This window comes from Typha angustifolia, chromosome 6 (genome assembly GCF_048772165.1).
Source record: "Typha angustifolia cultivar Huaian chromosome 6, ASM4877216v1, whole genome shotgun sequence".
NCBI lineage: Eukaryota > Viridiplantae > Streptophyta > Magnoliopsida > Poales > Typhaceae > Typha > Typha angustifolia.
Window position 1 is genome coordinate 2,940,412 of NC_133244.1, and position 56,902 is coordinate 2,997,313.

At 39.9% G+C, this 56,902-nt stretch overlaps 2 protein-coding genes across 4 annotated transcripts; one reads left to right on the forward strand and one right to left on the reverse strand.

Moving 5' to 3' along the window:
* Nucleotides 1–3,583: 3,583 nt before the first annotated feature.
* Nucleotides 3,584–8,496, reverse strand: LOC140761210 (uncharacterized). The gene is made up of 3 exons (XM_073098453.1): nt 8,254–8,496; nt 4,516–4,595; nt 3,584–3,974 (listed from the first exon to the last, which is right to left on the reverse strand). The coding sequence occupies exons 1-3, from the start codon at nt 8,494–8,496 to the stop codon at nt 3,584–3,586; spliced, it is 714 nt and encodes a 237-aa protein (XP_072954554.1).
* Nucleotides 8,497–23,680: 15,184 nt separating this feature from the next.
* On the forward strand, nt 23,681–54,658 carry LOC140760929 (ubiquitin carboxyl-terminal hydrolase 9-like). 3 transcript variants are annotated; one of them, XM_073098031.1, is made up of 14 exons: nt 23,681–24,137; nt 24,608–24,829; nt 31,576–31,720; nt 40,661–40,729; nt 40,811–40,906; nt 41,526–41,921; nt 42,043–42,183; nt 42,907–43,077; nt 48,858–49,115; nt 49,204–49,352; nt 52,900–53,460; nt 53,556–53,832; nt 54,047–54,236; nt 54,318–54,658. In XM_073098031.1, exons 1-13 carry the CDS (start codon nt 23,989–23,991, stop codon nt 54,233–54,235), a joined length of 2,823 nt encoding a protein of 940 aa, XP_072954132.1. In that variant the 5' UTR covers nt 23,681–23,988; the 3' UTR covers nt 54,236; nt 54,318–54,658. The 3 variants fall into 3 exon arrangements, with proteins under 3 accessions (XP_072954132.1, XP_072954131.1, XP_072954133.1); XM_073098030.1 differs by having other exon boundaries at nt 23,682–24,137; nt 54,047–54,658; XM_073098032.1 differs by having other exon boundaries at nt 23,682–24,137; nt 40,661–40,720; nt 54,047–54,658.
* The last annotated feature ends 2,244 nt before the right edge of the window (nt 54,659–56,902 follow it).

Below are 56,902 nucleotides of genomic sequence, written 5' to 3' on the forward strand. Positions count from 1 at the left end.
TAGACGATCAAGTTGGTAGGCCACCTCGCCTACCCGTTCAATCACTTGGTAAGGCCCAAAGAACCTTTGTGCCAACTTTTGGTCCATGATGAGTCGAACCGAGCTCTGGCAATAGGGCTGGAGTTTGATGTAGGCCCAAGCTCCAGCTGCGAACGTCTGATCCAGGTGACGCTGATTGTTGATCTGCTTCGTTCGGTTCTGTGTAGTCGCCAAGTTAGCCTTCAGCCATCGAATCTAAGCATCCCTATCGTCAAGTATTTCCTCAATGTTTGTACTTACCATCCGTCGAGTCGACGTGTCGGATACCGAGGTAGGAGGCGGCCTACCGTAAACAGCCTAAACGGCATGATGTCTGTGGCTAAGTGGTCGGCAGCGTTTGACGCCCTCTCTACTCGTGGTAATAAGTGGAGCTACCGCTTTGGCTGCTCTCCGGCGTAGCACTGTAGGTATTGCTCCAAACCCCAGTTCAAGACGTCTATCTGCCCATCCCTCTATGGATGGTATGCTGAGATCATCTGATAGATCGTGGTATCTAATGAAGTTTAGGCATGTTGCTAACGAAGACCTGCGTGACCTTCCGTGCAGTGTCGGGGTGGGCAAGCGCTGACAAGTGCGCATACTAAGAGAGGCGGTCAACCACCACCATAATAAATCGATTTGCCGTAGGATGGTTGGTAGGCCAAAGAAGTCCATTGAAATTTGTTCCCAAATTTGCTCGGACACGAGAAGGGGTGGAGAAGGCCGGCTGGTCGATTATAATCTGCTTTGGCTCGTCGACGGTCTTCGCATGTGCGGATGTAGTCACGGACGACTTTCTTCATATCGGTCCACTAGCAATCCAGTCAAAGTCACTTGTGGGTCCGAAAGATGCCCTTGTGGCCCACGAACACTAAGTATTGGAACTTGCTAATAAGGGAGGTCTGCAATTCTGCATTGTTTGGGATTAGGATCCAATCCCAGTTGAGCACAAGTCCGCTAGTCGTGCTGTCCTCAATCTGACTTGCTGGGTCTTGAGTCACCTGAGCCGCAAGTTGCACTAGGCTTCGTTCGTTCAAGGTGGCATCCGTGACCCAGTCCAACAATGGGAGGGCTAGAATCAATAGGGTGGCTAACTCGGCAACTTCAGGTTGGCACGAGAGTGCATCGGCTGCACCCATTTTGTAAACCAAATCACAGTCATACCCAAGCACCATGGAGAGCCACCTTTGTTGCGCAGGAATTTGGATCAGGTATAGGTGCCACTCGCTAACAGCATGGAGCACGAGCTAACACCTCTCGCTTGTACGTCGACAATTGGTGTGACCGTTCAAAGAGGGCATTGCTCATGTAGGATACGGGTCGCCATTCTTGCATCAAAATTGCATCGATCCCTGATCCCAGATGCATCACACTCGGCAACAAAGCCGAGATTAGGGCTTGCCTGAGATCTTCAAATAGGTGTTCCGCGTTGTCGTCCCACTCGAACTGGCCTTTGTAGAGTAGGGCGGTTAGCGGGGCTGCAATCTTCCCGTAGCCCTGGATGAACCGACGGTAGTAGCCGGTTGAGCCAAGGAAGTCTTGGAGCTCCCTGGGCACCTTCGGTCGTGGCCCTCACTCTATGCTGGCCACCTTTGCTGGATCTGTGGGAGAGATGAAGTGCCCTACGTACTCTACCCATGGGCATCCCCAAAGGCACTTGCCTTTCATAACCTTCAGCCCCTACGCTTGTAATATCTCCATAACTATCCGTGGGTGGTGCAGGTGCTCCTCTCTCAATCGACTGTAATTGACGATGTCGTCAAAAGATGCCAAAACGTACCGTCGATGGAGTGGGCAAAATACATCGTTCATCAGCCCTTGAAAAGTTATCGGGGCATTAGTCAAGCCAATGGTCTATAAAAGGAACTCGTAATACCCGTCATGGGTTCAAAAAGCTGTCTTGTGAACATCAGTTGCCCGGACCCCGATTTAGTGATAGCCGCCGAGCCACAAATCTAGCTTCGTGTGAAGATGGTGGCACCAGCTAACTTGTCCAATAATTCTTCCGGTATCGGATATCGGTCCTTGATGGTGATGGCAATAAGTGCTCGGTAATCCAGGGGGAATCGCAATCAGTTGTCCTTCTTCTGCACCAGGAACACAGACGAAGAGTAACCGCTATGGCTTAGCGCGATGATGGCTCTGTCCAGCATCTCTCGCACTAGCTATGTGATGTCATCCTTTCGGGCATATGGATACACACCGGTCACGCATGACGTTCGCTTGTCCAGCTCCCGGTGTCATCTCGATCTAATGATTGTGGTCTTGGATCAGTGGTAGTCCATGCTGCTCTTCAAAGAGTTGATCAAACCCCTGGGCAAGTGAGTCCAAATCAGCGGCAGTTGTGTTACCTGGGCTCGGTTCATCCGTAGTTGAAACCAACCGCATCAACAAGGTATGGCAGCCGGCTTGTGGTAACTCGATTAGGGCTTGAATGCTAGCCCTAGTGTTCGGTCACAACCCTTCGAGTTGAATTGGTCTTGAGGTCCATTTGCATCATGCCAAAATCAACTAGGATTGCACCTAAGCACTGAAACCAATGAACTCGTAGCACCAAGTCGGCCCCGTAGAGCACCAAAGGGTGCAGGTCCAACCAGAACATCTCACCTCTGATCTGCGCACATAATTTCATGGTTGAGAAGTTGGTGCGACAAATTGTGGTGGGGGTGACACAACATCTCACCATTGGATTCGATGTAGCCAGAGTCAGTGTGGCTGGATCGGTATGTTGGCCGGAACAGTTGCCTCAGCTAGAACTCAAGCTCACAAAGCTGAAACATGGAACACTGGGTGCACCCACGAATCATCTGGAAGATCAAGTCAATAGGCCACCTCGCCTACCCGTTGAATTACTTTGTACGGCCCAAAGTACCTTTGTGTCAACTTTTGGAAGATCTGGAAGATCTGCTTCATCCTGTTCTATGCAATCCCCAAGTTAGCCTTTGGCCTTTAAATCTGAGCATCCCTATCCTCAAGGGTTTCCTCAATGTTCATACTTTCTGCCATCGAGTCGGCGTGTAGGATGCTGAGATAGGACGCGGCCTACCGTAACAGCCTCAAATAGCGTGATGTCTGTGGCTGAGTGGTGGGCAGCATTGGAGGCCTTCTTCGCCCAGGGTAAGAAGTGGAGCTACTGCTTCGGCTGCTCACCAGTGTAGCGCTGTAGGTATTGCTCCAAACCTGGGTTCAGGACCTCTGTCTGCCCATCCCTCTGTGGATGGTATGCTGAGCTCATCTGTTAGAACGTGGTATCGCGTGAAGCTTAGGCACATTGCTAACGAATACTTCCGTGACCTTCCGTGCTGTGTTGGGGTGGGTGAGCGCTGAGAAGTATGCATAGTTAGATAGGTGGTCGACCACCACCATGAAAAACCGATCACTGTAGGATGGTCGGTAGGCCTTCAAAGAAGTCCATTAAAGTATCTTGCTAGATTTGCTCGGGCACGGGAAGGGGTTGGAGAAGGCCGGCTGGTCGATTCTAATCTACCTTGGCTCATCAACGGTCTTCGTATATGCGGATGTAGTTGCGCACGTCTTGCTTCATGCCGGTCCACCAGCACACGAGTCATAGTCGCTTGTGGGTCCGAAAGATGCCCTCGTGGCCCGCAAGCGCTGAGTCGTGGAAGTTGCTAATCAAGTTGGTCTGCAAGTCTGCATATTTTGGGATTTGCATCCGGTCCCACTTGAGCACTAGTCCATCTGTCGTGCTGTCCTCGATCTGACTTGAAGGGTCTTGAGTCGCCAGAGCCGCAAGTTGCGCTAGGCTTGGTTCGTTCAAGGTGGCATCCGTGACCTGGTCCAAAACTGGGAGGGTAGGAATAAATAGGGTGGCTAGCTCGGCAGCTTCAAGTTGGCACGAGAGTTCATCGGCTCCACCGTTTTTGTAAACAAAGTCACAGTCAAACCCAAGCAACATGGAGAGCCACCTTTGTTGCACAAGAGTTTGGATCCGTTGCCTGAGTAAGTAGGGCAGACTACTTTGATTGATGCATACTCCGAACCGCATTCCGATCAGGTATAGGTGCCGCTGGCTAACAGCGTGGACCACGCGCTAACATCTTTCGCTCACACGTCGACAATTGGTGCGATCGTTCTAAGAGGGCATTGCTCATGTAGGCTACGAGTTGCCATTCTTGCATCAAAATTGCATTGATCCTTGATCCCAGATGTGTCACACTCGGCAACAAAGGTCTTGGTGAAAATCTGGTAGTTCTAACATGGGCGCCTCAATCAGGGCTTGCCTGAGGTCTTCAAATGCGCGTTCCTTATCGTCCCACTCAAACCCACGTTTGCAGAAATGGGCAGTCAGCGGGGCTGCAATCTTCCCGTAGCCCTAGATGAACCGACGGTAGTAGCCGGTTGAGCCGAGGAAGTCTTAGAGCTCCCTGGGCATCTTTGGTCATGGCCATCGCACCATGCTAGCCACCTTTGTGGGATCTGTGGGAGAGATGAAGTGTCCTAGGTACTAAACTCATGGCCGTACCCAAAGGCACTTACCTTTCATAACCTTCAGCCCCTGCGCCTGTAATATCTCCATAATTGTCCGTAGGTGGTGTTGGTGCTCCTCTCTTGATCGACTGTAAACAAGGATGTCATTAAGAAACGCTAAAACGTGCCGTCGATGGAGTGGGCTAGATACATCGTTCATCAGCGCTTGAAAAGTTTCCGGGGCATTAGTCAAGCCAAATGGCATTACAAGGAACTTCTAATACCCATCCTGGTTTTGAAAGGCTGTCTTGTGAACGTCGATTGCCCGGACCTAGATCTTGTGATAGCCGACCAGCTCACATCTAGCTTGGTGAAGATGGTGGCAGTAGCTAACTCATCCAATAATTCCTCTGGTATCGGATATCGGTCCTTGATGGTGATCGCATTAAGTGCTCGGCAATCCACGGCGAATTGTAATGGTTGTCCTTCCACACCAGGAGCACCAACGAAGAGTAAGCGCGATGGCTTGGCGGGATGCTGGCTCCCTCCGACATCACTCACACCAGCCGTGTGATCTCATCCTTTTGGGCATGTGCATACCGGTAAGGCCTCACGTTCGCTCGTCTAATCAAACCCCTAGAGATGTGAGTCCAAATCAGTGGCAGTTGTGTTACCTTGGCTCGATTCCTCCATAGTTGAGACCAATTGCATCAACAAGCCGTGGTAGCCCTAGTGTTCTGTCACAACCCTTCAAGTTGAATTGGTCTCAAAGTCAACTAGGACGTAAGCCCATAAGCCATTGAACTCCTAGCACCAAGTCGGCCACCTAGAATGCCTAAGGGTGCAAGTCCAACCAGAACATCTCACCTCGGATCTGCGCACATAGTTTCATCGTTGAGAAGTTGATGCGACAAATTGGGTTAGGGGTGACTTCATCCATCGGATTAGATGTAGTCCAGAGTCAGTTATTATCTCGACTCGGTGTGGCTGGTATGGGTATGTTGGCCGGAACAGTTGCCCTGGCTGCAACTCAGGTTTGCAAATCTAAAACATGGAACACTGGGTGCACTCGCGAGTCATCTGGAAGATCAAGTTGGTAGGCCACCTCGCCTACCTATTCAATCACTTGGTACGGCCCAAAATATCATTGTGACAGCATATGATCAATGATGGGTCGAACCAAGGTCTGGGGATAGGGCTGGAGTTTGATGTAGAGCCAAGCTCTTGCTGCGAATGTCCGATCCTTGTGGCGCCGATTGTAGATATCTGAACATCCCTATCCTCAAGGTTAGCCTTTTGCTGTCAAATCTGAGCATCCCTATCCTCAAGGTTTTCCTCAATGTTTGTACTTTCCGTCCATCGAGTCGACGTGTAGGATACCGAGGTAGGAGGTAATGGGTTTCAAAGGCTGTCTTGTGAATGTCGGTTGTTTGGACCCAGATCTTGTGATAGCCGGGCCACAAATCTAGCTTGGTGAAGATGGTGGCACCAGCTAACTCGTCCAATAATTCCTTCAGTATCGAATATCAGTCCTCGATGGTGATGGCATTAAGTGCACGGTAATCCATGGCGAATCGCAATGTGTTGTCCTTGTTCTGCACCAAGAGCACTGACGACATTGAACTCCTAGCACCAAGTCTGCCCCTACACATGTAATATCCATAACTGTCCGTAGGTGCTCCTCGCTCAATCGACTGTAAACGAGGATGTCGTCAAAAGATGCCAAAATGTACCGTCGATGGAGTGGGCTAAATACATCATTTGTCAGCTCTTGAAAAGTTTTTGGGGCATTTTGAGGAACTCGTAATACCCCTCATGGGTTTGAAAGGCTGTCTTGTTAATTTCAGTTGCCCGGACCTTGATCTTGTGATAGTCGGCCCACAAATTTAGCTTGGTGTCAAGATGGTGGCACCAGCTAACCCATCCAATAATTCCTCTAATATCGGATATTGGTCCTTGATGGTGATGGCATTAAGTGCCGGTTAATCCATGGCAAATCGCAATGAGTTGTCCTTCTTCCACACCATGAGCACTGATGAAGAGTAAGCGCTTTGGCTTGGCAGGATGATGGCTTTGTCCAGCATCTCCACCAGCCGTGTGATACATACTGGTAAGGCCTCACATTTGCTCGTCCAGCTCCCGGTGTGATCTCAATCCAATGATCGTGGTCTCAGATCGGCGGTAGTCCATGTGGCTCTTCAAAAACTTGATCAAACCGCTGGAGATGTGAGTCCAAATCAATGACAGTTGTGTTACTTGGGCTTCGTTCCTCTGTAGTTGAGACCAACCGCATCAACAAGCGATGGCAGCCGGCTTGTGGTAACTCGATAAGGGCTTGAAGGCTAGCCCTAGTGTTCGGTCACAACCCTTCGAGTTCAATTGGTCTTGAGGTCCATCCGCATCTAGTGTTCAGTCACAACCCTTCGAGTTCAATTGGTCTCGAGGTCAATCACTTGGTACAGCCCAAAATACCTTTGTGCAACCTTTTGGTCCAAGATGGGTCGAACCAAGGTCTGACGATAGGGCTGGAGTTTGATGTAGACCCAAGCTCCGGTTCCGTGCAACCGCCAAGTTAGCCTTCAGCCGTCGAATCTGAGAATTCCTATCCTCAAGGATTTCCTCAATGTTTGTACTTTCCGTCCGTCGAGTAGGTGTGTATGATACCGAGGTAGGAGGTGGCCTACGGTAAACAGCCAAAAACGGCGTGATGTCTGTGGTTGAGTGGTGGGCAACGTTGGAGGCCCTCTCCGCCCATGGCAAGAAGTGGAGCTTCCAAACTCTGGCGTACCACTATAGGTATTTCTCTAAACTCGAGTTCAAGACCTCTGTCTACCCGTCCCTCTGTGGATGGTATGCTAAGCTCATTCGTTAGATCGTGGTATCCCATGAAGTTTAGGCACGTCACCAACAAAACCATCTGCGACCTTCCGTGTGGTTTCGGGGTGGGCGAGTGCTGAGAAGTGCGCATACTTGGGGAGAGGCAGTCGATCACCACCATGATAAACCTGTTACCGTAGGATGGTCGGTAGGCCTTCAAAGAAGGCCATTGAAATATCTTCCCAAATTTGCTCCGGTATGAGTAGGGTTTGGAGAAGGCTTGCTGGTCGATTCTAATCTTCTTTGGCTCGTCGGCGGTCTTCGCTTGTGTGGATATAGTTGCACACGTCTTTCTTCATGCCGGTCCACCAGTAACCGAGTCAGTCGCTTGTGGGTCCAAAAGATGCCCTCATGTCCCGCAAGTGTTGAGTCGTGGAAGTTGCTAATCAAGGCTATTTGCAAGTCTGCATTGCTTGGGATTAGGATCCGGTCCCACTTGAGCACTAGTCCGCCTCTCATGCTGTCCTCGATCCGACTTGATGGGTCTTGAGACACCTTAGCCGCAAGTTGCACTAGGCTTGGTTCGTTCAAGGTGGCATCCATGACTCGGTCCAACAATGGGAGGGTTGGAATCAATAGGGTCGCTAGCTCGGCAGCTTCAAGTTGGCATGAGAGTACATCGGCTGCACCCTTTTTGTAAACCAAGCCACGGTCATACTCGAGCAACATGGAGAGCCACCTTTGTTACGCAGCAGTCTAGATCCGTCGCCTCAGTAAGTAGGGCAGACTACTTTGATTGGTGCGTACTCTGAACCGCATTTTGATCAGGTATAGGTGCCACTGGTTAACAGCATAGACCACACGCTAACATCTTTCGCTCGTACGTTGATAATTAATGCGACCGTTCTAAGAGGGCATTGATCATGTCGGCTACGAGTTGACATTCTTGCATTCAAATTGCACTGATCCGTGATCCCAGATGCGTCAGACTCGGAAACAAAGGTCATGGTGAAAATCTGGTAGTTCCAATATGGGCGCCTCAATCTGGGCTTGCTTGAGATCTTCAAATGGTCGTTCCGCCTTGTCGTCCCACTTGAACCTGCCTTTCAGGAGTATGGCGGTCAACGGGGCGGCAATCTTCCCATAGCCCTGGATGAACCGACGGTAGTAGCCAGTTGAGCCGAGAAAGTCTTGGAGTTCACTGGGCGTCTTCGGTCGTAGCCATCGCACCATGTTTGCCACATTTTTGGGATCTGTGGGAGAGATGAAGTACCCTAGGTACTCAAATCGTGGTCGTCCACAAAGGCACTTGCCTTTCATAACCTTCAACCCCTGTGCTTGTAATATCTCCTTAATTGTCCATAGGTGGGGTAGGTGCTCCTCTGTCAATCAACTGTAAATGAGGATGTCATCAAAAGACGCCAAAATGTACCGTTGATATAGTGGGCTAAATCCATCGTTCATCAGCCCTTGAAAAGTTGCCGAGGCATTAGTCAAGCCAATGGGCATTAAAATGAATTCTTAATACCCGTCATGGGTTCGAAAGGCTGTCTTGCAAATGTTGGTTGCCTGAACCCTGATCTTGTGAGAGCCGCCAGCCCACAAATCTAGCTTGCTGTGAAGTTGGTGGCACCAGCTAACTCGTCCAATAAGTCCTCCGGTATCGGATTACTATAATGATAAACCGATTGCCGTTGGAAGTTCGGTAGGTGCGACCTTCCATGCGGTGTCGGGGTGGGTGAGCGTTGAGGAGTGTGCATACTTCGCATGTGCGGATGTAGTTGCACACGTCTTTCTTCAAGCTGGTCCACCAACTATCGAATCATAGTCACTTGTGGTCTGAAAGATGCCCTCGTGGCCCTGGAGTGCTGAGTCGTGGAACTTGCTAATCAAGGCGGTCTACAAGTCTGCATTGTTTGGGATTAGGATCCGATCCCACTTGTGCACTAGTCTGTCAGTCGTGCTGTCCTCGATCTGACTTGATGGGTCTTGATTCACCTGAGCCACAAGTTGCTCTAGGATCGCTTATTTCAAGGTGGCATTCGTGACCCCGTCCAACAATGAGAGGGTTGGAATCAATAGGGTGGCAAGCTCGGTAGCTTTAGGTTGGCACTAGAGTGCATCGGCTGCACCATTTTTGTTAACCAAGTCACAGTCATACCTGAACAACATGCAGAGTCACCTTTGTTGCGCAGAAGTTTGAATCTGTCGCCAGAATAAGAAGGGCAGACTTCTTTGATTGGTGGGCATTACGAACGGCATTCCGATCAGGTATAGGTGTCACTCGCTAACAGCGTGGACCTTGGGCTAACATCTCTCGCTCGTATGTCGACAATTGGCGCGACCGTTTTGAGAGGGCATTGTTCATGTAGGCTACAAGTCGCCATTCTTGCATCAAAATTACGCTGATCCGTGATCCCAGATGCATCACACTTGGCAACAAAGGTCTTGGTGAAATTTGGTAGTGCTAATATGGTGCATTAATCAGGGCTTCCCTGAGATCTTCAAATGCTCATTCCGCCTTGTAATCCCACTCGAACCAGCTTTTGCGGAGTAGGGCGGTCAGCGGGGCTGCAATCTTCTCATAGCCCTGGATGAACCAAGGGTAGTAGCCGGTTGAGTCGAGGAAGTCTTGGAACTCCTTGGCGTCTTCGGTCATGACCATCGCACCATGCTAGCCACCTTTGTGGGGTCTGCAGGAGAGATGAAGTGTCCTAGGTACTCAACTAATGGCCGCCCCGAACGGCACATGCCTTTCAAAACCTTCAGCCCATGTGCCTGTCGATCGACTATAAACGAGGAATTAGTGAAGCCAAAGGCCTGTCTGGTCAATGTCGGGGTGGGCAAGCGATAACGAAGATCCCCGCAACATTCCGTATGGTGTTTGGTGGGCAAGCGCTGAGAAGTGTGCATACTTGGAGAGGCGGTCGACCACCACCTCGATAAACCGATCGCCATAGGACGGTCAATACACCTTCAAAGAAGTCTATTGAAATATCATCCCAAATTTGGTTGATTCTAACCTTCTTTGGCTTGTCGGCGGTCTTCGCATGTGCGAATGTAATTGCCACGTCTTTCTTCATGCCGGCCCACCAGCAATCAAGTCATAGTCGCTTGTGGGTCCGAAAGATGCTCTCGTGGCCCGCGAGGGCTGAGTCATGGAAATTGCTAATCATGGCGGTCTACAACTCGCATTGTTTGGGATTAGGATCCGGTCCCACTTGAGCACTAGTCCATCTCTCGTGCTATACTCAATCTGACTTGATGGGTTTTGAGTCACCTGAGCTGCAAGTTGCACTAGGCTTAGTTCGTTCAAGGTGGCAGCCATGACCTGGTCCAACAATGGGAGGGTTGGAATCAATAGGGTGGCTAGCTTGGCAGCTTCATGTTGGCACGAGAGTACATCGGCTGCACCCGTTGCGTTGGTGTTTGGAGCAACATGAAGAGCCACCTTTGTTGCGTTGGTGTTTGGATCCGTCGCTCGAGTAAGTAGGGCAGACTTCTTCAGTTGGTGCGCACTATGAATCGCATTCCGATCAAGTATAGCCCTCGCCGACAGCGTGGACCTTGGGCTAATATCTCTCGCTCATACGTCCACAATTGCTGCGACCATTGTTAGAGGGCATTGCTCATGTAGGCTACGGGTCGCCATTCTTGCATCAAAATTGTGCCAAATCCCTGATCCCAGATGCATCACAGTCGGCAACAAAGGTCTTGGTGAAATCTAATAGGGCTAACATGGGCGCCTTGATCGGTAGGCCACCTTGCCTACCCGTTCAATCACTTGGTACGGCCCAAAGTAGCTTTGTGCCAACTTTTGGTCCACGATGGGTCGAATTGAGGTCTAGCGATAGGGCTGGAGTTTGATGTTGACCTAAGCTCCTACTCCAAATGTCCGATACTGGTGCGCCGACTCTAGATCTGCTTCATCCGATTCTGTGCAACCTCCAAGTTAGCCTTCAGCCGTCAAATCTGATCATCCCTATCCTCAATGGTTTTCCTCAGTGTTTGCACTTTTTCTCCGTCGAATTGGTGTGTAGGAGACTGAGGTAGGAGGCGGCCTACCATAAACAGCCTCAAACGGTGTGATGTCTATGGTTGAGTGGTGGGCAGAGTTGTAGGCCCACTCCGCCCATGATAAGAAGTGCAGGTACCGCTTTGGCTGCTCTCCGGCGTAGATTGCTCCAAACCCGGGTTCAAGACCTCTATCTGCCCATCCCTCTGTGGATGGTATGCTGAGCTCATCTGATAGACCGTGGTATCCTGTGAAGTTTAGCCATGTCACTAGCGAAGACCTTCGCGTCCTTCCGTGCGGTGTAGGGGTGGGCGAGCGCTGAGAAATGTGCATACTTGGAGAGGCGGTCGACCACCACCATGATAAACCGATCGCCCTTGGATGGTCGGTAGGCCTTCAATGAAGTCCATTGAAATATCTTCTCAGATTTGCTCGGGCACAGGAAGGGGTTGGAGATGGTCTGGTCAATTCTAATCTGCTTTGGCTCGTTGCGGACTTTGCATGTGTGGATATAGTTACGCGCGTCTTTCTTCATGCCGGTCCACCAGGAATTGAGTCATAGTCCCTTGTGGGTCCGGAAGATGTCCTCGTGGCCCGTGAGCGCTGAGCCGTGGATGTTGCTAATCAAGGTGGTCTGCATTGTTTGGGATTAGGATCTGGTCCCACTTGAGCACTAGTCCGTCTCTTGTGCTTTACTCGATCTGACTTGATGGGTCTTGAGTCACCTGCGCCACAAGTTGCACTAGGCTTAGTTCCTTCAAGGTGGCATCCATGACCTAGTCTAACAAGGGGGAGGGTTGGAATCATTACCGTGCCTAGCTCAACAGCTTTAGGTTGGCACGAGAGTGCATTGGCTACGTTGTTCTCTGAACCCTTTTTGTAAACCAAGTCATAGACAATCATACCCGAGCAATATGGAGAGCACCTATGTTGCGTAGGAGTTTGGATCCGTCGCCCGAGTAAGTAGGGCAGACTTCTTTGATTGGTGCGCACTACGAACTGCATTCCGATCAGGTATAGGTGCCAGTTGCTAACAGCGTGGACCACAGGCTAACATCTCTCGCTCGTACGTCAACAATTGGCGCAACCGTTGTGAGAGGGCATTGCTTATGTAGGATACGGGTTGCCATTCTTGAATCAAAATTGCGTCGATCCCTGATGCCAGATGCGTCACACTCGGCAACAAAGGTCTTGGTGAAATCTGGTAGTGCAAACATGGGCACCTCGATCATGGCTTGCCTGAGATCTTCAAATGCACGTTCTGCCTTGTCATCCCACTTGAACCTACCTTTGCAGGGTAGAGGAAGTCTTGAAGCTCCTTGGGCATCTTCGGTCATGGCCATTGCACCATGCTAGCCACCTTTGCGGGATCTGTGGGAGGGATGAAGTGCCCTAGGAACTCAACTTGTGGCCACCCCCAAAGGCACATGCCTTTCATAAAAACCTTCAGCCCGTGCGCCTGTAATATCTCCATAACTATCTGTAGGTGTTGTAGGTGCTCCTCTCTCGATCGACACCGTAAACGATATGTCATCAAAAGATGCCAAAATTTACCGTCAATGGAGTGGGCTAAATACATCATTCATCAGCCCTTGAAAAGTTGCCGGGGCATTAGTCAACCCAATGGGCATTACAAAGAACTCGTAATATCCGTCATGGGTTCGAAAGGCTGTCTTGTGAATGTTGGTTGCCCAGACCTTGATCTTGCGCTGGCCCACAAATCTAGCTTGGTGAAGATGTTGGCACCAGCTAACTCGTCCAATAATTCCTCAATAACGGTATCAGATATTGGTCCTTGATGGTGATGGCATTAAGTGCTCGGCAATCCACGCCGAATCCCAATGAGTTGTCCTTTCGCACTAGGAGCACCGACGAAGAGTAGGCGCTATGGCATGGCTAGATGATGTCTCTGTCGAGCATCTCTCGCACCAGCCATGTGATCTCATCCTTTTGGGCATGTGGATACTGGTAAGGCCTCACATTCGCTGGTCCGGCTCTCGGTGTGATCTCTATCTGATGATCGTGGTCTCAGATTAGCGGTAGTCCTTGTGGCTCTTCAAAGACTTGATAAAACCCCTGAAGAAGTGTGATCTCTATTGTGTTACCTGGGTTAGGTTCCTCTGTGGTTGAGACCAACCACATCAATAAGCCATGGCAGCCAGCTTGTAGTAACCCGATTAGGGCTTGAAGGCTAGCGCTGGTGTTCGGTCACAACCCTTTGAGTTGAATTGGTCTCGAAGTCCATCCGCATCAAGCCAAAATCAACTTGGATTGGGCCAAAACCCTGAAGCCATTGAACTCCTAGCACCAAGTCGGCCCCCTTGAGAGGCAAACGGTATAGGTCCAACCGGAACATCTCACCTAGGATCTGCACAGATGATTTCATGGATGAGAAGTTGGTGCGACAAATTGGGTTGGGGGTGACGGGTGACCATCGGATTCAATGTAAGCCAGAGTCAATTAGTATCCTGACTTGGTGTGGCTGAATCGGGTATGTTGGCCACAACAGCTGTCTCAGCTGCAACTCAGGCTTGCCAAGCTGAAACATGGAACACTTGGTGCACCCGCGAGTCATCTGGAAGTTTAAGTAGGCCCACTCTGCCCATGGTAAGAAGTGGAGCTACCGCCTTGGCTCCTCTCCAGCGCAACATTGTAGATATTGCTCCAAACCCAGGTTCAAGACCTCTGTCTGCCCGTCCCTCTGGGGATGGTATACCGAGCTCATACAATAGATCGTGGTATGCTTTGAAGTTTAGCCACGTCGCTAACGAATACCTCCACGACCTTCCGTGCGGTGTAGGGGTGCGCGAAAGCTGAGAAGTGCGCATACTTGGAGAGGTAGTCGACCACCACCATGATAACCGATCGCCTTTGGACGGTCGATAGGCTTTCAATGAAGTCCATCGAAATATCTTCCTAGATTTTCTCGGGCACGGGAAGGGGTTGGAGAAGGCTGGCTGGTCTATTCTTATCTGCTTTGGCTCGTTGGCATACTTCGCATGTGCGGATGTAGTTGCGCACGTCTTTATTCATGCCGATCCACTGCCAGAACCACGGACCCCACCTCCCTCAACATCTTAGCCGGAGGTGCTTCAATCCTTGCAATCAATACATGCATTCATTGTTGAGATGGTTAGTGTCCACCTTCGCGAACTCCATGATGAACGGACTTCATGAGCACAAATAGAGAGGAGTGTTGCGGCTCCTGAACCTATGACCGCGGAACTAATTAAAGAGGAAGATGTCATAGGTTTTGTGGTGGACCCATGGACGAACCCACCAGGGTTAGGCACACGACATGGAGTTCAGCACCCTAAAACTCCACCCCATTCAACGGCTAGGTCTTGGTCTAACTAGACGGCACCTAAGGCTTGGCCCGAACCACCTGTGCCTAGGGCTTAAACCGAGCCACCCGTAGCTAGAGTCTAGCCCAAAATAGAGTGAGGTAGACCCTGGCATGAACTGCCTACACCAAGACCAGGGCTTGAGCGACCTACGGCTAGAGATTGGCTCGAGCCACGTACGGCTAAGGCAGGCAATGTTCCGAACCAATGTGTCATGGAACCAATGCCACAATGGGGCCCCCTCCACATGGCAAAAGAGACCCATGCAGGTAACGAGGATATGCCATCCATGAAGATGAGCCATTTGTGGGGCTCAAGTTCGAACCATACAACTCGATTTCCCCAGTTCGCAAGAGGAAATCAACTAGACTGGGTCTATCGAGCGGATCAGTTCTTCACCTACCAATGGACTCCAGACCGCCAGAAGGTCCTAATAGCCTCATTCCACTTGGAGGATGTCACCATCTTGGGATGAGTTTGCATCCACCCTATGTACTCGGTTCGGTCTGACATAGTATGAAGACTTCCAAGCAATCTTGACTAAGCTAACTCAACGGACCACGGTCCGAACTTATCAAGAACAATTTGAGAGAATTGTACCGGGTTGGTCAGACTCAGCCCACCGCAGCACCTTCATCAGTGGACTCAGGTCCGACATACAAGCGGAGGTCAAGGCCATGAGGCCTTGGACATTGTTGGAGGCCTTTTCTATAGCAAGGAGGAGAAGGTCAAGGAACTACGAAGGAGCCCTACGGACTGGAGAGGATCCCGGCCGGCTCCAAGCAATGCTGGATTTGGTCCTCCCACTCAACCTCAAGGAGGGAAGTTCCTACCACCTAGTGATCCTCTCACCGACTTCGTAGGGCAATGGAAGAGCTTCTTTTGACAACTGACCCCATGATGTGATCTGGGTCTGATCGGATCAATTCATAGGGACATTGAGCTCGATTGATCGAGTCTATTTATCTTTTAATTATTTCATGATATAAGCCTTTTAGGCACGTCTAGTTTAGTCATATGAGCCATTAAGGCAAGTTCAAATAAGTTATGACAGCCCTTAAGGTAAGTCTAATTAAGTCAAGTAAGCCTTTAAGGCAAGTCCAATTAAGTCATGTAATCCTTTAATGCAAATCCTATTTCGAGTTGTGTCAACTTTTAGAGCTAGTCCTAGTGGGACTCATTATAACCGACCTCTATATATTAGAGGGGTTGGGCTACTTTGTTAAGCATCCGAGCATTGAGAAAGTATTCTAGCCTTAAGTTTATCTTAGGAGAAAAAGTAAGATAACCTAGGAGTAGAAGTAAATTAATATCCCCTCATCACTAATTATACTTTGTTACTAGATATATCTATCTTGGATTTGCCGCTCGAGTAAGTAGGGCAGACTTCTTTGATTGGTGCGCACTATGAACCGCATTCCGATCAGGTATAGGTGACACTCGTTAACAGCGTGGACCACGGGCTAACATCTCTTGCTCGTACGTCCACAATTGGCGCGACCGTTGTGAGAGGGCATTGTTCATGTATGCTACGAGTCTCTATTCTTGCATCAAAATTGCGCCGATCCCTGATCCCAGATGTGTGACACTCAGCAATAAAGGTCTTGATGAAATTTGGTAGTGCTAACATGGGCGCCTCGAGTAGGGTTTGCTTGAGATCGTCAAATGCGCATTCCACTGTGTCGTCCCACTCGAACCCACCTTTGCGGAGTAGGGTGGTCAGCAGGGCTGCAATCTTCCCGTAGCCCTGAATGAACCAACAGTAGTAGCCTGTTGAGCCAAGGAAGTCTTGGAGCTCCTTGGGCATCTTCAGTCATGGCCATTGCACCTTGCTAGCCACCTTTACAGGGGTCTGTGGGAGAGATGAAGTGCCCTAGGTACTCAACTCGTTGCCGCCCCCAACGGCACTTGCCTTTCGTAACCTTCAACCTGTGGGCCTGTAATATCTCCATAACTGTCCGAAGGTGGTGTAGGTGCTCCTCTATCGATCGACTGTAAACGAGGATGTCGTCAAAAGACGCCAAAACGTACCGTCAATGGAGCGCGCTAAATACATTGTCCATTAGCCCTTTGTGCCAACTTTTGGTCCAACTTTTGGTCCATGATGGGTCGAGAATCCCATTGTACCTTTGGTCCATGATCGGTCCATCAGCCCTTTGTACCCTTGTGCCAACTTTTGGTCCATGATGGGTCGCGAGGTCTAGCGATAGGGCTGGAGTTTGATGTAGACCTAAGCTCCTACTGCAAACGTCCGATCCTGGTGGCACCGATTGTAGATCTACTTCATCCGGTTATGTGCAACTGCCATGTTAGCTTTCAGCCGTTGAATCTGAGCATCCCTATCCTCAAGGGTTTCCTCAATGTTTGTACTTTCCATTCGTCAAGTCGTAGTGTAGCATACCGAGGTAGGAGCGTCAAACAGCGTGATGCTGTGGCTGAGTGGTGGGCAGCGTTGTAGGCCCTCTCCACCCATGGTAAGAAGTGGAGCTACCGCTTTGGCTGCTCTCCGGCGTAGCACTGTAGATATTGCTCCAAACCTGGGTTCAAGACCTCTCCGACCCCACCACCCTCGACATCTCAACCAGAGGTGGTTTAATCCTTGCAATCAATACAAGCATTCATGGCTAAGATGGTGTGCGCTATTCGCGAACTCTGTGATGAACAGACTTCACGAGCACAAATAGAGAGGAGTGTTGCAGCTCCTGAATCTATGAACGCAGAACCAATTGAAGAGGAGGATATTGTAGGGCGACATCCATCCCTTGGGCGTGCACACAAATGAACGAACCCACCACAGATAGGCACACGAGATGGAGTTCGGCGCACTGAAACCCCTCCCCATCCAACGGCTAGGGCTTGGTTTGACCCGACTACAGCAATAAAACCTGATGTCGCCGAGCTAGCCACCCTATCGATTCCTACCCTCCCCTTGTTGGACCAGATTAGGGATGCCACCTTGAAGGACCCAAGCCTAGTGGAACTTGCGGCTCAGGTGACTCAAGACCCATCAAGTCAGATCGCATACAGCACGAAAGACGGACTAGTGCTCAAAGGGAACCGGATCCTAATCCCAATTAATCCAGACTTACGAACCGCCTTGACTAGCCATTTCCATGACTCACTCGTGGGCCACGAGGGCATCTTTCGAACCCACAAGCGATTATGCCTCAAAGTTGGTCGACCAGCATGAAGAAAGACATGCACAACTACATCTGAACATGTGAAGTCTGCCAACAAGCCAAAGCAGATTCAACTCGACCAGCCGGCCTTCTCCAACCCTTTCCCATGCCCAAGTAGATCTGGGAAAATATTTTAATGGACTTCATTGAAGGCCTACCGACTGTCCAAGGACGATTGGTTACCATGGTGGTGGTTGACTGCCTCTCCAAGTATGCACACTTCTCAACGCTCGCCCACCCCTACACTACATGAAAGGTTGAGGAGGTCTTTGTTCACGACGGGGCTAAACTTCACGGGATACCATGATCTATTGTGTCCGACCGATATTCGGTGTTCACTAGTTAGTTCTGGCAAGAATTATTTCGTCTATAGGGCACGACGTTCCGAATGAGCTCGGCATACCATCCATAGACAGATGGGCAGATAAAGGTCTTGAACCAGTGTTTAGAGTAATACCTATGGTGCTATGCCGAAGAGCAGCCAAGGCGGTGGCTCAACTTCTTACCATGAGCGGAGTGAGCCTACAACACTGCCCACCACTCAACCATAGACACACGCCTTTTGAGGCAGTTTATGGGAGGCCGCCTCCTACTTTGGTCTCCTACACATCGACTCGACGAACAAAACACACGGACATCGAGGAAACCCTTGTGGATAGGGATGCTCAGGTCTGACGGCTAAAGACCAACTTGGCAATTGCATAGAATCAGATGAAGCAAATCTACAATTAGCAACACTAGGAGGAGACATTCGTAATAGGAGATTAGATCTACATCAAACTCCAGCCCTACCGCTAGACCTCAATTTGGCCCATCATGAACCAAAAGCTAGCACATAGGTACTTTGGGTCGTACCGAGTGATTGAATGGGTAGGGAGGTGGCCTACTTGATCTTCTAGATGACTCGCAGATGCACCCAGTGATCCATGTTTTAGCTTTGCAAGCCCGAGTTTGCAGCAGAGACAGCTGTTGTGACCAACATACCCGATCAACCACACATAACCAAGAGCCATGCCACTTCGGGTTGTAGCCAAGAGAAGGATTCAGGTAGATAAAAGATTGATCACACAAGTACAAGTGGAGTGGTCCAACGGACCAACGAGAGATCCGACTTGGGAGTCTAAGTTCAAGTTGATGCAGCGCTTCCCAGACTTCTCACCTTGAGAACAAGATGGTTGAAAGTGTGGTGGAGTGAAGTGATCCGATTCTAATCGGATCCATTCATGTAGACATTAGACTTGATTGATCGAGTTTATTTATCTTTAAATTATTTCATGATGTAAGCCTTTTAGGCAAGTCTAGTTTAGTCATGTGAGCCATTAAGACAAGTCCAAATAAGTTATGACAACCCTTAAGGCAAGTCTAATTAAGTCAAGTAAGCCTTTAAAGTAACTCCAATTAAGTCATGTAAGCCTTTAACGTAAATCCCAATTCGAGTCATGTCAACCTTTAGGCTAGTCTTAGTGGGACTCATTGTAATCGACCTCTATATATAGAGGGGTTCGGCTACTTTGTTAAGCATCCAAGCTGTAACACCCAAATACTAAACACGTGCATGACACGAGCCCACACGGCATGTTCATGGCACCTGACGATTTGGTTAGTTCTTGACAATCAAATAAACATGTATCAATATCATAATTTTATCCACAACATCTAACTAAGAATAACTCAAGTCTAACTGTCAACAACATACAGATAACCCTACTTGGGCCCCACATATGCCATAACACATCATCAAGAGTTTTTCACAACTACATATATAAAACGGTGGTATATTAGGGGTGAAAACGGATCGGATACGGATCGGATAGTGCTCAACCCATATCCGGATCCGTATTTTTAATTCGGATACGGATATTGGACGGATAGTAAAATTTAAAACCATATCCTAACTAAACGGATACAAATAATTTTCGGATAAAGGATCGGATTTTAAACGGATATTGATTAAATTTAAAATAATTATAATATTTTATTTAAATATAATTAACATAAAATTATTAAGAGTTTTACAACAAATAATTCTTTTGTATGTCAAATATATAAAATTAGAGAAATTAATCTCTATAAATAATATATAATGTATTATTAGTAATAATATTAATACTTACTATTTAAATAAGCAAACTAAAAACTGTAAATCATTTAAAAAAATATGCGGGTAAACGGATATCCGATATCCGTATCCGAATCCGAAAAATTTATCCGACCCGTATCCGACTCCGTATCCGAATTTTTTTCAAAAATTCTATCCGTATCCGAATCCGAATCCGAGTCGGATAGAAATTTTTTATCCGAATCCGATCCGAGTCGGGTCGGATAGCGGGTCGGGTCGGAGTTAATCCGACCCGTTTTCACCCCTATGGTATATACATAATTATACAAGTATTAAGTCACCTGCTATAATATAAGACAAGGATAAAGACACACTTTGGAGGATGTCTACTAATACATCAGATAAGATAACTCATCTAGTGTATAACATTAACCACACTCTACTCTTCACCCACTAGCAAGACCTCTAAGGAAGTATTCTGCTCCACTCATTCACTTGGGTTTTTGGAAAGGAGAAAACAAAGAATCATAAGCTAAATGCTCAGTGAATAGACCTTACCCAGAATCAATAAAGCCAAACAAAGAGTAAATCATATACTGGATGATATGAATTAGAAAGAGCATCATATCATGAATGAGTATATGAGTGTTTCTTAACAATACATAAATGAAAAATAGATAACATATCATGTCATAACTAATAAAATATATAATCCTCGACAATGAGTAAACAAATCTCCATGTCATACCATCATCACAACTCTCTCTCAAATATAACAAATATAATGCATGTCGATCATGATCATGCTATAATATCAAATGCAACCACCTATGATGCATATTGACCATTCGATAATCGTATAACAAATGATAATGAAATCATATCCATTTCTCAACATCTCAGTCATCAAAGTCAGCTCTATATGTCATCATCATGCTAGACCACTATGCATAGTCAACACCCGGTACCTGATCTTAAAATCTGCCCATAGGCTCAAAGCATACCCTACCATACGCTAAGAGTATCTCAGTCATAATCATACCCTGCCATATGCTAAGGGTATATCAAAATCCATCTAGATCGGGTACCTTACCAGTTAATAGAAATCACATGAGGGTAACTCACCACACACATGCCCTAGCGAACGACAGGTGTCCGATTGTCTGTGCACATAGACTCAACTGACCTCGGACATGGGCCATGAGATATCGCATATCAGTGACCATAATCATCACTCCAGGCACCCCTAACCCTGGCGCCTACTCGGATACCCTCATGTTTTCTCTATCAACTTTCCTATTAATGAGATTTATACATTTCCTTCTATATGATAGATCACGTGCATATATCCAGTACTATAACAAGTCGTGCATATCAGGAATTTAGGTGGTAAGAAAGTCAAGAGGAAAATAATACAATACAGTCTCCAACCATATATCTAACACATGTAGATCACTACTAGTCTATCACATGCATACTCATGCTAGAGATCACCCCGACACAAAGTCATATTATAATCATCTCCAATCATCTTTATGTCATCAGCATAATCATATCCTAAATCAGTCTAATCAAATGAATAATAAAATATATTCAACTGAAATCATCTCTAAATAAGGTCGTATAATCATGCTGGAGATCAAAACATGCATATACATAATTATAGAATAAATCCTAATTTGAGAAATGCGTCTAGGGAATAAGACTACTCACCCCACAACAATTACTAAACAACCACTCGTTCACGCTGCTACGACAACGATCAAGCCTCTATAGCTAAATCCACGGGGTCTTGAATAGGGGGGTCAGGATTTGAAATTATTTATAACAAATAATGTCAGTCTTTCTATTTATTAAAATTAACTCGGCTAAAAAATAATTTCTTGTTGTAATCATGTACTCTTTATTTCTACATTTGTTTTGTTATTTATTAACCATAATTATATTATTTAATAGTGTATTTAAAACATAATTATCTGCCTATTATTCTCTTGGATAATTAAGAAAAATAAGAATTAAGTTACTGCAAATAATTACGCAAGAATATACGTACATAACCCTAATAATTACTATTACCTACCTAGGATTAAAATAGTAATTTATGCTGCAGGTATTTTGCTAAATATGATATGTAATTAGATTTAATTCATATAAATTAAATACATTAGATTAACTAAACTAATTAAATAATTAATAACATAATCAAATATAATTTGAATAGTATCAATAATATGCATATATATAAAACTATAAATAATGTTGGGCTCAGCCCAACACCTTAACCTAGTAGGTGTTGGGCCAAGCCTAGCACCATGCGCAGTATGGTGCTGGGTCAAGCCCAGCACCTCACTATAGTGTTACCCAAGAGGAGAAAGAAGGGAGGAGGAGGAGAAGAAGAAGAAGAAGAAGAAGAAGAAGAAGAAGAAGAAGAAGAAGAAGAAGAAGAAGAAGGAGGAGGAAGGGGAAGAGGGTTGGGCCGCAGCTGCTGGTGGCCACTCAGCGGCCGGCCTCTCGCCGGCGACTCAAACCTCTAGTGTCCCGAGAGGAAACTGACAAAGAGAAAGAGCAAGAGAGAGAGAGAGAGAGAGAGAGAAAGAGAGAAGGAGAGAGAGAGAGGAGAGAGAGAGAGGCTCACCGGCGGACAAAAGGGCCAACGATGACTTTTCCCGATGGCCGGTGATTGCTGGTGCACTAGAGGGAGAGAGAGAGCTAGAGAGAGAAATAGGTCGAGAGAATGCTAGGAAGAGAGAGAGAGAGAAAGAATATTAGAGAGAGAGAGCTAGTCACGCCGCGGCGCGGGATGGTCAGTGGGCCGGGTCCCACCTCCACGCGTTGCTGCGACATGTAGTAGCGTGGCTCGGTGGAGGTGCGTGGCACCCCACCACTACCATAGTAAGCTGGGCATGCTGGGCACGAGGCTGGCCACAGCGTGGCCGGTCGCGTCGTGCTTAGCAGTTTTAGTTTCTTTTTTTTTACCCTACTTGGGTTATTACATAAGCATTGAGAAAGTATTTTAGCTTTGAGTTTATTTTAGGAGTAAGAGTAAGATAACTTAGGAGTAGACGTAAATTAATATCCTTTCATCACCGCCATTGCTGCCCATCACCTTCCTCACCATCACCATTGCCATCATCCCTTCTTTCACCCTCTCTATCTACCATATTTATATGTATATCTCTCAAAATATAAATCTTTTGCACGTATACCTTTTAAAATTCTTATTCTTTAAATACTATTTGGAATAGCTTTAATTAAAATTTGAATATTTTTAAATATAAAAAGACAAAAGTATCATTATTATTGTTTCAAGTATTTCAATAGTATTTTTATCTTTAATAGTAAATAACTTAATTTAAAATAATCATGAAGGTATCTATATAAATAATATTTGTTCCCGGGGATATACATACTTTTATAGATATTTATTTATTTTTATAATTATTTAGATCTATTTATAGATTATTTAAATATTTTTAAAATATTAGCAATCCGATTTGGTTAAACTAATTACTCAGTTATCCGAACCCCAATCAGATCGGTTCGATTCTAATAACTATGCCTAATAACTATGCTTGTTAACAGACTAACGTTTACTAATTGTTTTTACGTGGTCTCATCTAAGCCGCTGTCTTGTGAAATCCTCTCTAACATCAGCATCTGAGCTTTTGCCACGTAGTCGGTGTTCCCAAACCGTTGCATTTTTCGTCCAACACTTTTCTAATTCACTATTTTTACACGCCAACATCCAGAAATAAACAAAATCAGGATACAAATTTTATTTCCATTCGACGTCTACAAGCCGCAATACCTCTCTCATTATTCTAATGTTAGTATTAACTCGAGAACCCATCGTCCAGAAAGATCGTTGAAAAGGGGATCAAGAAAGCCGGGTCCGAGGCGTATTCCTCATCCTTTCGCCTTCTCTTCTTTTCCTTATTCTTCTTTTCCATTTCCGGGATCTCAAATCCCCTCTCTCCGAGGGACCTACTCCTAACCCTTTTTATTGTCCGAGTTCTAGGGTTTCGAATCTCGCCTTCTTAAATCGATTACTTTACTCTTCAAATCTCTTTCTCCTGGTGATACCGTTCTCTCTTTCTTAGTTTCTTTTACGGTTTCTTGTGGTTCTCGATGACGATTCCCAATTCAGAGGACTTCCTCTCGGCCGGCAGTTGCTTGCCGTGCACACCGGAGGAAGAGAAGGAGACCATCAGTGAGTTAATGAGGGAGGCCGAGGATAATGTCAAAGACGGCGATCTGTATTACCTCATTTCTTATAGGTGATCGCTGTCTCAATTTGAGTCCTCTTTGATTGATGTCTCTGAGTCTTTTGATCTGTTATTTGTTTTGCTTGTGAGGCTTAGATAGATACTGATTTGGTAGCATTTTGAATAGCAAGTGCGCAATATGGTTTGATGCTTGCTATCATGAACTTTAGTGCAGGATGTATCCTGCAATGTCGGTGGAGATCTACCATAACAGATTAGATAGAACTTATGATGTGAAATCTGATCATATTTCATATCTTTAAATTGAACATGTGAAGCGAGTAATGGATCTGGATGCCTACATTATATTAGAAAAACCAAACTCCTGCAATTTTGGACCATTTATACCCATTTGTGGCCCTCGATGTGACTTAATTTTAATTCCTTAGAAAGCAGTAGCAATTCATCTTATTAATTTCATTCATGAATTTAAAAGTACTATGCGATGATTTTGAGCTTGTGTACTACTTGTAAATTTGCAGATGGTGGACAGATTGGCAAAAGTATGTAGGTTTGGACAAGGGTGAGGAGAGTTGCAGTGAGAGCCTTCTGCACATTCCATTTAGACCTGGAGAGATTGATAACTCAAAGCTTGTATTGGATGGAACAAAGGTGGAAGATGAACCTGATCTTCAAAGAAACTTGCAGGAAGGGGAAGATTACACTTTGGTGCCCCAAGAAGTTTGGAGAAAGCTTTTCGAATGGTAAATCATGTTTTTATATTTTATCTTTGTAAGACCTTTCTTACTAGAGCTATCTAATTTTGAAAGTTACAATTTAGAGAGGAGGGAAGGAGAAAGAAATCATTGATGTTTATTTATGTAACATGCTGATGTTTTGAACTCATATGATTTGTAACTCCTAATTTTGGTGGTCAACTCAAAGCTAAGGGGAGTTGCTAAAATTAAAATGTTTTATTTTGGAAAGCTGTCTGATAAGCACCACACTGTGAAAGGATCTTAGAGGAGCGTACTGTTGTTATTCTTATCCTGCCATTTATATTAAAGTTTATAAGAATAAGCAATCTACTTCATATTGTTGAATTTCCTCCTTTTTGTAACTTTTGTCCATTGTTCTCTTAGCTAAAATTTTGGAGAATGGAGCACGGTTGCATGAGGTGACATTATGCTTTGGTGATTTATTAAAATACTGATTTTCGAAATTTCCACCCCATTGATAGAATAAGATCTTTGTTTGATTGATATATTTCATAGAATAGATTAAGATCTTTGTTTGTTTGATCTATTTCATATAAAAGTGTGTATTTCTGTGATTATTGTCTATGTACATGATCTGAAATAATACTGGAAGTACTTATTCATCATTACGTTGGCAACAATTTGCTCCATCCGGGGCTTCTTTTTCCTTCAAATTACAGTAATTCATTAAGCAGCTAAATATCCTAATCTTTTTCATCATATTTTTAAACATAAAAAAATAATAGATTAAGGATTATTAAGTAATGATTTAGCTGATTGTTAAGCTCCCTATTAAGAGGGAAAGCTCAATCATGCTGAAGTAAAATTCTCCATAATTCATTGTGATGTTTGCTATTCTACATTTTATGATGGAATGAAGAATGTTAATAATTGGGACTAGTAGATATAGCACTCTACGAATATTGGGTTTCCTACTTTTCTTTGCATTTGGCTGGAGCCATGTACCTTGCACCTTGAATTCTGCTAACTATTAGTTAGTGACTTTACATATATAGCATTATCTAGTGAATTTTGGTGTTTTTTTTTTCTAGGGTGATCATGGTCCTAAGAGAAGTATTGTGCTTTCTTTTCCTATTTTCATTAAATTCCATCAATTCAACAAAGACTAAAGTACTTCTTGGTTGCCAGTTACTCTCTTTTGGACAAATGGTAAAACCTCAAGTTTGTCGACAAAAGTTCCCTAGTTAGAATTCCTTAGTAACCGTTAAATGTATCTAGTTACTCTTAATAATCTCAATATCTAATTAAAAAGAATAATGTTATGGACCAATCTTGGCTATCTACTCAAGATTTGGTGCAGGAATAGTTTGCACACTCAGCCAGTGGAGAATATTCGCTTGAAACTTGTCCGACATTAGAAAGTTACAAAACTAGAGTTTGTTCCATAACCTCTTGATTTTCGATTTTGATATTCACAACCTTCTCAGATTCAGACCGTATCTGGGTCTAATCTCGACGAAGTTCTATTGGAGGTGTTGGTCTACCAAGTGGTGCTGTTTGGTGGATCGACTTGAGGTTCTGGTGGGATCAAGAGCTTGGGCATGGGTAATGGAATTAAGGCAGATTTGGGATGTGGTAAGGTGGTCTAGGAATGTGGTGCTGACAGGGTTTGGTGGAGGACAGATTAGAGACGAGGTTTAGACTTCGATGATACCATTATAATGGTAGCTAGGTGGATTTGTGGATCAGTGGATGTTGTAGGTCTCTAATGGTGTCCATGATGTGGTGAAGGTGTGGTTGATGGTTCAAAGGGTAGAGATGATGGTGGCAGTGGTTGAGGTGTGTGGTTGGTTGGTGGTAGATTCTAGGGCAGACATTTTGAGGGTGATTGTGGAAGATCTACCTATTGGAATCATGTGTAATTTGGTTATGTTGTTCCCTTAGAAGAGAGGAAGCCAATGGATCCATGATCATGATGTTTGGCTATCTAGATTGGGAGATATGATCAAAAGAGTGACCGAAGGTTGGGGAGCATGAAAAAATGGTGATCAAGGGCGAGTAAGGCCTATCTTGGTGGTAGCTAGATGTGGGAGATAGGGAAAAAGGGGGAGGAGGTGGTCGGTGCCCAAAGGGAAGGGGAGGTCTAACGGAGGAGGGATGTTTGTTGATGACTAGAAAGAGGGCTTGCGGCTAGGGAGGAAGCTAGGTTGAAGAGAAGAGAAGGGAGACTAGGGAGGATAATTCCAATTTTCTCAATTCATGCCTAATCTAGGTTATACTCCACATTATATATTGGAGGCTAACTAGTTAACCCAGATCACTTAATTAAACCAAGTTTATGACTAATCCAACATTCAATCAAACCGACTGACTCAAATTGAAATAAAATTAAACCAAATTCTGAAATAAATAATCAGCTCGATAAATGACTTAAGCTATGAGCCTAATTTTCACGGCAATGTCCATAAGGTGGTCTGGTTTGACCCAGATCACATCAAACAATATTCTCTTTAACATATTCTTGTGAATATATGTTGATGAGAAATTTGTTAGTCAATGTTAAGTAAGTGTCAACATTCTTACTTTCTAGATAGTAAGTTTTATATGAAAACTTGTGATTTTTATGTTTGATAATAAGTTAATAAGATAACATCTCTAGAGCCATTTCGACATTAGTAAAGATCACTGATGGAACTATCTCACCTTTAGAAATAAAGCATTAGGCCATGAAACTATACAAGGATGAGAGTTCAGGGGATCCAACTCTCGACTATGAAATTGACTTTATTTTATCAACATAATTCAGCTTGCTATTCAGACTTGACTAACTTTCTAGATTCTTGTTTGATGTTTCAACCAAGGTTTCCAATATTGGGATTGGAATCAGTATCAGTTGTCCAGAAAAACGATACGTATCGACTGTTCGTGTTGGATCGGACTATTTTTTAATTATATAAAATTCTAAATATTATTTAAAAATGTAGAAAAATGCAGAAAAAATTAGAAAAAATGACAGAAAAATAAGAAAACAAAAATTACTCACATATGAAGTTTAAAAACTTAAAAAATGTATTAACTTACTTAAAATTTAAAACTTTGATGAATACCGAGCTGGTTCTCGTAAATTTTTATAGTCTTCATCATCATAATTACCTTAAGTTTGTAAATATTGATGTCTAGGATCTAATGTTTCAAAAAGTGATTCTATCATACTAATCATATTGTATGGATCTTATTGTGTGATTTGCGTTTGAGGAGGATAATAACTAGCATTTAGATATTGTGCCTAAGAATACTGAGAATATTAAGGATAATAACTAGCATATGGATTTTGTGATGACTTCAAATAATAAATACTCAATGTACCATAATCATAGGAAACAACATTCTCATGACGACGTCGCTGATATGTATATACATCCTCAGTTTCTTTGTTTTCAATTTTTATGCCTCATTGACTTTCTTCAACAAATGTAGATGAACGATCTCACTACCATATATATCATCAGGATTATGATTAGTACTAGTAAGTTTACTATCTCTTGCTGTTAAACGACTCGTATCAGCCTCTGCCTTCGTCGTGGTTTCTCTCAATATCTTATCTAACCATGGGTTATTTCTGTCATCTAATAACCTGTCCTTTATTTCTCTGATCCATGGAGTTAAAGGGGTCTTCTTTATCAAAAACATGATTTAAATCAATCAGTTGTTCTTTTTCTGCCTTTCTTCTTAAATTTATCTTCCTCAATCTCATATTATAATGATAAAAAATTCACTTCTCCAATCTTTTCATTGTTAATCGATTGCGTGTTTTTGTGTGGATTAAGGAGAAAGTAGTCCAATTTCTTTCACACTGTAATGAAGACACAGTTTGACTTAAGATTTTTCTTGCTATTGGCGTCAAATTTGGTGCCTCCTCCCATCCATAGATAGACCACTATTTAGTTGGAGTGTTATGAGATATAGCTGCAGCAGCTTTAGCAGTACTGAATTACCCAGCTCTCAATCTATATTTTTCCATTTGAAATCAGAAATATATTATTGGCTTATTGCATACTGATCATATTAAAAGTTAAAATTTGAAACAAATAATAATAAAATTATTTAATTAAATCATAACACTTCTTTATTACAAATGATTTGTTTATGAATATCGGGTTCAAGCTTACTAATTACCTTCCTAACCCTCGATAAGACTTTACTATCATTATTGATATTTTTAGAGAATTAAAATCTTGGATTAAGAAAATACTATGTAGAAATTTAAAATTTGTAAGCATTCAAGTTTTTAAATATTTATAAATAAAAGTAAATTAGTAAATTAAAACTTAAAATTTAAAAGCAATCTCAGACTTCGTATAACTTTGGCCCATATTTTTTTTATTGATCCTTTTGCTATGTCCATTACCTCATATAAGAAACCAATCTCAAACTTGTCATTACTGTCTACAAGTCTTAATTCTTTGACAAGAGGCTCAAATACTTCGGTAGCAATTGTAATATTATCCCAAAATGTATTTCTAAGAGCCATATTTTTTAAAGTTTCACCTAAAGATTTATTTTTAAGTTTCATATTCTTAAGTTTTATAGACCACTTCTGTGATGTGAACATCCGCATAATATCATCCTTGTAGGGCATGGTGCTCTCCAAGGCTAAAAAGTAAGTGGTAAATTTAGTGACATCGGGTTTGATGATTTCTTTATCACCAGTCATCTATCTGAGTAAATTAAGAATTCAATCATGGTTATATATAAAATTTGTTAACCTCTGACCTTCACGTATGACCATGTCAATTTCAGGCTCTTTTGCAATATCCTCTAACATTAGATCAATACAATGTGTAGCACATGACGTCCAATATAAATGAGGTCTTTTTATCATCAGTAAATTTTTAGCAGCTTTATAATTTGTCCCATTATTAGTAACCACTTGGATTACTCATTTTTCACCGATTTTTTGTACCACCTTATCCATCAACTAACAAATATAATCTGCATTTTTGAAATGAGCAATAGCATCCACAGACTTAAAAAATATTATTCCCATGCCAGAGTACACTAAGAAATTAATTATATTTCTTCTGTTTTGTGTACTCCACCTATCACACATCATTGTACAATCAAATTCAGCCCAATACCGTTTATATGTCTCAATTTAAGTATAAAGTTCATTTACCTCTGAGTTAAGATATTTAGTAACAATATCATTTGAACTAGGAGGTGGAACACCAGGCCCTACTGATTGTATAGCATTCACCATAGTGTGATAGTAAGGACTATCAATTACATTGAAAAAAATATAGTTGTAGAAGAAAAATTTAGAGATAGTCATACCAATGTGTTTCTTTGCATTTTTAATTCCTTTGAGAGCTATCTTGATGAAAGTTTATGTACAACCCTTTTTTTTCTGAAGATATGTATTCATTGGTCCAATATTTTCAGATTCTGCTGTAACACTAGAAGTCCTATGGGTAGAACTGCTGCTTCCATATTCTCTTTCTCCTCGTATATTAACTGGTCTAGATCTCTGAAAGTTATCATCAGTGTTTTTTCTTATCTCTTCCTGTTCTCTATACATATTTCTGCTATCTTTCATTGCCCTCCTCATTTGTCTCTTCTCTTTATCCTCATTTTGATCACTATTATCATCATTAATGTGTACAGGGTTATGCATCAATTCTTCATGAACCATTGACTCTTTTTGTTGTGCAGATTGTTTATCCTTTTTTTTGCCAATTAAATGAGCCAATATCTGCTTTCTAACTTTTAAGGATACTTGAGTGCAAGCTGCTATATTTTCTTGTTTTTCAGCTAAATGTTCTTTCAAACGGCTGATACCACCACTCATTTTCTTTCCACACCAGTTGCATTTAACACGTCTTTTATTTTGCTCAATAGTGCTGCAATGTTGTCACCCAATGTCGGTATCATATGATTTCTCTTTTGGAGCCATTGATATTTTAACTCTATAACTGAAAAACATAAATAAAAATTAAAATAAAATAAAAAATAATTTAAAATTTATGAGATGGAACACTAGGCCCAATAGTGTTGCTGCTGCAGCTGCGAGCAGCATAACTACATAAGCAGCAGCAGCACTAGGTGCTGCTACCATTGCTGCAACTGCAGCAGCACCAGCAGTGGTGTCGGTGCTGTGCTGCTGGCAGCAGCGCAGGTGCTGTTGATGCAGTGTTGCTACAGGTGCAGCTGCTGCACAATGAAAAAATAAAAATAAAAACTGAAAAAAAACTTACCCAAGGTTGCCGGAGATCGAGATCGTTGAATCTTCGTCGGAGAATGTTGCTGGAGGTTGAGGTCACTCGAGATCTACTTAGTCGCCGGTGAAAAAGAGACCCGTGAGAAAGAGAGAAATAATAAGAGAGAGAAAAGGGAGAGAGGTAGGTGGGGGGTGGGGACATCAATTATTGATATCCCGTGGTTCAAATCTGGGTCGGATTCAACCCGTTCCCATCTGTTTTGGCCGAAACGGCCGAAACCCTAGCTGAAACTAGCAAACCGGTTGGTTTCGGTTGGGATCGGGATCGGCCGAAACTGGAAACCATGGTTTGAACTTCAAATCCTCTTTTTACATTGTATCTTGAGGCAGTCTCACCAATTTAGTTCAGGTTAATTATGCTTTAATATTATTAGCTAGAATGGGGCTACACTTGCTCAAAGGATGCAGATTGATAATGTATTGATTCCTTACTTTGTGGGTACGTGAGTCTATGCATCTTTGGTCTCATATAAAGATAATAGACATATATTCATGCTGTTTGTTGTTTTTGCAGGTATAAAGGAGGACCAGAACTCCCTCGAAGAGTGATTTCTGAGGGTTCTATATCCAAGAACTACATCGTAGAAGTGTACCCCCTTTGTCTTCAACTTGTTGATGAAAGAGACAATTCCCAGAGAATTATCAGGATAAGCAAAAAGGTACAGTACAAGCTCTGTTTATGGACATTCCTCTAGTTCTCTCTGAAATATACCACTTATACTACCGCTGAAAAGAATTATTTAAGATTCAGCTATACAAGATGACAAAATTGGACCTGAAGTGAACAATTTTGTAAGGTTAGTTATCTTTGTATGATTCCATAGCTGTGGTTGGGTTCCTAAATTGGAACAAAATCAAGAGTCTTAGTTGGGACTTGGAACTCAATTTTGAAGGGTTTAAAATTTAAGAATAAATCTGCATCCTAATTGAAATAATTGTGGATCTAAATTAAGCATTGGTTAAACTCTATATCAGAACTATTTTGGACTTCATTAAGGAAATAAACCTCCTTTCCTGGTCCTAAATAAGGTCAATATGTTTGGCCAGCTAATGTGGGTTACTCTTAGTCCAATCTAATTGTTTTCTGTGTTGACCCAAATTCCGACAACTACATACGCATTTCCCTGCACATAGGGTTAATATTGTCTGGTGCACCAACTAGTTTAATAAGAATTAACTTATTGACCTTAAAAAAGGTAATGTCCTAGCCTATGTACTATTTAAGTAGATTCTTAAACTTGTTGATATTGGATAATAATCTTTTCTCCAGCGAAGAAGCTGCAAGTTAACTGCACTTAAGTGGTGCTACCTTTTTGTGCTTAGTATGCATTTGGAATGCTTGGGGAATGATTGATCTTTGTTAAATTTGTTCATATCACTATCAAGTAATATTTTCTACACTCTTGGGTTTTTTAACATGATAGTTTATTAATTAATTTCCATTTTCCATCCTTACCTAATATTTTCTATTGCTTAATTAGTTGGTTTGTATCAATAATAGCCCTGCCACTGGCACGCCCTATGCCAATCGGTGCTTGCCCTTTTGATGGTGGCATAACACCTGTGCTGGTGGCACACATCTATATTGAGCTTTGTCGATTGGCATGGGTTATGTGAAGTTTGAAATGAATTTATTAGTCCAAAATAGATCTGTTAAGTGATAAACTTAAAATATTCTATAAGGCCTTTTATTTATTATGTGACAAATATGATATGCCATGTTGGGTCCATATTTTTTGACTTTTCTTATTTCAATTATTATGGAGAGTTCAATCATTAATCTTAGTTCTAATGAATATATTCAATCATATTATGTGTTGAATATTGTTTTTATTTGGCTATTGCTATATGTTTAATTAAATAGGTCATTTACAGAAATGTTTTTGTGCCGAAAACCCAAAAACATTTCTTAACTATCCTAAAAATATCAATGCATGCCAGTGGCACACAAAGGTGCTCACCAGGGCATGCTGGTTGGCATGCCCCTTGTTGATCGGAATATGTCGTGGCGATCGGAGATCTCACATGTCTTTGGCACGGCCATTGTTAGTTTGTATATGTTCTTTTTCTCACAATTGGATTGCTTTGAGCATTATCAAAGGTTACTAATCTTTTGCTAAAAAATTTGGCAAGCAGTTGTAGATAAATTATACAAAATTGAGGAAATTACCCTCTGGTTTTGGCCTAATTTCATGTAACCTTTTGTACTTACGCATTAAACTCCTTTGTGGTTTGGACTAAAGTGTGATTATTAATCTACCATTAACGGGAAGGTGAAATAATAATTTTGCCCCTATGTATTTAAGTCATGGGTGAATTGTGTTTTCCTTTTGATGGGAGTGGTGCTTTTATCATATAAATATAATCTTATGGAGGAAGAAGTTGGTTTATGGTTGGTACTATTAAATATGATGGTTAAAATAATAGTTATATTTTGGTACATACATATAGGACCCGTTAAGTGCTTAAGTTGAAAACATAGGGGAGTTTCATGTAATTGGGCCAATCCACAAGGAAGTAAAGTGCGATTTTTCCAATAAAAATTTTAGTCTATGGATGTTTCCTTATTTACCTATTTTTTTTATTCATTTTTGAGATTGTGTGTGAAACTATGAATGGGCAATCATTAGGGTCATCGTAGTATGCCATCACATGTTTGCTAGCATGACCAATTCTAATGACTTTCTATCTATGTTCTATTTAACCTCTCATTTTAAAACTTTAAATATATTTGCAAATTGAGATAGGTTTAGATAATCGTATTAGTTTGTTTCTTATTAGGTTTTGGTTATTTTGAGTCTTTATTTTATTTCCTATAAATAGAGTCTTATTGTTTGTATTTTAGGCATGTATTGAATTATTGAATTGATTTTATTGAATATATACTCCTTTTGTCAATCTCTCTATGTCTCTATTTTTCTTTGCTATAGTCTCATCTTTCGACTTTAACTTTTTCCTTTATTCTTCTTTTGTCTTAGTTGTCTCTATCTCCCGTGCGATTCTTGTATTTGCCTTAACCATAGCCGTAGGCCAATTATAACCTTCAACCATCTACCACATTTGCAAGCTGCCACTACCATCTCTTGTCAATCATCTACCTCCTTGTTGTCCCTTCCCTTAATGCTTGTTCTCTTTCTTTCATTCCACATCAGTTCAACATCACTATAATTTTAGTCTCATGATTCATCACTCTTCATAGTGTTTCCTTTAGAAGTGGGCACTTGGTTCTTTTATGAGATGTGTAATTCTTAACTTCTCAGTCCTTTTGAACATGAACTCCTTGTTATCAATCGCAACTCCGTGTATTTCTCTTCCATCAAGAGAGCATCCTCGATTGCTTGCTTTAGTGTGGTCGGACGCAATGCCCTCACATCTGCACGGATGTCACGCCGCAATCTAGCAATAAAGGTGGATTTTGATTGTAGGTTTGACTAAGGAGGAACACACTTGCCAGTTATCCTCTCGAACTCATCTCTGAAAGTGTCTACTATTGTCTTTTGGATGGTCTTGGTCAGCAAGATAGTAATTCTCATATCCGGAGGTACTAAAATATCGATAAATTTCAGTGCTAAATTTTTTTCACATGTTCACCTTGTTTTGTGCATCCGTTGATTTAAACCAGCGAAGGGCTGACTCCTCCAATGAATCGAGGCTAGTAGAAACCTTGCTAAGTGAAGTACCTCATGCCATATATATCCACTCGGTTGGGTCGTTGTTTTTGAATTTTGGGAATTCCACGCGTGGTCCGGCCCTGAATGGCGTTATCTTGGTTTGGGTCCAAGCCCAAACCTCCTCTAATGGGTTGAGGGTGTTGCTCATGTCTATGGATAGGTCTCCTCCGGTCAGGAACGTCATATAGGAAGTCATCGTGATCAGAGTCCGTCCAATCACCAGTTCACCTCTTAGGTGGTGTCCAAGTGGTGCTAGTTGATGATTCAGCCCTATCACCTTCGGGCTGTGATATTCTTGATGCCTTTGGGCCTTTGGACGATGCTTCTTAAGGTTGACGATGCTTCTTAGGGTTGGGCAGCAACCCCTCACGTCTTGGAGGTCATCGATAGTATTTCGTTGAGGATTTAGGATTGTTTGTTGGGAGAGCTCTCTGAGTTTAACCTTTTGAGTCCCTCCAACAAACGGTCTTGCCATTCGCTCATCCGTCTCAAGTACATGGTGTTCTCATCTCGTCGAGTATTTGGGATCGTTCGTTGGGTAGAGCTCTCTGGTTTAACCTTTCGAGTCCCTCCAACAAACGGTCTTGCCACTCGCTTATCCGCCTCAAGTACATGGCTTAATAGTGCTTGTGATAAGGTTAAGGATGAGATGGTTGCCATCAGGGATCTAGATTGTTGGCGCTTCAGTAGAATGGTGATGGAGTCACTTCCTCGCGTCGTGCTTCAACCTCGGGTGGAGGTGTGTTCGCTCGAGTCCTTTGAGGAGCTTCTCCCACATGATCGTCTTCTTCGCTTCTTCTGGCCATATTAGCCATGGGTGGCCAAGGTTCGACCGGCTCTAATACCAGAAATGATATGAATCGAACTCAGCCCAGATCAACCTCAAGTGCAGGAAGATAGACTGCGCAGTTTGAGGAGAACATTCACTAGATATTGTTTTGTTGTCAGAAAATTATGAAACCAGTTGGATTCGATCCGGGTTGGATTTGATCCATAAAATACGGTAGAATCTTGGTGGAAGGGTTGGTGACAAGAAGTGATGATAATGGTGGAAATGAAATGAATGTGGGTTATGATAGGGTTGCCCGAGGGCTATAGGGCTGTAGAGTGCTGGAAGGTGAGAGAGAAGTGAGTCGGTTTTCCAAGAGGGAGGGAGGGTCCGACGGACGAGGGAGGCTAGGGGTAGTCGGTGTTGATGGTGCACGACTAGGGCTTGAGGGAGGAGGGAGAAGTTTTTAGTTTAAAGGGGAGAAAAAAATGTTGATGGTGCACGACCATCCACATTATGTATTGGTGGCTAACCTAGCAAAAACAACATAATAATTTTGTCCCAATACAAGCCCCCTCGTCGATTGTGTTTGAACGTGCTTTGAGTGGTCTTTGTATATGTGAACGTAGTTGTTGAACGCAGTTTAAGCATTCTCTGTCTTTGCGAATGCATTTAGGCGTTCGAATGGCTGCTTTCGAACGCCCCTTCTCAATGTTCGAACGAACTTGCCAGAAACTTTATTTTTTAAGGAAAACTAAAAATTATATAAGAAATAAAACCACAAGTCAAATCCTAACAATGAAATATGAAAAATAGACACTTCTCTATGAAATAACTTATTTTACATGTCTAGCAATATTTGTAGTTAAAATATAATATTTAAAATGCTCCAATAAGTCAAATGCTGGTGGTATGAGGTAAACCCTATATGGGCCGGCATAGGGATTGTGAACCCCTAAGAGACTGCCTTTGTGAGGGCATCGACCACTTTTTTAGAACAGTAATTTGGGTTCTAAAAGGTATGTTATCTGGCAGTGAATATTTCTTGACAGAAAAGGCAAAAAGGGGCAATGTAAGATAGGTGTCACACTCACACCCAGTTGGTAGCTTGGAACTAAAACATCTAACTATCTAAGCCATTCCTTTTTCTTCAAGTTCTTGCTCCGAAATGACTTCAATCATCAGAAGGATCCTTAAGGTGTGATAGATATCTGGATCAGGGTCGAAAAAGAATAGATAAAAGAAGAGTAGATGATAGCCTCTAGTGATGTCGGAAATTTATATAGAGAAATAGGAGAGAGTGAATTGTAAGGTCTTATTCTAGGATGTACAATAGGGTTCTAGGTGTCATTGGAGAGATTGAGGAGACATGGTAGCGCAGAACCAGAAGGCAGAGGTTTTACACATGGAAAGAGGTAACTACCTTAACTAGAGTTACTTGAGTTTGGCTGGACTCATCTCAGAGCTATTAAATGTCTAGCTGACTGTTTGACCTCGAGATGAGCTCATAATTCACTAGATCGTGGCAATCTAATTCCAAACCTACTTGAGGTTGGCTTGACTCTGTGTTTCAGAAAAGCAAATGACCTAAAGGTGGTAGGTTAATGGAGAAAGAAAATGATAATTCTCTTGTGACTATGGGGTTGCAATTTGTTGAACCTTATAAAATATTTATATGTTAGAGTCTCACCAGTTATGTTGCTAGTGCCTGAGCATAATGTTACTCCTTAAAGCATATATCATACATATGCACTTCATAGGAGTCGGGCTGGACTTAGCTAAGGCATATTTTAATTTGAAATTTCGGTTTGAGCTTTGCTCATTAAATGAGTGAGCGAGCTCAAGATAAGCTTCAACAAAGTTGCAATTAGGCTTGTTCGCATCCAGGGAAGGAACTGATGGGATTTATTTATTTTTTATTTTCAGATGTAATTTTAGCTGAAAGTTAGATTTATTCTAGAGTATTTTATTTGGTCTAAAACTCCTAAGATCTAGGATTTATTGTTAATTTGTTAAGAGGTAAGTTTTGTTAGGAGTGGTTGATTTTGAAAGTTCAAAGAGTCCTAGTTTAGTTATATATTATATTAGGAATGGTTCTGATTATTTTAGACTGTGATTTAATGTTATCTCCTCACCTCTCTATAAATTCATACTAGTATTGTGTAGTGAAGAATTCCCAAAATAAGAGAATTAATCATGGAATATTTTGTCGAGGATTCTACTTGTATTTTGTCTCTCGTCCTCCTCTCTTCTCTTTGTAGTGGATTCCACGTTCTATATTTCCCTTGTGGGTCAGGTGGGTTGCCTTCCTTTCCCCACAGCAAGGTTGCTTATATTCCTCTCTTATCTATATAGTCATACTAGTATAGAAAAGGTACTTGGGGATAGGGGTGTAAATGAGCCGAACTAGGCCTAGCTTGGCTCTGCTAGATAGTATTTTTTTTCTTAGCTCAAGTTCGGCTCGAACTCGAGATGAGTCAGATAAGGCCAGCTCGGCTCGGTAGCTCGATAATGGGTTTCATGACCATGGACATTGAAAAAATCACCAAATCCAATATATTCTCAATCAATCCAATACATTTTTGAGGAGAGGAAAAGAAGTCCAGCTAAATATTTGTTGAAGAATTTCATGAGATCTTGAGGAACTAGAGAAAAAAATTAAACATTAGTAGAACTAGAGAAAATTAAATCTATATCTAATTGAAGTGGTAGTGGAGTCCCGTCGCCTTCCTTCTCTTTCCTAGTTCCCGATTAGATTTTCTTTCTTTGTAGATGCTCTCCTTCATGCACTCTTCACCGGAGGAGGCGAGAGGAGGAAGAAAAAGGCTAGTGAAGGAGAGAGGAAGAAGAAGAAAGTGGTTGGTGGAGGTATAAGAACTTGAGGTGAGAGAAAGAAGAAGGTCGATGGATGTGAGATGAAGAAGAAGAAAACTATCGGAGGCGAGATGAAGAAAAATGATATGGGCATCATCTTCAATTTGACCAAAATAAAGTTGCTTGAGTTCAATTTTGGTCTAATTGGTCTAATTAGACTCAACTTATCTTCAGATTTAATTTGTTGAGTTGATTTTTAATTTAAATGATCAATTGAATTAGTCAATTGATAGATATAGTAAACCTATATGCGGGGGATGTCTGCATTGAATTATTACCTAAATTGGGTTAGTCAATTTAGGTAAAATCTTATCAATTAGGATCCTATTAAGAAATGAATTCTTATTAGAATCTTAATTGATAATTATGGTAAGCTTATATGTGGGGGATGTCCACATTGATTTATTACCTAAATTGGGTTAGTTAATTTACGTAAGATAATCAATTAGAGTCCTATTAGGAAATAAGTTCCTATTAGAATCAACTAGAATCGAAGTTATTAACCTATTTAAGGGTTCTTGCATGAGAAACAAGGAACGATTTGAAACAAGATTTATTAGAAATCTCTTATTTTCTCTCGTGCGGTCTTCTTCTTCTTTTCTCTCTCTTTCTTTCTCTCCCTTTCTTCTACTCTGTCTCAAGATTCTTCTCTAATCTCTTCTACTTCTTCTCTAAACCTCTCTCCTTCTTCAATCCCTATTTTTTTCGTTGGTTATTGCTGCTGTCCAAAAGATTCCAATAGTGAAAGAGAATCTTTGGGTGGCCGGACGTGAAGATGAGGACTTGGTTTCAAAGTAAAAGCACTACTATTCCACTTATTGGTAAATCTAAACTCTAAAGTCTTTCCTTACACCATATTTTAGGCCTTTCTACTATCAACGTACCTATTTGAGAGTTGAGGAAGCTACTGTCTTATCTGAGTGATTTTCTCTCATTCTATCTAGTAGTGATCTTTTTAATCAATTAACTTTTTATCAGTTTTTGCTTACTATATTTTATTTTAGTTACTTATTTGGGTTGATTGTATACCAAAACATTGCATTCATATTAGAATTGCATCAAAAAAGAAAGAGTTTGCTCGTGGAGCCGAGAGGAAGAGACAGGTTTTGAGTGATTTAGGATTTTTAGAGGGCATATAAGTATTTCTTACTATCCATTGGATCTTAGATCCAACAATTCTATTAACTCCAATTATTATATATATATATATATTTGTATATATTACAACTAAAGTATTTGAGCCCTAATTGAGCCGAGCTAACTGTGGCTCAGCTCAGCTTGATTAAATTTTTGAGCTAAAAAACTTAGTTCCACTTGGATCGGCTTGTTTAGAGCTCCGAGCTCACAAGGTAGCGAGCTGTTTTGACAACTCTACTTGGAGATGGGAAAAAAGGTTCACGGATGCCCTATATTTTATCACCTTTAGGTGTGAATCTATCTCCTTATTTTTTTATTGTATAAGTATGTTTCTCATTTCTTGCCACATTAAGAAATCTCAAGGCTCCTTGTGGCATCACATGGGATAGGGCTTAGGGAGGGAAAAATGGTAAGTATGTTACTCAAAGAAGTTTTAGTGCCAATTTCTTTGCTCTTTATGTTTGCCTTTAGATTTGCTACATATCCTCTTCTTGGTTAGCTTTTTTTGACTTAATCTAGATTCCTTATAAGAGGCAATTATATTCAAGTAGAAGTTAATAGGGATCAAATAGGAAATTGCCACTCTAAACAAGGTAATAGGACATAGCAGACTCTCGCTGATACAATCCAAATTGGCACCTAGCCTAATGATTGACCAACGGGTCAATTGAATTTTGTGGGCAATCATCACACCTAGAATAACACAAACCAGGTCAAATTGGGGGAATAAAAAATTGCCATAGTAGATATTTCAACATGACAATGAAAGAAAACTAACCTAGATCAATTTAAAACCCAAATATGAATAATAATGGGGCTACTTGTTCCTGATGCTTAATGCTGCACCCCTAATTCTATACGGGTAAGGTTAAGCTCAAGGTCTACTTCTAGGAATTATACAAATGTGTGGATTTTTTTTTCCCTATTCCTTATGTTTGTTTTGATACATTGGTCTATACTGCAGTGGAGAGTATGATGAATGTGTGCTTCTTTTATCTTTGTCCAGTGCAATAATATGAAAGATAAATTACCCATGATTCCTATAGTTCTTTGTGGAGCTTGTTGATAAGTTAAGAACTTATAGATAGTTAGTTTAATGCTTTCTGTGAAAGTGATGCCAGCACTAATCATTGTTTTCTTTTTTCCAGGCTTCAGTAGGTGAGCTTTACAGCATGGTTTGCGCACTTCTTGCAGTAGAGAAGACAAAGGTACATGAGGTACCTCATTAGATTTGTTGAAATATCACCTGTTGCAATGTAGAGTTCCATCTTATTTCCTTTGATTATGTCTTCTGTTAGGTACATATTTGGGACTACTTCTTCCAGACTAAGCATCATAAGTTGACTAATTTTGATCAGACACTAGAGGAAGCTCAGTTACAAATGGACCAGGAGGTAAGGTTATGCAATATTAAAAGCTGGCTGATGAAAATATTTCCTTCACCTGTCTATCTGTTGTGGAAACTGCTATTGTTTTGTGAAATATCTCACTTCTTGTCCTTTTTGGTGTTGTATTTTTCCATCTCATTATGCTTGATATGATACTATAAAACTGTGATATATTCAAGAAGAACTGAGCGCACTGAAAATGGTATACTTGTATGATTTTTTAAGAACAAAAGAATTCTTGTTTTCCAGAGCTCTGAAAGCTGCAGTTCCATCATGACTTATGTGGCTAGTAAAACCGGATACTTGCAATTCCGCATCTTGCATTTTCTTTTCCTGCAAACCTTATGTAGATCATGGTTTGCTTAAAGCCAGAAATATATATTTGTCTGCTAGATGAGATAAATGCGACTACAAAATATTATGTATAAAACCTAAGTATGTTCACTCTTGCAGGCTAAGTTGTAAGCTTCAGATGAATCCTGTGTTTTTGTTATCATTTCTAGGTGTTTTGGTAAAGTAGGCATGGTGTTTATTTTTGCATAGTTTGATATGAATAAAATAATCTATAGCTTAACCTCCTAGTTTGTATCTGGCACTTCATCCATCCTATTATAAACCTGTGCAGATTCTTTTGGAGGTGCAAGCTAACAAGCTTTGGTCTTCTGATTTTGGCACGAGTTCGGCGGGGAATGAGTTGGCTTTGGTTCCACTAGAGCCTTCAACTTCATCTATGACAATTGCTGGAGGGCCAACATCAAAGGATTATTCAAGTGGATTTGGTTCCAATTTCCTTCAGGGGAGTAGTTTTAGTTCTGCACTAAGAGATGTAGAAGATTCTGATGATAATCTGAATAATGGAGTAAAAGTAGATGGCCAAGGCCTGACTGGACTGCATAACCTGGGTAACACATGTTTCATGAATAGTGCCATACAATGTTTAGCACACACGCCTCCTCTGGTAGAGTACTTCTTGCAAGATTATACTGAGGAGATAAACAAAGAAAACCCTTTGGGGATGCAAGTATGACTATCATCTCATTTTTACTCATTACTCTTTCAGGAAGTTTTCCATTATATTTGCATCAGTACCATTGGCAGTGCATCTAATTGCAGATTATATGTATTATTTCTTTATTGTTCAGGGTGAACTCGCACTAGCATTTGGAGAATTATTAAGAAAATTATGGTCATCGGGACGTACATCAATTGCGCCTCGTTCATTTAAAGCTAAACTTGCTCGGTTTGCTCCTCAATTTAGTGGATATAATCAGCATGATTCACAGGTTGGTAGTAGCATCCACATCAGCATCATGATTGTCATTTTTATGCATAGATTTTTTTCTGAATTTGTATCTGAAGGTCAGTTTAGTTTTGCTTGCAGCTTCTTTGTGACACACAGAAGCATAAAGGTTGTTGACAAAATTGAAGTGGAAGCAACATGTACCTTATTTTTAGCTTGTGTGTATCTAAGAAAATTATTTATTGTGCATTCTAACAGCCTAGCACACATGTTTCCTGGCCGGCAAATTATTTCTAGGAGCTTCTAATCTCTATACACAAAAATAGAAGCTCAGCTTAGAAGCACAAAAGACAAATATATATGTATATGTATTTGGCATGTCTATATCTAGATAAATAACTAATTATCATAATTGCCATATCTTCGACTCGTGTGTAGTATCCATGGTTGATTCGATGATGCCAGATCTTCTGATTTTATTAGCTTGAAGGCATATGATACTTAGACAATTCAAAATGTCTCAGTTCTGTGAATGAGTCTGTGATTTGAAAAATCATGTTCCTTAGTATATATCATTTAGGTTTTCAATCTGTTCCACTGCATATTTTGGACTTCTGTAAATTTAGGAAAATTTTATGCTACAATCAAGTCAATATGGTCTCATCTTGTCCTCAACGGTTCTAAACTCCTACTGCATTTCTTATTGCATGATCTTTACGTGGTAGTGCTCTTTTGACATGAATATATAAGTTTCCTTTCCTTTTAGGAACTTCTTGCCTTTTTGTTGGATGGCCTACATGAAGATCTAAATCGTGTGAAAAATAAGCCATATATTGAAGCAAAAGATGCAGATGGTCGTCCTGATGAGGAATTTTCTGATGAATGTTGGAAGAATCACAAGGCTCGAAATGACTCTGTCATTGTAGATATTTGCCAGGTATCTCTTTCTATGTTACTGTCTTGATTATTCAAAGTTGTATGTTTATTTTCCTTAGCAGGAGTTGTTTCTCCATTTTATTTTGGTGTTAGCTCCAAGGTTTGGTTGAAAGAAAACACTTTGGTTGAGCTTCAAACTTGCTGAATCTCCTATTAATTAGTTGAATCTAGCTCTCATTTTTTAGATTAATCTATGATTAATCAAATTTTCCAATGTTTACACTCAGATAAGTCTGATTCAGATCCGACAAGAGGTGGGATAATGTCCAAGGTAGGATTTGGGTTGGATCCAAGAAAATCCATTTGGATCTGATACAAAGAAGAAAAATGTATTTCAGCCATTTCAGCCAATGTGGTCTAGTATTGGCTGATGCCATCAAAACCCGATTGAAACTAGAAATCTTCCTTGTTCCAGCCGTGGTTCTAGATCAGCGTCGGCTGATAGTTCAATCCATGTTTAAATTAAATTAAAATTCTAGGCCTATCTACATACTAAATCATGATAAATATAAGTGAGCTGGACATCTAGAAAGACATAATAAGACAGTCATTTTTTAAAACAATTGGTTAATTCCGGCATTCTTGAATAATTTGACACACTTTTTTAGAAAATAAAAATAAAAGATTCTCTATCTTATTTGCTAGATCTTTGGCACTCCTCTTAATTGGTTCACACTAAGACACAAAATCCTTCTACTTCTATAATCTGGATGAACCACATGTTCTATAAAACTTTGTAAACTAATGGTAACAAAGGAACTAGTGTTGTGAAAGGCGGTTTTGGTAGCCACCTAGTAGGGCAATAGACCATCCTGCTTTGAGCATTTGCAGTCTAGAAAGGCAGGTGGGCCACTTAAGTGATCATTGTATTTACTATTTCTTTACTACTAGTTTTTTGTTGAAATGGCTAGTGTTCTTTCACTTCTCTATTAACTTCTTGGTTGATTACCATTTATAGCTTGTAGTTTGGTATTTTGTAAACATGATGGTGTGATGGTACTAAATGGTATTTGTGTGCATATAATATGGTTCTGCAAATATCATTCATTACATTATAGTAGTATATTACTAACAAAATTTTACAAAAAATATATTTAATACCATATATAATGATTTTCATATATTAAAGTGCTATACTATATAGGTACCCATATTTGTGCTCACATACCACCATGCACTAGGTGCTAGGGTGCTACCAGTATATTATGTGCGTTTTTTCGCAAGGTTGTAAGGAGATTAGGACTTCTTATTCCAATGTTAGTGATAAAGAAAAAGAGCATAGAAGAAGAAAACTTACATATAGAGCACAACCCGATGTAGGACAACCTTGGAGTTAGACCCAATGTATATGACCTAAATGCACTCACAAACTAGATATGCTATGATATACGAAGATGGGAACTATATGTAGTTGATACTCTTTTCTTGATTAATTCTTTGAGATTTAAACTGAAGTTTAGGCATCAAAAGGTAGGTTCTTGGTATCAATATATTCAATATATCATATCTATTTTGTCTACTCTAGCTCAAGCCAAGTTTGAGCTCTGTTTCTAATAGTATCAAGGTGAGCTGAGCCAACTTAGACCACCTGAGTTTGTCTCATTTACATCAATATAATGGAGAATTTGAAAAAGAGAGACAAGAAAGCATAATGGTCTCCGCTTAGTCGTCTCTATTCTCTTGAGTGTATTTATGTCCTGATTAACTTGTGTGGATAAATACTATCCTCGAATAGCCTATCATGCTTATAGTATTTGGAAGGCTAACTAATATATGTCATTTCTTCATGCGAAATGAACATCTATTGAGTTGTTATAAGCAAGGTTCCTAGTATCGGGATTGGAATCGGTATCGGCCATCCAGAAAAACGATACGTATCGGTCGTTCGTATTGGATCGGACTATTTTTTAATTATATAAAATTCTAAATATTATTTAAAAATACAGAAAAATACAGAAAAATTTAGAAAAAATGACAAAAAATAAGAAAACAAAAATTACTCACATATGAAGTCTAAAAACTTAAAAAATGTATTAACTTACTCAAAATTTAAAACTTTGATGAATGTCGAGTTGGTTCTTGTAAATTTCTTTAGTCTTCATCATCATAATCACCATAAGTTTGTAAATATTGATGTCTGGGGCCTGATGCTCCAAAAAGTGATTCTATCATACTAGTCATATTGTATGGATCTTATTGTGTGACTTACGTTTGAGGAGGATAATAACCAGCATTTGGATCTTGTGCTTAAGAATATTGAGGATACTGAGGATAATAACTAGCATATGGGTCTTGTAATGGCTCTAAACAATAAATACTTGATGTACTATAATCATAGGAACCAAAATGCATCTCATGACGTCACTGATATGTATATATATCCTCAGTTTCTCTGTCTTCACTCCTTATACCTCCTTGATTTTCCTCAACAAATGTAGATGGAATGATCTCACTACCATATGTATCATCAAGACTATGACTAGTACTTGTAGGTATATTATCTCTCGCTGCTGAATGACTTGTACCAGCATCTGCCCTCGTCGTGGTCTCGCCCAATATTTTATCTAACCATGGGTTATCTCTGTCATCTAATAACTTGTCCTCTATTTCTTTGATCCATGGAGTCAAAGGGTCTTCATCAAAAATATGATTTATAAATCAATCAGTTGTTTATTTTTTATCTTTCTTCTTAAATTTCTCTCTCTCAATCTCATATTATAATGACAAAAAACTAATTTATCTAATCTTTTCATTGTCAATCGGTTGTGTGTTTTTATGTGGATTAAGGAGAAAGTAGTCCAATTTCTTTCACACTATGATGAAAACACATGTTGGCTTAAAATCTTCTTTGCTACTGACGTCAAATTTGGTGTCTCCTCCCATCCATAGATAGACCACCATTTAGCTAGAGTGTTATGAGATATAGCTGCAGCAACTTTAGCAATACTGAATTGCCTAGCTCTCAATCTATATCTCTCCATCTGAAATCAGAAATATATTATTAGCTTATTGATTATATTGAAAGTTAAAACTTGAAACAAATAATAATAAAATTATTTAATTGAATCATAACTCACTTCTTTATCGCAAATGATTTGTTTATGAATATTAGGCTCAAGCTTGCTGATTACCTTTCTAACCCCCAACAAGACTTCACTATTATTATTGACATTTTTAGATAATTAAAATTTTGGATTAAGAAAATACTCTGTAGAAATTTAAAATTTTTAAGCATTCAAATTTTTAAATATTCATAAATAAAAGTAAATTAGTAAATTAAAACTTAAAACTTAAAAGCATGCCTATCAGTAGCGTGTTTATCTCTATGTAGTTGTTTGTTCCATCTAGAATCAATCATCTTCCACCACATCCTATAACTTTGGCCCATATTTTTTTTTATTGATTCTTTAGCTATGTCCATTGTCTCATATAAGAAACCCATCTCAGACTTGTCATCACTGTCTACAAGTCTTAATACTTTAACAAGAGGCTCAAATATTGCGGTGGCAATTGTAATATTATCCCAAAATGTATTTCCAAAAGTCATATTTTTCAAAGTTTTACCTAAAAATTTATCTTTAAGTTTCATATTCTTAATTTTTATAGACCACTCTTGTGATATAAACATCCGCATAATATCATCCTTGTAGCGCATGATGCTCTCCAAGGCTAAAAAGTAAGTGGCAAATCTAGTGATCCCGGGTCTGATGATCTCTCTACCACCAGTCATCTGCCTGAGTAAATTAAGAACCCAACCATGGTTATATATAAAATTTGTTAACCTCTGACATTCACGTATGACCACGTCAATTTCAGGCTTTTTTACAATATCCTCTAACATCAGATTAATACAATGTGCAGCACATGGCGTCCAATATAAATGAGGTATTTTAATCATCAGTAAATTTCTAGTAGTTAATTTGCTCCATTATTAGTAACCATTTGGACTACTCTTTTTTCATCGATTTCTTATACCACCTTATCCATCAACTGATAAATATAATCTGCATTTTTGAAATGAGCAGTAGCATCCACAGACTTCAAAAATATTATCCCCATGCTAGAATACACTAAGAAATTAATTATATTTCTTCTGTTTTGTGTACTCCACCTATCACACATCAGTGTACAACCAAATTTATCCAAATACTGTTTAAATATCTTAATATAAGTATGAAGTTCATCTACCTCTGAGTCAAGATATTTAGTAACAATATTATTTGAACTAGGAGGCGGAACACCAGGCCCTACTAATTGTATAACATCCACCATAGTGTGATAGTAAGAACTATCAGCTATATTGAAAAGAATATGGTTGTAAAAGAAAAATTTAGAGATAGTCATACCAATGTGTTTCTTTGCATTTTTAATTCCTTTGAGAGCTGTCTTGATGGAAGTCTGTGTACGACCTCTTTTTTTCTGAAGATATGTATCCATTGGTCTAATATTTTCAGACTCTGCTGTAACACCAAGAGTCCTATGGGTAAAACTGCTGCCCCTATATTCTCTCTCTTCGTATATTAATTGATCTAGATCTCTAAAAGTTACCACCAGTGTTTTTTCTCATCTCTTCCTGTTCTCTATGCATATTTTTGCTATCTTTCATTACCCTTATCTATCTCTCCTCATTTTGATCACTGTTATCATCATCAATGTGTACAGGGTTATGCATCAATTCTTTATGAACCATTGACTCTTTTTGTTGTGCAGATTGTTTATCCTTCTTTTTGCCAATATCTGCTTTCTAACTTTCAAGGATACTTGAGTGCAAGCTGCTATATTTTCTTGTTTTTCAGCTAAATGTTCTTTCAAATGGCTGACACCACCACTCATTTTCTTTCCATATCAGTTCATTTAACACGTCTTTTATCTTGCCCAATAATGCTGCTATGTTATCACCCAATGTCGGTATCATATGACTTCTCTTTTGGAGCCATTCATATTTTAATTCTGCAACTAAAAAACATAAACAAAAATTAAAATAAAATATAAAATAATTTAAAATTTATGAGGCATAACTGTATAAGCAGCACCAGGTGCTGCTACCAGTAGCAGCAGCACCTGTTACAGGTGCAGCTGCTACACAATGAAAAAAAAAACTAAAAAAAAAACTTACCCAAGGTCGCCGGAGATCGAGGTTATTGAATCTTCATCGAAGAACGTCGCCGGAGGTCGAGGTCATCGGAAATCTACTCATTACTCAGTTGCCGGTGAGAAAGAGAGTAAGAGTCCCATAAAAAAGAGAAAAAGAAAGAAAAGAGAAAAAAAGAAAAGAGAAAGAGAAAAGGGAGAGGCTGACCTTTTCCCACCCGTTTTGGTCGGGATTGGCTGTTTGCCAGCCGATCCCGATCCGTTTCGGCCGATCCCACTCGGGATCGGCTCAAACTGGAAACCATGGTTACAAGATGAGTCATAGGACTTTGGTATATCCATTTTACAGGTTGCTAGATAAGATAATGCATTTTTTCCCTCAAGTTTGTTTAAAATATTGTGTTTATGACTCCATATTATGATTACTGTTATCTGCCACTCTTGTTACAATCTTGTTGGCATTTGTAGAGGGACTGTACAAGTAGTATTCTTGTGACATGTTTCTTGCTTGTTCCTTGATGATAATTCGAAGTTTGATTAATCTGCCATATAGTGGACCTTGCTCTGACCAATTTCCCAACTTCATAATGAATCTCTTTTGCCTTGCCATTGCATTGCTCAGTTTTGCAGTAAAGGTAAAGTAGTGGAAGAACCTATTTTCATTTCTCTTTTATGGTGGTTAAACTTTAGGGACAATACAAATCCACACTGGTCTGCCCAGTCTGCAGCAAAGTTTCTGTGACCTTTGATCCCTTCATGTACTTGTCATTGCCATTACCGTCAACAATTACTAGAACAATGACAGTCACTGTATTCAGTGGTAAAGGGGATGCTCTTCCCATGCCTTACACTGTAACAGTGCCAAAGAATGGTTCTTGCAAAGATCTTGTCAAAGCTTTGGCTGTTGCTTGTTGCCTAAAAGCTTCTGAAGAATTGTTACTTGCAGAGGTATGATTTATGGTTTGTCACTTCCTATATGATTGTCAAATTTGAAATGTCATCTCCATATTTGAAACAAGATCTTGCCATTATCCAGGTTTATGACCATCGCATATTCCGTTATATAGAGAGTCCTTTTGAGTCACTTTCTGATATAAAGGATGAGGAGCAAATTGTGGCTTACAGGCTTCCTACTGGCCATGAGAGACTTTTGAGGCTAGAAATGATGCACAGGAGAACCGACAGGTGAGGTTGTCCACATATTGGTGGATAGTAGTCCATAGGCAACTATTATGTATTTTATTCTTAGTAATAAGGTATGTAAGAATAAGCTATTTGTCTTCAGTTATTTTGTTGGATGCTGTATTACATACATCACTTGGGTTTCTTGTTTTATCACTTCTATCTAGGACCACCTTACTACTGAGTTCACAATTTTCACTGCTCTCTTGGAGAACTTTCATTATTCTTTTTGAAAAGATCAAATATTCAGAATCATAAAGAGGTGCCAGTACAGACATGTGTTTATTACACAAGCTGACACACTTTACATCATTTTAATAGTTCTTTGATCTTGTGTAGTTGCACCTGGTTTAAGCCACCAGCTATGAAACACGGGCACTTCAAATAGCATGCCGTGTCCGTGTCCGACACTTGTCGGACACCGACACTCGTCGGACACTCATTGGACACATGTCGGATACTTCTACGACATATCTCATATTTAAAAAATTATAGAATAAATTAGGACACTCCATAGACACTTTTAGACACTCTTGAGAAACTTTTTGAACATAAGATTTATCATATAATATAAAAGTTGATAATATAAATTATCGATTTTAGGAAATTCCTGCATATGCTAGAGAAATATAATGCAACAATCACAAGTTAGTATACACAAGAAAATTAATATTAATGCAAATTATTGTAAAATCACAGATTCGCCTATGCCATCCACTGTAGTTAAGTAATGATAGTTAGTTATTTATTCTCAGGTAGTTAGATATTTATTCTTATAATATAGAATTTTATTATCACATATTAGCATTATCATTTTTGGCTTTGTAGTATTGTAGACGTTTTGTTTTTCTCTCATGAATAATTTATGCATGCTTATGTATTTATACTATAAGTTTAGAAAAATATTTCTTTAAACGTATCGATAATATATATAATGCTTTTATTTATTTATTTTGCCGTGTCCTAAACGTATCGTGTCCTGTTTTTTTAAGATTTGTCGTATCCCCGTGTCCGTATCATGTCGTATCCGTGTCTGTGCTTCTTAGGCCACCGGGCTAGCTTATTGCCTTTCAAACTTGGATATTCTATTATAGCATTTCTATGAAAAAACTTAAATTTTATGTTGAACATCTTTTACAATGGGACATAGCCAGTTGAATATCTTAAGTATTCTTGGATCCTTGAAGATGTACATCCACTAGTAACAAACATTTTGAGTACTTGAATTTAGGAGGGCTATGATTTCTCCTTACAAGTTGTCTCCAATTTATCTTTCCATAGCTAATATCTCACAAGGCCTATTTATTAATCTAGTTCACTTTGTTACTGTTCTAATTAATGTTATTGCTTGGCCACCAAATTATCATCTTCAATAGAAGATCTAGTAAATGTTTTGCACATGATAAGTTGCTATTTTCTTTGCTAAAATTGTTTGGAGTGGTTTTCATGGAATGTAATATATTACATAGCTTACTTGGTTGTATCCTCTAAGTTGGTGCCATGCTTTAAATCAAACATGTAAGTTGAGTAGTGAGTTCAACTCTATCAACAGACAGAATGGCCCCCAGAGATAGCTCTTGTTAATAAGAAATAGCTGATACAAATAGAGAAATAAAATGATGGCAATCCTTGCCTGACATTCTTGCTGATGTTTAGTGTCATGGAGGTGTGAGATGTACAAACTTCTATCTAGAAAACATGGACACTTGAAATAGCATGTCGTGTTCATATCTAACACTCGTTGGACACTCGGACACGTGTTAGACACTTTTACAATGTATCCGATATTTAAGAAATTATACAGTAAATTCAGACATTTTTGAGAGGCTTTTTTGACATAAGATTTATCATATGCTATAAAAATTTATAATAGAAATTATCTATTGTAGGGATTTTATATATATGCTATAGAAACATAATGCAACAATCACAAGTTTGTGCATCTGAGAGAATTAATATTAATGCAAATTATTGTAAAGTCAAAGATTCGCTTACATCATCCACTATAGTTAAATAATGATACATTTTGTTTTTCTCTCGTGAATAATTTATGCATGCCTGTATTTATATTATATATTAATGTATCAATAATATATGTAATTTTTTATTTATTTATTTTGCCTATCCTAAATATATTGTCATTTTTTTTCAAGATTTGTTGTCTCCCCCTGTTTGTATCGTGTCGTATCAATGTCCCATATTTGTGTCCGTGCTTCTATAATTAGAGAGTATTGCTATGTCTCGAAGTCTTGCCTCCAATGGACAGTGGCAAGCCCTATCGTTTCTCCAAATAGAAGCCTCATGTAGAGAGTGCTTCTCCAAAGCATGGATTGCAATGTAGATCAGCATGAAACGGTACACCTGAAGGAAGGAAATGGATAGCACTACTGTTCCAAAAATCATTTGATGGCTGTATGGGGTTGCCAGTATAATTAATGATGCCATAGTTGGTGCCTTGAGCCCAAGGAGGACCTTTTAAATATACATAATTCATGTTGTGACCATTATATTTTGTGAAAGAGTTGAAAGAATATAAAGTACTGTGAGCAACTGATGCTAATAGTCTAAGAAAGAACATCATCTACAAAAAAAGAATAAATATTATATAAAAGAAGAATACCTAGAATACAAAGGAAGCGAAAAATATCCTATAAATGTAAGATCTAACATTGCAGTTGCCGATGATGATGAGCGTCCCTCTATAGTTTTGTTTGTTGCTACAGAAGCATATTGTCAAGTTGTAATGCTCCGCTTTATTGGATCATCAGCCAACTTCCCCCTGGTCATCTCAAAACTTGCATTTCTCACATCAATGACTACTAGGCTACATAGAACTTTCTCAAATTTCACCTGCATACCTAATCTTTTTTATTATTATATCAGCATCATACTTATGCATGCTGCTTATTTTTTGGATATCCTCTATGTTTTTGTTGTTGAGAATCAGCATCTTTACTTGCTGCCCTATTGCCGAGATCCACTGCAAATTTTTATTTAAGATGTTTAATGTTATTCTGAGCTGCACATATTTTAAGGTTTTCAAGAGATGTTAGCATGGTCTTTCTATATGGTCATAAGTAACTTCATGATATAAATTCAAGATGGTCTAAAATATTATGCAAGTCCAGTTGCCGGATCATGTTTAGTTTGGATTTCTCCTAATGTGTGCAGTCATTATTTACCCCGTTGTTGGAACTATATTGGAGTGGTAGCACTTGCTTTTTCACGACTTGTATCTGTTAGATTTTGTGACTGTCCTCATTATCTATGGTTTTTAACAATAATTTTTTTATGGTTTTACCTAACTAAGTGAAGCTTTTGTTTTGTTTGTTGCTGCCCATATAATAAACATTTTTATCTGCTTTCACGAATCTTTGTAATCATATTCAAGATGAGTGCAGTTCTTTTGTACCAAGTACTAAATAATGCACATAAGGTCATTTCATACAAATTACATGATGTATAATAACATAAAAGATAATCTTGTTATTCAGTATATTGTGTATTAGTCCATTGAGATGCCCATGCGGCATTACCTTTTCTTTTCCAGATTCTTATTGGAGCCTCAGTATAATCTTCAGAGAAAGCTTATAGGGACACCGCTGATTACATGTATTGACGTGGATTCTGTAACAAGAGCTGATATCTATGCTGCTGTTTCTTCTGTGCTGGTACCACTGCTGCGAGAAAAAGCATTTCCTGTAAACCATACAAAATTGAGTGAAAGTAATGGCTGCGGGCCAAGCTTGGATGCCATTGCATTGACAGAAAATGGCATTCCAAGTGAGAAAGAACTGTTTACATCTATCATGGAAGTTGAAGAGGTTCCTGATCAGCTTCCACCCTTTCAGCTTGCCTTGACTGATGAAAAGGGTGTCAGCAGAACTGCATTGGATTCTGATCCTTGTCATTTCACAGGATCTAGCATGAGGTTACTGATGGAGTGGTCTGACAGAGAGCATGAGACATATGATTTTAACTTCCTTGAGGATCTCCCAGAAGTCTTCAAGTCTGGATTTATGTTGAAGAAAACAAGGCAAGAGGCAGTTACTTTATTTTCATGCTTGGAAACATTTCTGAAGGAAGAACCTCTGGGCCCCGATGATATGTGGTTAGTGTTCTCTCTCTTTCATTGCATGAGAAATGTGTCCATAGCTTAACATTTTCATTCTGCTAACTTGTCATTCTTCTCATCATCCATATTAGGTATTGCCCTAGCTGCAAGCAACATAGACAAGCAACTAAGAAGTTGGACTTGTGGAGGCTGCCTGAGATTTTAGTTGTTCACCTGAAACGGTTTTCTTACAGCCGATTCATGAAGAACAAGCTTGATACCTTTGTGAACTTCCCTCTTCACAATCTTGATTTAAGCAAGTACATAAAACACAGGGCCTCCTCTGTGCAGTCTCATGTATATGAACTTTATGCTGTGAGCAATCACTATGGTGGATTAGGTGGTGGTCATTACTCTTCCTATGCAAAGGTAAAATATATTGTATGGGTGTCAACCATCATCCTTGTTTCTTCTTTCCATTTCATCTGAAGATGAAAGAGTGAGTATGAGAGTATATAGATTATCACGGTTGGTTAGTCCATGCTTATAAGTATCACTGAATTGTCTATCTTCCTGATGCTGTAGATTTCACTAGATGTAGCCTGTTAGAATTTCCTAATAAATTTGTTTTTTGTCCCTTCAGTTAATAGAGGAGGACAAGTGGTACCATTTTGATGACAGTCATGTTTCCCCAGTAAGTGAGGAAGAAATTAGGACATCTGCAGCTTATGTGCTATTCTATCAGCGAGTCGAAAGTAATTCCAAGATAGAGAATGAAGAAGTTTCATCCTGCACAAATTCACCAAGTTTCTTTATGCAAGGCTTGGAGTAGAGTAAGTTTTAACATTTTCGTTACTATGATGCACTTAAAAGATGGCTCGGTCCTGTCTTTCATCTTACAGTGTTGTTTATAGTTGTGGGGCCCTTAGTAAACAGTGAAGCACTGGAGAGTTTCGAGTTAGCTTTTACTTGAGGTCGCCCACAAGCTTGCATAATAGACACGGAGGTAATCTTATAGTTCAAGGTAGTTGCTGAAGCAGATTAAGGTCATTCGTTCTCCATTTTATTAATTTTGTGGTTTTTGTAGTCATTGGGAAATTAACTCAGTTAGAGGTTATCAATTTTTTTCTCTTCCCATCTAGAGATGGTTTTGATATAATTGTATTACATGTAAATGAATTACCCTGGGTGGTGCTCATGTACGAATAGCAGTATTTGTAACAAAATGAAGACGAGGTTTTGTTTTTTTTCCATATACTATGCTATTCTCGTTGTTCTGTCACAGAAATTTTCGATTCTTTTAATGGATTGTCTGAGCTGTGAATTGCAAAAGATCTGTTAATGTGTCGATCATACTTTCTTAGCATTGTTATTTTTGCTTGCTCGTCATATCTCCTTTGTGACCACAGAGTAGAAGTTCCCTTGGAGTAGTCTGGATTTTCGTTGCTTCGTACCATCGAGGCATATCTAACAAAGTGGACAAAGAAGTTTTGAACTTTCTATTGCATTTCATACTTCTGGTATATTAAGATATCTGTACTTTTATCCATTTGAAATATGAAATTCACTTCTGTGAAGGCTCAGAAAGAATCACTGAGTACCTTAATCTAGTCGCTTATTTGGACAAATGAAATTGGGACGCCAGGATCTTGGGTAGGACTAGGTGGAATATTTTCCTCAACAGCAGTTATACTGCCATTGATGAGTGCCATTGTCTGGAGCATCCAATTGGTTGCCAATTTCATTTTTATTTTTGGTCTCAACAATATATATCTAAACCAATTATCAAACTGTTCCTTCCGGTTTCTGGTTTTTTTCAGAAAAGATAGTTATCGTATGGGGTTCAATGGTTTACTACTTATTGTACTTCAAAGAAAATTTTATTTAATTTTCTATGAACATCTATGGTTTTCACCTGGCCTCGTTTGGTTAGAGGCCAAGTAGTTCAAGTTTTGACCAAATTAGCCCTAGTTTAATTATTATTTCTTTTTGAAATGGGCTACAATCCAAACTTAATATCAAAAGGGTTTTTCCCGATGTATCTTTTATAGTAAACCACTAATAAAATCAGGATTTTACCTTTAGATAAAAACACTAACAAGTCTAATGTTTATATTTGTAAGTTAATGAAATAAAATTTTAATCTTATTAGCCTAAAATGATGATTTTATTTTAAGAATAGCTATTCGTATGTTTACTTATATTCTGAAATAAATATTATTGTAATGATCTAGTGAGATATAAATTGAAAGTAAAGAAGAAATAATTACTAAAATGCCCTTCGATTTGATTTAAAATAGATTGATAAAATATATGGTAAATAAATTAATATATTTTATGTATGTAATGCTTGGATTTACATATGGATTTACCTATGTAATATTATAGTAATGCGTTACATATGCAATGTTAGGCTAAGCCATTATATATATATGCAATATAAAAAAACAGATATGCTATGTAATGTTAGAGAGATATGCAAACAATTTATGAAGATAAATATACAATACAATGTAATATAAATATATTTTAAATTTACAAAATAATAGTTTATTAATATTTATTTTTTTACATTTAATTCTACATATTTTATAGTCAAAAATAATATTTATTATTAATAATATTTTAAATATTATTATATTATATAATATTTTAAATATTATTATATTTTGTAGTCGAAAATAATAAAATTTTATTTTAGATGAATATATATTTTTAATAATCTTTCCAAAATGAGATTATTAATAATATTAAAATATTTACACTTTCATATATTTTATTTTAGCTTAAAACATGATATTACTAATAATATTATATTACTTTTTTCCAAAAATTTCTTAGGTTATCATTTTAAGAAAGAAAGATTTAATTATGTTAATACATAGTTTAAATAGTAAATATATTATTTTATCTATGAGTTAATATTTAATTTGATAAAATTTTAGTTTATTAATATTATATTTTTGATTTATTAGTACATATAAAAATTATTTTAACAATAATATAATTTAGAATAATTATTATATCAATTAAATACTATATTAAATAATTTATAATATTTATATTTATATTTACGTATATAAAATTAAAATAATATTTAATAATAATATTAATATGTAACAAGAAATAAATATGCAATACAATACAATGCTAGAAAATAGATATGTAATACAATGCAATGTTAGGGAGATATGCAATGTAATGCTATGCTATGAAGATAAATATGTAATGCTTGAATGTAATGTTAGAGAGATAAATATACAATGCAATGCTAAGGAGCTAAATAGGCAATTCTTGAATGTAATTTGACTACATTTTAATTTTGTAAAATATTGGTTTATTAATATTTATCCTTTTTTACATTTAATCCTACATATATTATATTTTATAATATAATAAACATTATTATAATAAATATTATTATATTTTATAATATTATAAATATTATTATATTTAAATATTTTAAATTTTATTATATTTTATAATATTTTAAATATTA

Excerpts from the sequence above, each read along its gene's own strand:
- LOC140761210 (XM_073098453.1), bottom strand. The coding sequence starts at position 8,496 with ATGGTGCGATGGCTACGACCGAAGACGCCCAGTGAACTCCAAGACTTT. Across the intron at positions 4,596-8,253 it reads ACCATGACCTTTGTTTCCGA|TCGATCAAGAGAGGAGCACC; the intron begins GTCTGACGCATC and ends CCTTGTTTACAG. Across the intron at positions 3,975-4,515 it reads GGGGCTGAAGGTTATGAAAG|GCAACGGATCCAAACTCTTG; the intron begins GTAAGTGCCTTT and ends CTACTTACTCAG.
- LOC140760929 (XM_073098031.1), top strand. The coding sequence starts at position 23,989 with ATGACGATTCCCAATTCAGAGGACTTCCTCTCGGCCGGCAGTTGCTTG. Across the intron at positions 42,184-42,906 it reads ATAATCAGCATGATTCACAG|GAACTTCTTGCCTTTTTGTT; the intron begins GTTGGTAGTAGC and ends CTTTCCTTTTAG. Across the intron at positions 53,833-54,046 it reads ATTACTCTTCCTATGCAAAG|TTAATAGAGGAGGACAAGTG; the intron begins GTAAAATATATT and ends TTGTCCCTTCAG.